Source organism: Manis javanica, chromosome 4 (genome assembly GCF_040802235.1).
Source record: "Manis javanica isolate MJ-LG chromosome 4, MJ_LKY, whole genome shotgun sequence".
NCBI lineage: Eukaryota > Metazoa > Chordata > Mammalia > Pholidota > Manidae > Manis > Manis javanica.
Window position 1 is genome coordinate 162,728,524 of NC_133159.1, and position 70,123 is coordinate 162,798,646.

The following is a 70,123-nucleotide window of genomic DNA, read 5'->3' on the forward strand; positions in this document are numbered from 1 at the left end:
CGCCCAAATCCAGTATAGACACATAGCTGGGAGTGTAACATTTCCTTCTGAGCCCATGCCCTTAGGTGCACGTGTCATTTTGAAATATACAACATCAGTGGGAAGAGCAGCTTCCCACACACTGTGGGAGATTGAGGCTGAATATGTGTATGAATCACACAAAGTTGAAGGGCTGGATTTGGTGCCTTTGTGCTGCTCATTCCCACATTGTCAGAGACAACATCTGGGCAGTCAGGTGAACTTGATCTCCTGCAGCACAATGAGCATGGGCTCGGCAGTCAGACCCTCCAATCCAGGCCTCTTTGCTCTGCCACTTATGACTTGTATAAAGGTGGTTTGACCCAGCTTAGGCAAATAGGGCAACCTAGTGGAAGCATCCTAGGGCATCTAGAGTCTGGGATAACTGGGGTCAGGGACTTCAATGGACACTTGTTTCTCCCTGGATTTTTTTTCTTCCTATATGTTCATTCTTTCAGGTCAGGCTTCTCCCCAGAAAGGGGATCATGGCTTTTTTTAAAATTAAGGTATGATTGATATACACTCTTATGAAGGTTTCACATGAAAAAACAATGTGGTTACTACATTTACCCAGATTATCAAGTCCCCACCCACACCCCAATGCAGTCACTGTTCATCAGTGCAGCAAGTTGCCAGAGATCCACTGTGTCCCTTCTCTTTGATACACTGTTTTCCCCATGGGATCATGGCTTTTTGTAGCTCTTGTGTCTCATGGATCATAACCTTACCATTAGAGAAGGCCTGGTCTCTTCCTTCAATTCCGATTTCAAAAATCCTAGAGAAGTCTGATTGGCCTGGTTGGGTCAGGTATCTGGTCTTAGACCAATCAACTGTGGCAAGGCTGGGGAGGGAGGGTGTCATGCAACAAAGGTAAAACATTGCCAGAGATCCCAGAAACCCACTAACCCACTTACAAGGTTACTTCACCTCTTGGAGCCTCAGTTTTCTTATATATGAAATGGGACTGATAATACCACCTAATGCCACAGTGAGATATACAGCTCTCACATTTTACACTTTCATTTTGCCCTTAGATTTAGCTAGTACTGGGGAGCTGTAAAATAATGAGACAAGCCAGAAAACCTTTAATGTATTAATACAAAGACATTTGGTGAGGTGCAATATTTACTTTCACATACCGAAAGTATGTAAAGCAGTTTCTTTTAAACTTAAGTTATTTCCTAGGCAGGACCTAAATACAGGGATTCAGTATCTAATTAAATAATGCCTTTAAAAATGAAACTGTGTGAATATTAAAAAATACAGACCAATCTGAAGAGTGCTCCTACAGAACTGACCAAAAACACTAGTGTAGGCATAAAAGAACATAACTGAATGTGAAGTCTTTCTGTTTTATGAAAACCAGGTTTAAAACTAATAAAGGAAAGGTAAAATATGGGAAATTATAAGGTATTGTTTTTTTAAAAAATCAGTTTAAAACTAATTATATCAGTAGTATGTATCATATATGCAATTTGTAATATTCAAGAGTATGTGTAATTAATTAGTCTTTCTTTTATATTGAGAGAAATGTCTGGATAACACCCAAAGAACATGTTTGCTTGTGTTATGAAGGAAGAAAGGCCTCTTTGTGGGCAGGAGTAGTAATGACCTGGGCACTGTGTCCCTAGTGGACAAAGAATCAGTTTCTCAATCACAAATCCCCCCTGGAATTTACAGGTAGTTGTGAATGACTAGCCTAGGCAAGGCAATTGGGAATAATATGGCTCTTAGAACTGGAGGGTATAGTTCAAGGCTACTAACTCTCCTCAAATTTGCTTCTGAAAAACAGCAAAAATCAGAGGCCCCACCATTCAAAACGTGGCCAAATGCCCCTACTGCCCGTCTCCTCACTTCCCCGTATCTTGCAGTTAGTACCTACTTCCTAGGGTTTTGATGATAAGATTAAAGTATCCAGCCATGTGCCTAAGTAGATAATAAATACCGATTCTCTTTTTTCTGTGGCTCAAAGAAAAAAAAAATCACGGGCATACAAGCAAGTTTGGCTACAGACATTCAGTTGTAAGAGCAGGCCATGTGTCTCAAATATGGACCATGATACCCTCTGACTTGTTTAAATTAGCCCAGAGGATCCCACAGTGATTCTCAATTTGAAAATAATTTCATATTTTAAATGCTTCCTGGCCCATAAGGAATCAGACAGGATAGAGCATGTTTGGGTGGAGAGTTATATCTAGTCCATGAAAATATATAAAATGCTTATATTTTATCTTGTATTACACAGACATACAAATATAATTATAGTATGTGGTATGCCAAAGGCTCAAAATAGCGGAACACTTATTTAAATTGTAGTGTAGAAGTTCTCAAATCACTACCTTTTCCCAAGGAGTCCATGTCCTCATGACATTGTCAGCCCAATAAAAGAAAGCAGGAAATATGGTTTATCATTTGAATGTCCATCATACAGCAGAGCATTTCTAACTAACCACGTGGCTTTGGGCAAGTTGCCCGATCTCTTCAATTAAAAAAATATTTTTATGTCTACCATGTGCAAGGCTTTGGGATGAACTTCTGTAGGATGACTAACACATGACTTTAAGAAGGACATGTTGGATAGGGACTTTCAGTAGGAATAAGTAAAGACTGCAATAGTTCTGGAAGCATAGGACATATTTAGAAATGGGGACTAGCAAGTGGTTTGGTTTGGTTGAAGTGTATGGGACGTTAGGGGATGAGAGGAGCTAAGGTAGTTGGGGAGCTGTTAGTGGCTGCAGGGGTCATAAGAAGGCAGGTGTCACAGATCTGGAGCCTGAGTGACTTAGAGAATGGGATGCCTTTTAAGCAGCAGTAAGAACGTAGTGGGAAGAGCTAGTGTGGGAAAAAGAGTGATGATCTTGGTTTTAAAAGTTTAAGATCCTAGTTGGATATTCAGTTGAAGCTTCCAATAGGTACCTGAAATGTGGGATTAGAGCTTGGGAGAGTTGCAGGGGCTGGAAATACAGATGTGAGAGTTGCTGGACATGACAACTGAATGTGATTGGATCAGGTGTTGATTGATTAGATGTAAGTTCAACTGATAAAATAGTGACACCCAAATAATGGTAGCTTAAACCAGGCAGAAGCGCATTTCTTTCTCTCTCACATAATGATTCAGAGGTAAGCAGTCTGGGCTGGTGTGATGGTTCTGGGAGGTCAGAGACTTGGGCTCCTTCTGTCTTTTCTGCACCACCAACCCCAGGGTCATGACCTTGTACATACGGCTCAAGATGACTCAACACTACCATATCTGTACTTCCAGGCAGTGGGAAGGGGAAAAATGGGACAAATACATGAAATGAAGATACTGTAGGACCAGAACCCCAGTCCCTAGCTAGACATGTGGCTGCCCACAACAAAGGTTACAGTTCTTGTTTCCCTTCCTGATAAATGGCCAATGGGAGGTGAGCAAAAGACATGTAGGCAACTCCTAGTCTACTCTATAAACATGTTTGGAATATCACTATGTCCTTGCACACTGAGTCAGAGAGTGCAGTATTGTGAAAGCCAAATTAAGGAGTCTTCTGAAGACGGTTTCACAATGCTGCTGACAGGTCAAGGAGGATGAGCACTGAAGTCACTGACCCTCAGCCAGGCCGATTTTGCTCCCCAGGAAACATTTGGCAATCTCTGGAGACTTTGCTGACATTTGTCAACACTGGGGAGTGGAGGAGGATGCTATTGGCATCTAGTAGGTAGAGGCCAGGGATACTGCTAAATACCCTATAATATGTAGAAAAATCCCCCATAATAGTGATTCGGGACCCAAATGTCAATAGTACTGAGGTTGAAAAAGCTTGCAGGAGAGGATGAAGGTAGTTGTTCCCAAATTTTGCTACACATTAGAATCACCTTTTAAAGGAGCTTTGAAAGGAAATCCTGATGCTCAGATCACACCCACACCAATTAATTCAGTATCTCAAAGTGAGTTTGATTACATTGCCCTTTAACTATCTTCTGATTCTAAAACTTTATGAGAAATACAATCAAGTGAAAGCTATATTTAAGTTCAGATTTCCAGGTAGCTGACAGTGTCACTCCAATCCTTGTTACATGTGAAGTCCCATGAGGTCTAAGTCCATGGGGAAGAAACAGAATGGGGATTTCCATCTGTGTTCAGTGGTGAAGTCAATCAATATTGGATCTCTATGTCTCAAAAATTTTTGTATAAATTCTGCCCACACCAATACTTGAGAGTGGGCTGGGGGAGTTAGGGAAGATCAAGGTCTTTCTGGGTCATGTAAAAGCAAATATGTGACTAAGAAGAAAAAATATCTTTGCCCCACACATACCCATGTGACAGAGGTTTTTCCTTACTTCCCCCTTCCCCTCTCTCAGACAGTTTCAACAAAACAGGGAAAAATGGACAATGTCCTGGAACAAATGACTTTGTTTGAAAGGTGAAACCACAGGCTGGCATTTATGGGAGGACTAAGGGCACTACTGAGAGGCAATGGGGACGCTTGTTCGGACTTGTGATCATTGCTGAACCAGGCAGGGGAAGCCAGGCCCCTGAACTTTGTTTCTTTCAGCTGGGCTGTGAAAATAGGAGCTCGGCTCCCTAATTGCCCCATATGCTGGTTTTATTTGGTGGCTCAGCTGGGTGGAGTGAACTCTAGGAAGAGATGCATTCATTTTTAGTTACCTCACCAGATTGCTAATTTTCACTCTGGAGGCATAAATCACCATAATTACTGCAATCCCCAAATGGAGAGGTAGCTATTTTGGCACCAGGGCAGCAGCTAATCGCTGCCACCACAGCTCTTTGACCTGACGCTCTGGACCTGGAGAGCTTGGAAAAGAGTCCCACACAGCTTGCTTGCAGGACATGCTGTAAACTCATCCTCCTTCATCTGGGGGAAGAAATGGAATTTCCGGAGAAGCAATTGCTTTGAGTTAGTGGCAAGAGCATGCAGAGTAACACGGACCTTTGGTCCCAGCCTAACTGAACAGCTGTTTGCATGCTTGGCTAGCAAACAAAACATCAGCCCCTCTTTTCTCTAGTTTCTTCCTATCAACACACTTCTCAGCTTGGCTTGTATTTTGCATTTCTGTTGAGGAAAGCCTTAAAAGTTCCTAAAGCATTTCTGCAATCAGAAAACCAGAGGCTACAAAAATACCCTATCTTCTGTGGGGAGAGGGGTGGGGGGTTAATATACCTAGAAGAAAACGAAGTTCAAGGTAAGTTGTGACTTTGTCACCTATACTTGTAATATTTCTTTAAAAGACAATACCAACCAGATCCTGAAGCAGGATCACTTAAAGGATGATTAACTCATAAATAAATATGTGAAAACTCCTTACCATTCCTACAGAAGATGAGGTAGAGATGGGAGAATACATTTTTTAAACAAGTTCACATGATAAGTGTGTCTGGTTGTCTGATTTTTCTTTTCTCCTGACATTTTTAAGACAGCCTTTAAAGTCACAGAGTAAGGAGGGAACTTACCTGTGACAATAAAATAAAGCCTGTTGAGGAGGAACATTTTTTGACTTAATACCACAAAGCTTTGGAGAACTTAGAGCAAAAAATATCCATTATTACTGATGGCAGGTTGATGGCCTAAGAAGAGAGGGAATAGGTCAGGGACATTTTGGGCAAAACTGAGCCTGTGCTTGGACATTAGAAGATAAGGCCGACCAATAACAGAGGGCAACAGGAGGAACTGCCCGTGAGATGGCCTGGCCCTGGTCTGCCCTTCCTCTCCCTGCAGCTGCCCTCAGATGACAGGGAACAGATCTACTTTGCTTTTTGTCTATCACTTGCCTTCATGTTTAGGCAGCAGAGAGAGACCAGAGTAATAAACACAGCTCTGCCATCAGCCATGAGTGCAGCATTTACAGGATTCTGGTTCTTCCTAGGTGGTTTTTCCACTACCTTTCAGACTCCTAATGATCCTTTCCAGAACTTACCACAGTGCCTGGGCACAAAATAGATGATACTCAGTATACGTTTAATGCATTGATTCAAAGTTGGAGGAGAATTTTGAGGAAAAGTCAAACAGTGAAAAATGAGGGGAGTTTCATTATTTCACTTTCTCTGGGATCCTCTATCAGTGGAGGCCTCAGATGAAAGGGCTCAGGCCATTGTCAACAATGTCTTTAAGCTGGTTCCCAGGCTCTCTGGCTGGATCAGGGCCCCAGAGGACAATGAAGAAGGTGCCATTTTTTTCTAAAGTCTCCTTGCATTAATATTGATAAAAGTTGAATGGCAGTTACAGACTTAGAAGCAAATTATTCTGATTTTGCCTTTCAGAACAAAGATTCTCTAAGATCCCAGTTTTAGTCCAGCAGCAAAAGCCAGGGCTGTCTTGGTTATGACAATACCATTTTCTTTTGGTGACAAGAAGTCCAGTGATTTTTCTCACCAACTTCCATGAGGATGCCACTTTTCACCTATACACATTTAGATAATTTCTGCTCTCCCCCATCCAATCTAGGCTTGCTTAGAGGTTAAGCACTTTGTCCTCTGCATCATACCTCCCTCCAACCCCCAAGTGCTCACGGGACCAGCAGCTGGGACCAGTCTCAGGGACAGAGTAGAAATCTGTAATGTGGGAATTGTGGTTAGGGTTGAAGATGTGTATCAGTCTAGGAACAGGCATAAAAGCAAAACCTTTGTTACTACAAGGAGAGTGCTGGGAAATAATTTCTTATCCATCAGTGGGGTTGTGTGGGTAGTGACTAAATGTGGGTATTTGTTTTAATGTTTTTTTGGAAAAGGTAAATTATTTACTGGGAATTATCAAAGTAGGAAGAACTCAGAGGAAGAATCAGAGGGTACAGTTCTGATTCCTTAGGAACCTGGAAACACGCAGCTCTTGGAGGCAGTGAGAACTACTTCTCTGGGTTTTTCTCCATTTGCCATTCTTTAGTTTATGGTGGGATGTTGGAGGAAAATAGTCCAAAGGTGCAGCATTGTTTGTAGCCTAATGCTAACAGCAAAGGGTCTGATTTCCTCCCTTTTGATAGATTGCATGGCCACTCTGGGGAGCCTCCAGTTTCTTTACTCATCACACAGAGCAGTGTGGCGTGGGAAAATCTTTACCAAACCGTAGAGTTGTTACAAAGGGAAGGGGAGCTGAAGTAGAACTTGGAAGACCTGAGTTTGTGACCTCGGGTTCACTGCACACCTGGTATTTGGGGGAACAACTTCTGAGAGGACAAGGGTATTGGCGTCAGGAAAATTGGAGGTTGAGAAGTGGTTTTCATGAGGGAGAAGCTAGGTGGCTCTCTGGGGTCTCAGACTGAGGGAATCTGTGATTGACAGACCAACTTCACAGTGACCAGTGTTTCGCCTAGGGATTATAGTAACTGCTATTTGTAGTATGTTTACTTTGTGTCAGCCTCCTCGCTTAGTTAACTCATTTAATCATCACCTAAACCCATTAGAACAACATTATCCCAGTTTACAGATGAGAAAACTAAAGGCCCTGGAGCTTAATTTGCCCAAAGACTCTCAGCTAGTTAGTGGAAGTGCCAGTTTTTCATCTGTAGAGTAAGTTAACAGAACTGGATTCCATCGCCTGATAGTTTGTTACAGAGTCGCTGGAGATAGCCATTTGAGCCACGAAGTGGCAAAGTCCCGGGAATATAGGGATTCATTGTAAAGCGAATTTTGCCTTTTTTCAGACTTGAAAGCGGGTTCCTTTTTCAAGTCTTAGGAATAGCCGGGTCACGACCGCCCCGGCCACCCTTCCACAGACCACGGTAGCCCTCTGCCGACGTGGGGCGCGAGCGCGCTGAAAGTGAACGTCTCCGGGCCTGTAAGCGGGCCAAGAAGCTTCCTGGCCTTTAGAGGGCGCCTGCCAGCGTGCAGAGTAACCTACTCAGCCGTCCCTTCCTTACGTACTTCCTGCCTGATTGCTCTCTACGATCCATCCGGTGACGACACGAGTAGTTCCGGAATTTTCAATTTTACCGTAAACAAAGGGTTGTGCACCGACCCGGAAGTGCAAGCTGGAGCGGGGCCCAGTAGCTCCGAAAGCCCGCAGTGAGGAGGGCATGCGAAACCGTAGCCATGGCGGTGGCCGTGGCTATGGCGGTGGCTGTAAGCGGGACAGAGCTAGGCCCCGCGGAAGAACTCGCTAAGCTCGAGTATCTTTCTTTGGTGTCGAAGGTTTGCACCGAGCTGGACAATCACTTGGGGATCAACGACAAGGATCTGGGTGAGCCTGGTGAGGTCCCTGCGGCCTCTGGGTTTGGGGAGGAAGGAAGCGGAAGGCTGAAAGGGGTTGGTGGGCTGAGTGTGTGTCCGTGTGTCTCTCTCTCTCTGACACCGAGACCCAGGCCCAGGGAACCTGCGGCCGTGGCCTCCGCTTGAGAGCCAGCCAGGCCGAGCTGATAGAAACCATTTCCAGAGCTGTCAGTGAAACCCGGAGCGGCCGTGGCTGCTTGCTTTTTTTTTTTTTTCCTTTCTTTAGCCCCAGGTAACATGATGGTGATGATGATGACGGTAATGATAATGGCAGACATTTATTGGCAGACACGCCAGATATTATGCTCAGTGGTTCACTTTATTTTATTAGGTCTTCACGCCACCCTGTGCGAGAGTATCATATGTTTCTAGATGAAGAAAACAAGGCTCTGAGTAACTAAGTAACCCCCCTCAAGGTCACATATCAAATGTGAGCCTGGTCTGGAATCCAGGTCTTCCAAAGTCTGCCTTAACTGCTCTTATTCATGCTATACTGTCTTTCAAACACCGGTTATTAGACATTTTGGGGCAAATTGTACATGTGGAGAACCCAAACTGAGGAATTGGAAAAGGCTAGGGTCCTGGAGCTAAAGCCACAGTCAAGTGGAGTCCTCCTGAACGTGAAGGGATGGATGGGATCAAGAGCAAGAGTGGAAAAATTGACCTTTGATAGGTACGGGTGTGCTCCATCCATTTTAAGAGGAAGGAGGACAGAGAATGTGGTTGTAGATGCAGATGGTTTTAGGGTATGGTGGTAGTAAGATGAGGCAGAGTTCCATTTGACTACTCTATTTTCTAAATGAAGATGAAGTGACAAGGGATGGGAGGGAAGGGTTAAGTGACTAGACGGGTTAGGGAGGTTAGATGTGTGACCTTTGGAATGATACTTAGTTTCTCTGAAACTATTTTTCATCTGAAATGAGGGAGACAATATATTTTTCACAGTGTTACCATATGGCACCTAGGAAGATGCCCTGCAGCTAGTATATTTTAGTTCACTTTTCTCTTGCCTTCTAGTCAAGATGTGCCTGTGCTCTATAATTTTTTATCAGTCTCTGTAATATGTTCCTTCATTTAGCAAACATTTATTGAGGTAGGGAAATAGGAATACAGTACAGATAGATTCTCACTGTCAGTTACTTTCTCTTTATTTTTAACTATTAATGCCTTGGCCTCTTTCAGAGGAAACAAAAAGTAATTGCGACCTTCCATGTGTAAAATTGTTTTGATGTTAACTTCAGTATGTACAAAAATAAAGTGAGGCATAAACTCCATGATTTTCTATTTTATGTGTAACTAAAGACCCCATTTAACTTGCAAATAAACCACAGATGTGCTTTTCTCTTTCCAGTTCTGACAACAATTATGATGTGTCTCCTTTCCAATATCAGCAAGCAATTCTGTGATGCTGGCTGGGTGTCCAACCGTTGAACTCAGATCCCACAGGTTAAGAGCTTAGGCTCCCAAGACACCTAATCTCAGGTGCCAGTTGCCAGTCCACATTGTCACTTGTGCTTTTGACCCCACTGGCTTTAGATTGTAGGTTCCAGTGATCCCTCTCCTTGGATTCAGTTAATTTGCTAGAGCAGCTCATAGAATTCAGAGAAACATTTTACTTAGTAGATTACTGGTCTCTTATAAAAGGATGTAACTCTTGAACAGATGGAAGAGATACATAGGACAAGGTATATGGGAAGGGGTGCAGAGCTTCCATGCTCTTTGAGTACCCCATTCTCCCTGAATCTCTGGGTGTTCTCTAGCAAGAGATTCTCCAAATTCCATTCTTCCGTGTATTTTTGGAGGCTCCATTATATAGGCATAATCTATTAAATCATTGGCCGTTGGTGACTGAACTCAATCTCCAGTTTCTCTCACCTCCTCAGAGGTCAGGGATGGGGCTGAAAGTTCCAACTCTCTAAGCATTTGTGTTGGTTCCCCCGATGACCAGCCCCCTTCCTCAATTTACTTAGGGGCTTTTCTAATGTTGTTTATTAACCTACAGAAGAGGCCTTCCTTACCCTCTACATGTAGGAAATTCCGAGGGTTTTAGAAACTCTATGCCCAGAACAGGGCATGAAGACTAAATATATATTTCTTATTATAAACAACATTGTCATTCTGTTAAACACAGAATTACAAAACCATAACATTATAAATACTAACATTGGAAAAAATGTGATAGTATTATTTTGTTGAAACTAAATTGCCAGAGTTGAGTTTAATAACAAAGAGATATATATTTACTTCTTTTAAGTTTTGGGTAATGGATTCTTTTGATTTTGACCTCGGTGTATTATCATTTCAGTGTCATTATTTTTCCTGCTTACGACAAAGAACTTGTTTTTAACTGTTAATCCATTTTCAATCAATTAATTTAATGATGCTCCAGTTTCTGAAAAAAAAAAATCCTGATAAATGACTGATGCAGGGAGAATATCCTGCCAGTTGCTTTGGGGTAGGCTCTTTTGAACATGCCCACCTAGCACGATGTGACTTCACTCTCCTTCTGTGTTTCTCTAAAGATTGTAGGCTCTGAAGTCGAATTGCTGGGTTCTAGTCTTGGCTCCACCGATGATTATTGGGTAGGTCAGTGTCTCAAACCTTCGGTTGCCTTATCCTATTAAACAGGGCAGTGATGGTACCCTGCTTATGAGGATCATGGGGATAAGCCATGTGAAGCCCTTAGTCTAGTGCCTGGTACATAGTAGATGGTCAAAAAGTCTTAACTGTTCGCATTGACTTGCTGTGCTTCAACTGTGTCCTTGTAACCTGATGACAATTGGCTTTCACTTAATGTCATCGAAAAGGTAAAGGCAATGGAAATGTTATGGTATTAGTAGTTTATAACTTAGTTACCCAGATATTCTATCTTAATACTATTATTTTTTTTTTTAGGTTTAAAACCCAAATGAAGTCATTAAAATTTTCTTGTGGGACTCAGTGTGAGGCTTCTTATTTCAGCCTGTTATAAAATGCACTTCTCTCCTGAAAGTCTCTTAGTTAATAAATAGCTCTAATATTAGAAATTCCAAGAACTAGGGAGGTTTGTAGAGAAAAATTTGGGGAGCATAGCCTAATATTAGAAATTCCAAGAACTAGGGAGGTTTGTAGAGAAAAATTTGGGGAGCAAGTGAGTCTGTCATCGACGTGAAGATTGTATCAGCCAGCAGCTTTTCCTGGTCCTCACATACAGTTTGGGTCTGTTCTTCTAGGAACTGTAGAAAGCATCCTACCTCACGTGTCCTTGTGTCTGCATCTGGGGGTTTGTGTATGTGGCATGCTCATGGCTCATGTTTTGGACAGTTACCTCTAGAGTCTATCTGGTGGTATGCACAGCTAGTAGTTTCATGAGAAGAGAGTATAATGATCTGGGACCAGGAAGTCTTCCTATCCCGAATGCGCTCAAGGGCCTGCTGAGCCATTTGGTAGTACTGTCTTACAAAATTTAACTATAACCATGCATGGATGATCTCGTAGTCTACATCCTCATTCTTTACTCTTACTGGATGGTGGTCTTTGGTTGTTATTACTGAATAGCCTAGTTTTTGTTTTTAACATATTTGAAACTGATTTCTTGCTCAAGTCTTCATTCTTGTTTTAATCCCTTTTCTCATTTGCAGCTGAATTTGTGATCAGTCTTGCTGAAAAAAATACCACCTTTGATACTTTTAAGGCTTCTCTGGTCAAAAATGGTGCAGAATTCACGGTATGTGTATTGAAGACCCGTTTTATTTTAATGTCACTATTTAAATTTTGGTAGGATTTAATATAGGATTTTGATAAAGGAGATAATTTGTACATTTTAATCAAATAACCATTAAGTGTGTAATGTTTTCATGCCACTAAGCAGTGATGATGTGACCAAACTTACTGTGACACCTTCTAGCAAAATGGGGGACAATTTCCATCATTTAGTCTTTATGGGTATTTACATTCGTGGTTTGTGAATCGGGAAGTAAAACAAGAGTCTGGGTTTTGGAGGTAGTTCTAAACCAATAAAATAGTTAAAGGGAACTAAATTACTTTTTTCCCCCAAGAGTCTTAAATCTCAGCTTTCAGTGAAGCTACTTCACTAGGTTTGTGCCACATCAAGTTGACACGCTATGCTTCATTTATTCCAGTTAACTAAATTCAGGTGCATAACCACCCTTCCTTTTCTTATTGTTTTTAAACACTGATCCAGGGGCTAATAATTTTTGTTGTGTTGCTTTTCTCAAAGGATTCTCTTATTAGTAACTTGCTGCGTCTCATACAGACCATGCGGCCTCCAGCAAAGCCTTCTACCAGCAGAGGTGAGCAGAACTTCTAGCAGAGCTTAGCCACCAGAAGGGTTGATTGTAATTTACATTGCAGCATCCTGTAAATTGCTTGTTTCCCTTGCAGCAGCTGCTGAGCAAGAAATGTTATAATAAAATTTTTCAAATGACTTAAGACAGAATTAAAATTATAAGATATAACCAACCAAATGAATATGATACACCCCCCCCAACACACACATATACATGCCCAGATAGTTTGTTGAGAGTTTTGTTATCAATGTTTAAAAAAATTTTTTAATTATGTTTACAGTACTGTGTGAGAGTAATATATAGCAAAATGTCATGTTCTGCTTTTAGTTTGATGGAAATCTAATGTGAAGTTCTTTTGTTAACCATTAAGAATATTAAGTGTATCTTTTTTTTTATCCCTTCATGCTTTTTAATGAATCAAGATCCGGTTGTTAAACCCAAAACTGAGAAAGAAAAGCTGAAAGAACTCTTCCCAGTCCTTTGTCAACCAGACAACCCTTCTGTTCGGGTACTGATACCATGTTTAGAATGTCTACTATAACTGCATGTTCCCCTCACCCCTTTTCTTTGTCTCCTTACTTATTAATTTTATGTTTGCCTTTATTGTAACATATTTTTCAAAGTGGAAGTGTTTGATCACTGCCTGAGCAAGTTCAGAGAATGATATTCCAGAGAAATGAGGTTGGGAATTGTAGGAAGCTAAGCTATGATTAGGGATATTAAATAGCTATGAAATAACTTAAGATTCTAGAACAGATATCTGTTGTCTGAAATTAGATTTTTTGCTCCATTACATGTTAAAAGTTCTAATTTTTGAAGTGTTTTGAGTTTTTAATTTCATTTTTGCAAGTATTTATTGAGTACCTACACTGTTCTAAGTATCAGAATTACAGTAGTGAGCAAAACGACTAGAGTGTCTGCCCTCTTGGAGATTACATCCTAGTATTGAGGTGAGGCAGGGGTAGGAAATCAACATGTAAATTCCTTTAGTGGGGAAGAGCAAGGCAATAAACAAAGTGATTAAGTATATGATATAACTGATAGCAATAAAAACTATGGAGAAAAATAAAGTATGTGAAAGGTAGGAAGAGACCATAAAGGGAGAGTTTAAAAATTTTTGTAACATCTATTTTCTATTTATAATTATCACTTGCATGCTTTCACAAGAGGAGTGATATCTAATTGCCTTCCATAGGCTTGTATTAAGGACAAAGGAGATTTCTCAAATGTAGAAATGACTTTTAAGAGCCTTTGCTCATTTCTTCTGCCTCTGTCTTAAATTGTGCTGGAAATCTTTGTTCCCTTCTGTTTCTTTCACATAACTGGTGAAAGATGGAGGGGCTGTCAGATCTGTAGAAGTAGGTACCTGCAGTACGGATTTTTGAGTGACTTTTTTTTTCTCCCTCTCCTAACTTCGCTGGCCTCTGACCCTGTAGACCATGCTGGACGAGGATGATGTGAAAGTTGCTGTGGATGTCCTGAAAGAACTGGAGGCCTTAATGCCCAGTGCAGCAGGCCAGGGGAAGCAAAGAGACACTGAGCACCGGTTTGTCCTTAGTGTTCTATCCTTTGGAAGTTTAGGGTACTGTGATAGTTGAATTTTGTGGACTAGCCAAGCAAAATTTTGGGCATGTTTACAGAATCTAGACTGGCCATGTACCATTTGTTGGATCTATTTTTATTGCTGCCTGCCAAGAGTATTTAGCACATGCTGTTAAGAAGATAGAAATCTGAGTTTGAAAAAAGCTGAATATTTTTATGGCCTCATCCTTTATTGGCCTGCAGGGATGTCATGATTTTTGAAACCCTAATTCAGCTTAACATTTCGAAGGCACTTACCACACGCAGAGCACTGCTGGATGCTTGGGGATGCAAAGGTGAAATTGGGCAGGTATTGAAATTTTAAACAGGTGTTTGTTGATTTGTTAGGGACAAGACAAAGAAGAAGAAGCGGAGCCGAGAGCAAGATCGAGACCGAGACAGAGATAGAGACCGAGACCGAGACCGAGACCGAGACCGAGAAAGAGAGCACAAGAGGAGACACCGGTCCCGCTCTCGGTCACATTCCAGGACCCGGGAGAGAAATAAAGGGAAGTCTAGATACCGGTCCAGGAGCAGAAGTCAGAGTCCCCCCAAAGACCGGAAAGACCGAGACAAGTATGTGGAGAGAAGTCTGGACAGATGGCGGGATAAGCATGTGGACCGCCCTCCCCCAGAAGAGCCCGCCATCGGGGACATTTACAATGGCAAAGTTACCAGCATAATGCAGTTCGGATGCTTTGTACAGCTGGAGGGACTAAGGTAAAGGCTGGTGCTCTTCTTTCACACCAGTGATGGGCAGACTTTCATTTATCACCAGGGATGTTCACAGTCTAAAGTTAATATGAGTAATGACACTTAAATCAGTCATACTAGGTTGTTAGAAGTTGATTTGATACTTGAAATGTCACAGAACTATTTATTTCTTCCTCTGCCTTCAGGAGGTCTGCCCTTTTGCTGGTTAAGACAGATGAGAATTTGTTGCAACCCTCCCCCTCCAATATATCTTTTCTTTAGTCGTGGCGCTGGTGGATAGTATATTGTTTGACTACCTTTTGGTACTTCCCTCTTGAGTTTAAGACCATTTCCTTTTGTTCAGTTCCAATGAGAGTGGAAATCAGCTGGGGAAAAGGTATTTTAGGCATGATGCAGGTGTGTCTGACTTTCCCTCAGGAAGCGGTGGGAAGGCCTAGTGCACATCTCTGAGCTCCGGCGGGAAGGCCGTGTGGCCAATGTGGCTGATGTGGTGAGCAAAGGCCAGAGGGTCAAGGTCAAAGTGCTGTCCTTCACGGGGACCAAGACCAGTCTGAGCATGAAGGTAGGTGAGATATCCAGCCTGTTTCCATATCTGGTGTCCCAGGAAACATAAGAGGACAGCAAGTGAGCTAGCTCCCTTGTTTTTGTGCCATAGGATGTGGATCAAGAGACAGGAGAAGATCTAAACCCAAATCGACGACGAAACCTTGTCGGGGAGACCAATGAGGAAACTTCAATGAGGAATCCAGACAGACCTACTCACCTCTCCCTTGTCAGTGCCCCTGAAGTAGAGGACGACTCACTGGAGCGCAAGCGCCTTACCCGCATCTCTGACCCGGAGAAGTGGGAGATCAAACAGGTTGGGGCCCGTTGTTATTATGGCTACACAGTCATTCAGCACCTAGCGTAATGGTTAGGAGGAGTATGGGCCCTGGAGCATGATGGCCTGGGGTGACTTCTGGCTGCTGTGACAAGTTGCTCTGCCTCTTTGTGCCTCAGTGCCCTCATCTAAATCAGGGCCAGCATTAGCATGGTGGGGATTCAGTGGGTTAATAGAAGTGAGGCTCTTAGGTTAGTGCCTGTGTGTGCTAAGTGCCATGTAATTGTTCTTGTTTTCACCGTTATCAGTAAACGTCAGAACCGTGGTATGCCAGGCACTATGTAGTTGCCAGGGCTACAAAGGTGAATGTATTAATGGATCCCACCCTTGAGGAACTCAAAAGTCCAGTGGAGGAGACAGGTTGAAACAAGTAGTTGTAAAGCTTATATTACATAGTAAGGAACGTGCAGAGCGCTATGGCAACAAGGGAAAGGAGCAGGTAACACTTCCTGGGTTATGAGACCCTTGAGTCATGCTTTTGGGTATCATATTGTCCTGCCCCTAGGGATGGGATATATGATGTTTGAGGCCCTGTAATCCTGGGTCAGAGGAGAAAAAATCCTTGGTTTCCTACATGAAATCTCTGTATTAATTCTTCAACAAAGAAGAGTTTTATTCTAGTATGTTACAAATGCTCTCGCCTGCCTTTGGCTAGATGATTGCTGCCAATGTCCTTTCCAAAGAAGAATTTCCAGACTTTGATGAAGAGACCGGCATTCTCCCTAAGGTGGATGACGAAGAAGGTAACTAACCACTTGGACTGAACAGAATAATGGATCGGGAGGACAGCTGGCAAGTTGAGCCACTGGCTAGGGTGGTTAAACTCACTTGTTCCTTGGGTCTCACCACTCAGATCTTAAAGAACAAGGTTCCCTCCATGATGGCAGCCAAAAAATTCATGTTTCTGACAAACGTTTTATGTTGTTGCTTATAATAAGTCTCCAGGATATAGAAAGTTATCATTGTATTTTGGGAAGTAAATTTGATCTCATATTCTTAGTAATTGCTGAGAATTTCTGAAAACCCTGGTTCCACTGCATTACCTCCAAGTTGCCCCGGAAACAACTTTTAACTAAGCCCATTAACAATTTCTTAAAATTGTGAAATAATCCTTTCATGGAATTTATGTAATTTATATAACAATAATTAGTGAACATCTCCATACGTACCACCCAGCTTAAGTGGAACTTTACCAGCATCTTTAAAGCCCTTATATACCCAACTCTGATTAGATCTTCCTTCATCCTTCTCTGGGTAACAACCAGCCTAAATGTTGTGTTAATCATATCCTTGCTTTTCCTTGGTGTTTTATCATCTATATGTTTATTCTTAAACTTTATATTGTTTAGTTAGTCTGGCTTAAAAATTTTTTTTTATTCACCATCATTCTTTTGATATTTCTGTTGATTTTTACAGTTGTACCTCATTTGTTTTCACTATTATAGAGTGTTTCTGTATATAAATTTACCTTAATTTATCCATCGTATTTTTGATGGGCATGTGGGCTGTTTATGGGTTTTGTTTACCTTTATGAATAATGCTACTGTGAAATTCCTGTATTTGTCTCTTAATACACACGTGCAAGACCTTCTCTTTTTCCTAAATATGCAGAAGAATTACTGGGTAGTAGGAAATGTATATATTCAACTTTGTCGTCCAGTTTATACTTCTGCCTACCATAAGTGTGAGTTCCTGTTGCTCCATGTTTTTGCCTACATTTGGTATTGTCCAGTTGTCCAACTTAATTTTTTCCCCAATCTGTTGTGGGCTAGGGGTCATTCCATAATGAAGTTGGACAGCAAATGCTTTAATACAATTTAGAATGTCAGCATTTTTCCACAGGCTGAACTTCTTTTCAAAGTAGCTCTGATCATTTCTTGGGTTGGAGCCCAAATGCTCTAGAAATGGCTTGGGGGCAGAGAGGAACAGTCACCGGCATTAGAGTTTTACATGCATTGCTCTCCTTTTGACCTACTTTTGATAAAGATTGGGAGCTATCTTTGATAAAGATTGCTGGTGCCCATGGAAGTTAATTGTTTTGGCGAAAATGATTGGTTATTTTTTGTTTTTGGTTAATTCTTCTTTTTGGGGAACTTTTAGATGAGGACCTTGAGATTGAACTGGTTGAGGAAGAGCCTCCATTCCTGAGAGGGCACACCAAGCAGAGCATGGACATGAGCCCTATTAAAATCGTTAAGGTGAGAAATGCTGTGACTCTGGTGAATGTCTTTTCTTAAAGTAACAGTTCAGTGTGTAAGAGTGGGTTATTAGATGTGTGTAAACAGAACTTAGGCCACAAGAGTTAGTACTGACTGTTGGTCAGCATCAGTAATCTATTTGTTTTACAGGGAGGTTGACTTGGCTTTGCTGCTTTTTTGCATTTTTAATTCTTTTGCTCTTATTTTAGTGTGTTTAGGAGGAAGTAGAGATAAGCATGAGAAGCTTGATCTGCCATTATTGCCTTTTCCCTGCCTTAGAGCTTAAATCATTACCCTGTAGATTCAAAGGCAATTTTGAAGGGATCATTTGACCATTTGGGGCTGGCCCCAGTAGAAAGCAGTAGTCCTGGGTTTTGTGGAGGTCAGAGCTGTGGGAAAAGAATTCATGGGAACAGTTGGGATAAAATTTTAGGTTTGGAAAAGGGTATTTTAAAGGTCTGCCAGCCTAGCCACCCATACAATGCTTGTAATTCATCCATGGGTCCTCCCACAACATTCCCCCTGTGTGGTCTCACAGCTGCCCGACATTGTTGGTGGCAGGGGATTCAACCCTTAAGGAGACCCATTCCATCTTCAGAATGATCTGATGGTTAGTTCTTAGGCAGAGCTGAAATCTGTCATACTGAGGTGCCCATATGGGTCTTAATTTTAGTTCTTGGGGCCATACTGAAGAATTCTTAGCAATTTTCGTGTATGTCCTCTCTCTCTTGGGATTCTCATCTGCCAGCCAGTTCCTTCAGTTGTCCTCCATTTTCTCTGAATATGCTAGTCTATCCATTTCTTTCAGTTGGCTGTGTTGATAGGAACATTCTTCCAGGTGGCTCTCATTAGTTAGATTCAAGCTTAATATCTACATTTTAATTCCCGGGCATTTACTGCATGCTGAGCCCTCATCCTGATGTTGCTTGTTCTCTGTTGCACTAGAACCCGGATGGCTCCCTCTCCCAAGCAGCAATGATGCAGAGCGCTTTGGCCAAAGAAAGGCGGGAACTCAAGCAAGCCCAGCGGGAAGCTGAGATGGATTCTATTCCCATGGGACTCAATAAACACTGGGTTGACCCTCTGCCTGATGGTAGGACCTTCGGAAGAGGGTGTGGACTTAAAAAAAAAAAACAGCCTTGAACTACATCGGGTCAGTGGGGTACTACCAGCATGTACTGAAGATTTAGCCTTGGCTTTCATGATTTGGTGTTTCCCTCCAGTTAAAACATGTTTTTTGTTCTGTTTTTAAACAAATGTTTAAAGCCAAAAATGTTTTCGTAACCCTCGTCAAATCATTAGATTGATGGGTTTTTCTTCTGAATAACTTTAAAGTTTTTATACTAATGATAATATAGCTTACCTCTTTGTATAATTCTTTGTGCAGTAAATATTAACTTCTGGATACAGTTGTATCAAGTACTTAGTAACTTGTGTTAGGCAACTTGGGATACAGCTGTGAAGAGAACAGACGTGAACTCCAATCTTATGACACTTAAAATTTAGTGAGGAAGATGGATATTAATCAGGTTACCAAACAACTAATTAATTATTATGACTAGTGCTGTAGGGAGAAGTACAAGTAGCATAGTTGGCTATGGTGGGTCATTTCCCTGGGAAAGTTGAGACCCACTGGATAAATAGGACTTAGTCTGTCAAAGGGGATGGGTAGTGTGTTCTGGGCTGAGGAATAACGTGTGCTGGGGCTGTGAGGTGGGAAATAAGACCTATGTGGCTGGAATACAGAGCGATGTGTGGCATAGTGGGGGATAAAGTGTGGCAGGCCAGGACTTGTAGATGGCAATAGGAATTGGGGCTCAATTCTAAAGTTCTGGGAAATGTTGCCAAGTTCTAATCAGAGGAGTGGCATGATCATAGTTGCATTTCCAAAGGATTTTTGAGGGTGCTCTGCAGAGTGGATTGGGTGGAGCAAAAGCAGACACGTGAGATGAATTAGGAGGTTTTTCTAATTATTCAGGGGAGAGGACGGTGGCTGGGACACAGAGGTAACAGAGCAGAGGGATATACTAGAGAAATGTGATTTGCTGAATGTAGGGGTGGGACAGTGAGGTGGCTTGAGGATAATGCTAAGATGCTGTTTTCCCTTGCAGCGGAAGGCAGGCAGATTGCTGCCAACATGAGGGGTATTGGGATGATGCCTAACGACATTCCTGAATGGAAGAAGCATGCTTTTGGGGGAAACAAAGCTTCTTACGGAAAAAAGACCCAGATGTCAATCATTGAGCAAAGAGAGAGCCTGCCCATTTACAAACTGAAGGAGCAGCTGGTCCAGGTGAGAAGCCCCTTTAGAATGTATTGGTGGGGGGAAGGGGTGTTGCCTAAGGAAGGATGACATATTTTAACAGAATTAGCTGACAGGTATGTGCACATTTGAAGTGGCTTTTCCAGAGGGGATAGGAAAAAACAGAACATTTCCTGGTTCTTAAAAAAAAAAATCTAGTTATCTACTCATTTCCTTTCCCTATGAGGAAACTAATCTTTTTGAATTGGGGGACCCTAGAGTAGTTGCAAGTAGGCAGAGTATTGTATAGTACAAATCAGCAGCTCTGGTCAGTAAAAAAAAATGGCGATTCCTGGCCAGTGATCCCATAAAGGCAAAACTTTGCCTCAGGTATTTACTTCCATTTTATGGAGATCTGATTTTAAGACCAGCAAACCTTCCTGAAGCAACCGAGTTTACTAGTCCCAGTGAGTCCTTTCAACAATATCTTCTATGTATACATATAGACATAAGTTTTATATGTACTTTATCTTACACATATACAAGGAAGTACAAATATGCATATATACATACAGACATTATAGGTTTTTTTTTATTAAGGTATCATTGATATACAGTCACATGAACAACATTGTAGTTACTAGATTCCCCCCATTATCAAATCCCCACCATGTACCCCATTACAGTCAGTGTGCATCAGCATAATAAGATGCTATAGAGTCAGTACTTGTCTTCTCTGCTATGCTTCCTTCCCCATGTCCCCCCTACATTATGTGTGTTAATCATAATGCCCCTTAATCCCCTTATCCTTCCCTTCCCACCCGCCCACCCTCCCCAGACCCTTTCCCTTTGATAACTGAGTCCATTCTTGGGTACTGTGCGTCTGCTGCTGTTTTGTTCCTTCAGTTTTTGCTTTGTTGTTATATTCCACAGATGAATGAAATCATTTAGTCCTTGTCTTTCTCTACTGAACATAATACTCTCTAGCTCCATCCATGTTGTTGCAAATGGTAGGATTTGTTTTCTTCTTATGGCTGAATAATATTCCATTGTGTATATGTACCACATCTTTATCCATTCATCTGCTGATGGACACTTAGGTTGCTTCCATTTCTTGGCTATTGTAAATAGTGCTGCAATAAACATAGGGGTGCATATGTCTTTTTGAATCTGGGATGCTGTATTCTTAGGGCAAATTCCTAGGAGTGGAATTCCTGGGTCAAATGGTATTTCTATTTTTAGTTTTTTGAGGAACCTTCATACTGCTTTCCACAATCGTTGAACTAATTTACATTCCCACCAGCAGTATAGGAGGGTTCCCCTTCTCCACATCCTTACCGGCATTTATTGTTGTTTGTCTTTTGAATGTTGGCCTTCCTAACTGGTGTGAGATGATATCTCATTGTGGTTTTAATATGCATTTCTCTAATCTTCTGCATCCGTGGATGTTTTGTTGCCCTTGTCTAGCTTGGATTAATACTTAGTCTATAGGCACACACCTGATCATCTACATTTGCCCTCTTACAGCACTAAATTATGTTTTCTATCTTTATCTTGCATCTACCTACCACTTCAGCATTTTATTTAAAAAATAATAATAATAATAAGGGAGAAATGTGGGATTCACATATAAATCAAGTATAAAAATCACATGAATAATCATATCTGACTTGATTGTTTATAGTTCATGATGCATGATCAAAACCGAAAGTTTCTGTGATATGACTGCCCTTGCACTGTTCACCATGTAAGAACTTATTCACTATGTAAGACCTTGTTCACCATGTAAGAACTTGTTTGTTATGCTTCAGAAGATTGGAGACTGTTGAGATATAGGCTTGGGGCTGATTAATGACTGTGCAATGAGTCCCCCATACAGAATTTTATTATTGTTAACAACCATTTGATCAATAAATATGAGAGATGCCCTCTCAAAAAAAAATATGCATTTCTCTAATAATCAGCGATGTGGAGCATTTTTTCATATGCCTGTTGGCCATCTGAATTTCTTCTTTGGAGAAGTGTCTATTCAGATCCTCTGCCCATTTTTTGATAGGGTTATTTGCCTTTTGGTTGTTGAGGTGCATGAGCTCTTTACATATTTTGGATGTAAAACCACTTACTGGATATGTCATTTATGAATATATTCTCCCATACAGTAGGGTACCTTTTTGCTCTACTGATGGTGTCTTTGCTGTACAGAAGCTTTTTAGTTTGATATAGTCTCACTTGTTCATTTTTGCTTTTGTTTCCCTTGTCCGGAGAGATACATGTTCATGAAAAAGTTGCTCATGTTTATATTCAGGAGAGTTTTGCCTGTGTTTTCTTCTAAGAGTTTTATGGTTTCATGACTTACATTAGATCTTTGATCCATTTCGAGTTTACTTTTGTGTATGGAGTTAGACAGTAATCCAGTTTCATTCTCTTACATGTGACTGTCCAGTTTTGCCAACACCAGTTGTTGAAGAGGCTGTCATTTCCCTATTGTATGTCCATGGCTCCTTTATCGTATATTTATTGACAATATATGCTTATATTAGTATCTGGATTCTCTACTCTGTTCCATTGGTCTATGAGTCTGTTCTTGTGCCAATACCAAATTGTCTTGACTACTGTGGCTTTGTAGTAGAGCTTGAAGTTGGGGAGTGTAATCCCCCCCGCTTTATTCTTCCTTCTCAGGACTGCCTTGGCTATTTGGGGTCTTTGGTGGTTCCATATGAGTTTTAGAACTATTTGTTCCAGTTCACTGAAGAATGCTGTCAGTATTTTGATAGGGATTGCATTGAATCTGTAGATTGCTTTAAGCAGGATGGCCATTTTGACAATATTAATTCTTCAGACATTATAGGTTTTATATGTACTTTAAATGTTTCTAGGTGGCAGCATGTTATATACACTGTTCTACATCTTGCTTTTCCCCTTACTGATACAACTCAGGGCTTATTCCGTATTTATTTTTTTTTACTGCTTTATTATGTGAATGTGCCCTGGCTTATTTAACTGTCCCGTATTAATAGACACATAGGTTGTTGACCATCCCTTGCTGTTATAAGCTGTAGAAATAAGATGACTTTTGAAGGTAAGGTATTAGAGATTTGGGAATGGCAGTAGAAAAGAACAACACTTCATATACATTTTTACTGTTGAGTTCTTTAACCATGGATTAAAAATACATACATATATATATATGTGTGTGTGTATATATAAAGCCAGGGATATCTGGGTGGTAGTGTATGCTTTTATTATCGCCTATATTTTCATTTATGTAAGGAAACCAATAAATTAAAAATATGAATTTGAGTCAGTTAAAAAAGAATATCCATAAAGTTTAAAGTTTTTAATTTAAGTTACATGAGCAATTAAAATAATAAAAGGCAAGGCCCATAAAAAATTACCATTTGTATTTTTTTCTATGCATGATAAAATACTTTAAACCCTGCTGATAATATTGCCATATGCGTTCTACTGTATCTTCTTTTCCTCCTTTAGTGTTAGAATGTAAGCATTAATTATTTTACTTCAGAGTAATGTGTGACAAATTTTAATGACTATATTTTTGTTCGGTTGCTTTCAGGCTGTCCACGACAATCAGATCTTGATTGTTATTGGTGAGACAGGATCTGGGAAGACAACACAGATCACCCAGTACCTGGCGGAGGCAGGCTACACTTCCAGGGGCAAGATTGGATGTACCCAGCCCAGAAGAGTGGCAGCCATGTCAGTGGCCAAAAGAGTGTCGGAGGAGTTTGGTTGTTGCTTAGGCCAAGAGGTAAGTGGATGGTGAAGCTATCCTGGAAATACCTGAAGAAAATATAAAGGCCCAGATCTACATATTGGTCAGATCCTTATTTATTAAGATTATGGGTAACAGTCTGGACTGAAATCTTGCCTGTTCATTGCAGAAAGGAAAGGTTTGTTCCTGAGGTTTTTGACTTCTCTTCTGCTGTAGGTGGGCTACACCATTCGGTTTGAGGACTGCACCAGCCCTGAAACAGTCATCAAGTACATGACAGACGGAATGTTGCTCCGAGAGTGCCTGATTGACCCCGACCTCACTCAGTACGCGATCATCATGTTGGATGAGGCCCACGAGAGGACAATTCACACAGATGTGCTCTTTGGATTGTTGAAAAAGGTAATGAGGTGCTCTTTGGTGACCCTTCCACCTGTTGGGAACTGAATTCTGGGAATTGGATTTGAGTGCCTGTGTGTTTTTGGGTAGTCCTTTTCAGTAAGCCACATTGCATTTCCTTTTAGACGGTTCAGAAACGGCAGGATATGAAGCTGATTGTCACTTCAGCCACCTTGGATGCAGTGAAGTTTTCCCAATATTTCTATGAAGCTCCCATCTTCACCATCCCAGGTCGAACATATCCAGTGGAAATACTGTACACAAAGGAACCTGAGACAGATTATCTGGATGCCAGCTTGATCACTGTCATGCAGATCCATTTAACAGAACCACCAGGTAGGGAGAAAGAGCATTTTTTCCTCTTAGGCCAGAAGTCCTAATGTGGGTAATTTGTGCTCATCTTTCTAAAAATGCCTTTTAAAATTGATCTCTCTGTAAGTTTCAGGATTGCATGTTTGAAATGATGGTGGTGAAAATACATATAATGGTGTGTGGGGTTTAAATGTGCCTATTTAAACAATGACACAAATTGGATAAAAAACATGGACAGATGAAATCCTCTTGATTCATTAGACATTAGAATATGAATGTATTTTCTGTCATTTGCATAGAACACACACACACAGAAAGTATATTAATACTCCTGTTCAATACATAGGGGATATCCTGGTCTTCCTGACTGGTCAGGAAGAGATCGACACTGCTTGTGAGATCCTGTATGAAAGAATGAAATCCCTGGGACCTGATGTTCCAGAGTTGATTATTCTCCCAGTGTACTCTGCTCTTCCCAGTGAGATGCAGACCCGAATCTTCGATCCAGCTCCACCTGGCAGCAGAAAGGTAAGACTAGGCAGAAATGTATGCCTTGAAACCGTGTGATATATGCAGCTAGCCCTCAACAGGATTGCCTAAGGTGTATGCAAGTCTTGTTCATTATGTGTTAGAAAACAGTCCAAACAGTTTGTTAAGGAATGAGGGTCTGTGTGTCACTCCTGCTCCTCTTTCTCTCCCTTCCTTCATTTGACAGATATTTGTTGTACATCTACCAGGCTTTAGGGTCAACACTAAGGCTGCAGTCTGAGGACAGGCCTCCCTCTGCCGTGGGACATCCACCAACAGATAGGCCTTTAACATGCAGTGTGAAAGTGTTACTGGCACTGCCCTGGATACCCAGAGGGAAGTAATGATCTAAGCCAGCCCTGAAGAACACGTGGGTGCTCCTAGAGGCAGGAAAGGCGGAAGGACAAGAGTAGCCATTTCTGGGAGCTGTGTAGCTCCAGTAGCTGGAACTGAGTGTATGTATGAGAATGAGACAGGAGACAGATTGATTTTTTTTAAATAACAGCTTTATTGAGGTATAATTTATATCCCATATAATTCACCCCTTTAAAGAAAAGTATATAGTTCAGTGGTTCTTAGTATATTCACAGAATTGTGTAACCATTAATTACCATTAATAATGGTAAGTAATCATTAACCATTGATCACTGTAATTAATTTTAGAACAATTTTGTGATCTCTAAAAGAAACTCTGTATCCTATAGCAATCACCCTCATTATCCCCTCTGCTTAGCCTCTGGAAAGTAAATCTACTTTCTGTCTGTCTGAATTTGCCTGTTCTGGAAATTTCACATAAATGGAATTTTATAATGTGTAGTACTTAGTGACTAGCTGCTTTCACTTAGCATGTTTTCAAGGCTTATCGATATTGTAGCATGTATAAGTACTTGAGTTCTTTTTATTTTATTCTACATCAAAAATGTGGATGGACCACATTTTGTTTATCCATTCATCAACTGATGGACATTTGGGTTGTTTTAGCTATTAAAAATAATGCTGCTATGAACATTGTTTACGAGTTTTTGTGTGGACATATGTTTTCATTTCTCTTGAGTCCATAGCTAGAAATGGAAGAGAGAGAGATTTGAGTAACATTAAAGAGTTGGAATAGACAAGATATTAGGTGCCTGGAGGTATAGGGCAGAAGTCAGGAATGACTCCCAGGTGTCTGGCTTAGGCCGCTAGTTGGAAGGTGGCGCTGAGGAGGGAAACCTGAAGGAGGAGCAGGTTTGGGAGGAAAGAGTCTTCCTCTATTCTGTACCCGGTGGATGATAACTTTTTTTCTGAGACAGTTTTGTAGCTCTGTGGCAGGTACAAGCCTTTCAGAGCTGATAAGATGCTGGCATGATGCAAGATGTTCTGGTGCCTCCTTACAATGATTTTTCCAAGCAATTGTGTTTTATTAACTGAACCTCTGGGTGGAAGAAGAGTGGCAGTGCCAAGCTGACACCAATAACCCTCTGGATCACATACACTGCTGCGTACACACAAACCATGAAATTCCTCTGTTGCCTCGTGGTTCATTTTATGATCAGAAAAAAATCTCTCTTGTTCCTCATACAGAGACAGCCCATTCTGTAGTCCAGATGTCCCCATGGGGGAAGAAAAATCTCATTTTGTACTGGCACATGTGATGTCAGGAAATCTCTGCTTTCCCAGGGTGCTAGAAAATTAAAATTGTAGTAATAAGCATGGGATCTAAAAAATGAGATATGTAGCCATTTGCACCAAATAAAATTGGCTTTAACTAGCCTTTGCTTTTTACTGTTCTACTTTTCTCTTGGAACCACCCCCTGCCCGACCTAACCCTTAAGGTGAAGGCACCTCCCCTTCTGTCCATTTGAAGCCAAACAGATTAGTGCTATCTGATCTTCTTGAAAAGAAGATAACTACACTCCTTTGGGAAGATGTCTGAGTTCAGAAGTCCCATTTCACACTTCAGGGCTGAGCCTGGGCAGCTCACTCCAGCTGTATTCCTCTCGTCTACAGGTCGTGATTGCCACCAACATTGCAGAGACATCTCTGACTATTGATGGCATCTACTATGTGGTGGACCCTGGATTTGTGAAGCAGAAAGTTTACAATTCCAAGACAGGGATCGACCAGCTCGTGGTGACTCCTATTTCTCAGGTATGGTGGCTTCAACCAACAGCTTTCCTGAGAATCCTGTTAGGGCCTTTCTGAAATTTTTTATGGTTTTATATTTTGAACTTTGTTTTCAAACGTGAACTTTGAAGGTAATGGGCACTTCCGTAAGATAAGGAGATTTGTTGTTTTTTTTAATTTTTAGTGTTTGATCATTAAAAAACTGTGTAACATAATGTGGGGGGAGGGAAAGGGAGGGTGGTGTGGCACAGAAAAGTCAAGTAGTGACTCTGTAGCATCTTGATATGCTGATGGATGGTGACTGTAATGGGCTATGTGGTGGCCACAATGTTGCTCATGTGAAATCTTCATAAGATTGTATATCAGTGATACCTTAATAAAAAAAAATACATTATGAGGGGAAAAAAAGCTGTGTAAAATTTGAACTTTGAAAAATAAGTTTGAATCTTAGCACTCTATATTATTTGATATAGGTGGTGGTAAGAACATATTTTTTAAAGTACTGTACCAGTCACAGACATCTGAGATGTTAATAATTCATGAGACAATAATGTGTTTCTTTGGTAATTCTGAAATAATTTCATGCCTAAATTATATTTTTTAATGAATAACCTGATCAGCCTTTTTGAGGGCATTTTGGCTACAACACATCCAAAATTTAAAAAGTTTCTCTTTAACAGGTCTACTTCTAGGAGTATATTTGAAAGTTAGAAATGATTGAACACATATGTAGAGATAATGGAAAAAGATGCACATTGGAGCATTATTTATATTAGAGGAAAACTGGAACAATTCTAAATGAGATCCAAAAGGGAAGTAGTTTAATAAAATATGGTACAGTCATGCCATAGAATGGTATGTGGCATTAACATGGTGGTGTGTATCTATATTTAATGACATAAGCAAATAACTGTGATACATTAGTTGAAAAAGTAAGCTATAAAATAACAGGAATACTGTAGTCCAATTTTTGTTTAAAAATAAATGGTGTGCACTTGTGCAGAGTGTATGTGCCCATGCCTGAGACTGGAAGCATGTTATTTCTCAGAGGTTCTGCTGGTTACTGTGCTAAATGGCTGAAGTGCTTGTTTTTCTCTATACTTTTCCATACTGCCTTACTATTTAATAAGAGGCCTTTATTACTTTTATAGTCTATAAAAACCCCAAGGCTGTTTTCATTTGAAACTTAAATGGTAATAACTAACACTTGCAGGGTACTTACTAAGTGACAGACACCCTCCTAGGTACTTCCACATGCATGAGCTCATTGTATTTTTGCATCGATCCTTTGTGGTAGACACTGTTATTGTCCTTATTTCACAGATGTGCCTAAGGTCACACAGCTGTGGAGCCAGGATCTAAACCTGGGCAGTCTGGCCCCAGTGTGTGCTCTGTAGCACTTCTTGGGGTGGTGTGTGCGCTCACAGTGACTGAGAGATTAGTTACACTTGGCCTCTGATTGGGAGAGAGACCTGTCTAGACTGTTGTGAGTCTCCACTGTGTGTGATTGCTGCCTGCCTTTCTGCGGGTAGTGGCCTTTCATACTATATCCTTTGGCTTGGAGCTGGAATTCATAAATCCTGATACTATTTGTAAGACAGGTGGTTTTATCAGAAAATGGCCCTCTTCAGATTGCTATTCACTGTTTCCTGGTAACTTGTGGCTAAACTACATATATATTTTTTAATTTAAATATTTAGTGTCCCTCTTCCCTATGTACAGAATAGTATTATATTATTTTGGAGAAATAAGAAATAAAAGTTTATATTACCCATAATCTTACTATCACCATTGTCATCATTTGGTGTTTTTCTTGCTCATCTCTTTTCATGTTTGTTTCTTTCATGGTTGCAATTCTAGTAGTCTAGTAAGTACTCATTTTTGTGTGTTTTTTGTTTAAGTATATTATTTGCCTGATAACTAAGGTACTACATGTTCAATATCAGATATTGGTAAAGAAAATAGAAGTCATTGATAACCCCACCATTGGAGTTAGCCACAGTTATTATTATCATTGTTTTATAAGTTGTTTTTTCACCTACATTTCCTTGTCATTGAGCATCTCAAACCTGATTTTTAAAATGGCCACATAGTTATCATTGTTACGATTAACATTACATTTGTTTAGTTTACTTAACATTTTTGGTCATAACTGTGGGGATGGTATTTTGTTACCTTGTTTTATGCTTTTTCTTTTATGTTGTGCCACACTATTTTGAAGGTATGCTTCTGTGAGCTTTATAATCTTTCTTTCTCCTTGCTTATGTTTGCCTCACTTGAACAAACTACTGAAATGCTGAGTATTGGAGAGGGCATGATTCTAGAGCGTCAGTGGTCTTGGAAATAGTCCTAAAGGAAGTGAAATAAACCTCATCTTGAAGTTTGCCAATTGCTTAGTGCCCCTCTTTTAACAGATTTCCTGGATAAAGCCATTAAGCAATGTTTAACAGATTTGTTACTTTTATATGCTCTCTAGGCTCAGGCAAAGCAACGAGCTGGCAGAGCTGGGAGAACAGGCCCAGGGAAGTGTTACAGGCTCTACACAGAACGCGCCTACCGAGATGAAATGCTGACCACCAATGTGCCAGAAATCCAGAGAACCAACTTAGCAAGCACAGTGCTCTCACTCAAGGTAGAAATTACTGTTTTGTTAGAATGGGTTGGTATAAGAGTCCAATCCTATGGCCTTAGTAGGCAGATCTAAGTTTTATGAACCTTGTAAATACTTTAGTAACCTCATGGAACCAGTCCCTTTGAGTGAAGTGCAAATGGCTGTGGTAACAGCCTCTCCACTGCAGGGCTGGGGCTAAGTTGGCATATCTGCTATGAACACAGATTTTTTTCTTACCATAATAAGCAGCAGGATATATTTGGTTATAAAAGACTTTAATTTGGAGCATTTTCTAAAAGGATATTAGAAAAATATAATGAAACCATGGACAGACATCCCTCAATCCTTAGCTTTCTGACCCAATTCTGTGCTTTTAGAAAGGAAGTAAAACTCCCAATCCAAAAACTGTAAGGGGACTGACTATCAGTACAGGTTTCAGACTGGCCTTCTGAGAGCTTGGTTTTTGTTCTGAATCATTGCTCTTCCTCTCTCAGTCCCCAGTGAGGACCTTCATTCTCTTTTGGCAGGGGGAGCCACATGAGTAATTTCCCAGATGATGGCATCTCCACCTCCTGACGCTGTTGTTACCCTGGAGCCCTGGCACTTCACTGGTGCAGAGTGCTCTGTTGTGATTGATTAGTCATTCCCCATAAGAGAGGCTAAAACAGAGCATTAGGAAAAACCTGCTGCAGTCTCTGGAGTGAGAAGAGAGAGGCATCTGTGGCTCAAACTTCTGCTCCAAGCTGTGTGTCCTTGGCAAATTTATCTGCTGGATCCTGTGCTCTGTATTCTCCTCTTAAAAAGAGGCGCTGTTAATAGCGTCTGTTGTGAAGATAAGTGAGATAATTCGGGTAAAGACACTTGGCACAGTGCTCAATGATTGCTAACATAATTCCTTATAGTTATCATTCATACAATAAGCATTTATTGCACACCTGCTGTGTTTATAGTCACAATCACTTTATGGGAAAGAAACAGAAAGCTTAGGTCCTATCATATCACCGTTTATATGTACTTGGATAGTGCATCATTCGTTTCTTGTATTCGTCAAATGAACTAACAGATCCATTGAGTGCCTACTGTGTGCCAAGCACGAAAATTGCACAGTTGTTACTGTGGCTTTATGTCCCTGTGTCTCACCATTGTGAACTCTGAGAGTAGAGACCGTATCTCAGTCATCTTCATATCTCTTTAACACCTAAGAGGATACGAGGCAATTCCTACATGCAGAGTAGAAATTACATATGCAAGAGACAGGGCAAACAGGTGTACTGTCTTTTTTTTTTTTTTTAACTATGGTAAAATGCACATCGTGTTTCCATTGTAACCTTTTAAAAAGGTACAATTCAGTGGCATTTAAGTACATTCTCAGTGTTGTGCAGCAATCCCCACTACCATTTCAGGAACATTTTCATCATCCCAAACAGAAACTCTATACCTGTTAAGCTAAATTATCTCTTCTCCCCTCCCTCCAGCCCCCGGTACCCATTGCTCTAGCTGCTGTCTCTATAGATTTCTCTATTCTAGGTCCTCATATAAGTGGAATCATACAATATTTGCTCTTTTGTATCTGGCTTATTTTGCTTATTTTAGTATTTTCAAGGTTCATTATATTGTAGCATGTGTTAGAATTGCCTTCTTTGTAAGTGTAAATAATATTCCATTTATGTACATAACCTTGTTTTGTTTGCTGATGGATGTTGGGTTGGTTTCTGCTTTTTGGCTATTGTCAGTAATGCTGCTATGAGTGTTAGTGCAAAAGTGCCCATTTGAGTTCCTGCTTTCAGTTCTTTTGGGTGTGTGTATCTACAAGTGGATTTGCTGATCATATAGTGATTAGCTATGTTTAATTTACTGAGGAATCACCAAATTATTTTCCACAGTGACTGCACCATTTCACATTCCTACCAGGATTCCTTTTTCTCCATATCCTTGTCAACACTTGTTATTTTCTGGTTTATTAATTAATTTTTTTATTACAGCCAACCTAGTGGGTAAGAGGTATCTGACTGAGGTTTTGATTTGCATTTCCCTAATTACTAACATCTTTTCATGTGCTTCTTGGCCATTTCTATACTTATTTTGGAGAAATGTCTACTTCAGACATTCTTTGCCCATTTAAAAATTTTTATCTTTTTGTTGTTGAGTTGTATGTGCTGCCATTTTTGGGGAGTGTTTTTTAAGTTTTCTGTAGAAAGTGTATGTTTTCTACTAGTTGAGTTTTGTGTGGCACAGCTCTGGAGCTTATTGCTAATTTTGCTGGAGGCTTCCTAATTGCAATTGGAGAAACAGGAAAGAAATTGACAAGTAGTTTACCTTCATGTTTGCACTGGCGAAGCTGACCCTGCCATCACATACTTTCTTCCCTTCTGTTTTAGGCCATGGGCATCAATGACCTGCTGTCCTTTGATTTCATGGATGCCCCACCAATGGAAACTTTGATCACAGCCATGGAGCAGCTGTACACACTGGGGGCCCTGGATGATGAGGGCCTGCTTACTCGCCTGGGCCGCAGGGTAGGAACAGACTTAATTTCCAGTGCCTTTAGGAAGATTACTTGGCCAGCCTTTCATCTTCTTTGTTCTGTGCAGAATCAAGCTCTAAGGCCCTGGATAAGCTTTGAATAGAATTCTGGGTGCCTGTTTTAACATGGATTGTCCACTGTCACTTAAAACTGTTTCTTCTTGACAGAAAAAGGAATTCTATTACAGTCAATTTTACCTCAAAATTATTGAGTCTAGCCTTAATATTAATGTCTGCAAAATTCCCACCTTCCCCAGTGGTAGTCATGTTCTTGGTCACATGTGTTTTGTTGGGGTTTATTTGGGAAATAACACAACAATTCCTCTTACAGAGATAGACATCCCACATCATCATGCTTGGGTAAACCTCCTGTGGTCTGTTACCCACTCAGACCCTTGTCTCACACTGCCAAGTCCAGGTAAGTCTTCCACAATTGTAGTTTCTTCTTCTCCCTCTAGATGGCAGAATTCCCTCTGGAGCCAATGCTGTGTAAAATGTTGATCATGTCTGTGCATCTGGGCTGCAGTGAGGAAATGCTGACTATCGTGTCCATGTTGTCTGTGCAGAACGTCTTCTACAGGCCCAAGGTAGGAGGTTCAGACCCATGTACACATAGGGTTGTGGTGAGGGTGGGTGGAATCAGACTTGCCACTGCAGTGCTTGGTGTGGACACCTGACAGGGCCACATAGGGCTCCCCGGATCTGCTGAATGTTCAGTTAGTAGCTGTTGGGCAGAAAATGAGCCTTTGTGCCACTGCTTGGCAGGATAAACAAGCCCTTGCAGATCAGAAGAAGGCCAAATTCCACCAGACTGAAGGGGACCACCTCACCCTGCTGGCTGTGTACAACTCCTGGAAGAATAACAAGTTCTCCAACCCATGGTGTTACGAGAACTTTATCCAGGCTCGTTCTCTGCGCCGGGCCCAGGACATTCGCAAGCAGATGTTAGGCATAATGGACAGGTAACATCTGGTGACTTTTCCTCATGTTGGCATTGAACCTCCTTGAACGGCATGTCTGTTCATCTCTGTATGTACCTGTGAAGCCATAGGCTTCTCACATAACCCTTTTCCTCCAGCTTTTCCATCTTTGTTGTTCTCCTCCCTGGCAAGGGTACAGCTAAGAATCACTTCAGAAAGTTCCTAAGAGGGAGATTATTTTATTAGTTGTTGAAAAATGTTCTTTGTTTACAAGCATCTGGAACATTAGTCAAGCTGAATTAAGTCTCTGGCTCTTACTGTGTCCATTTTGCCCACTGTGTAGAGCTGCTCCTGTAGACATTTAGGGCTGGAGGAGGGCCCAGGTGCCTACCCTGGGGAACCAAGATAGGTGGTGGGCACTGTCATTCTGGAAGATAGAACCTCTGAAAGCAGAGTTGTCTCACATCTTTGTCCTCTCAATTTATTCTGCAGACACAAGCTAGATGTGGTCTCTTGTGGCAAGTCCACGGTCCGAGTGCAAAAGGCCATCTGCAGTGGATTCTTCCGAAATGCTGCCAAGAAAGACCCACAGGAGGGTTACCGGACACTGATCGACCAGCAGGTGGTCTACATCCACCCTTCCAGTGCTCTCTTCAACCGGCAGCCAGAATGGTAGGTGGGCAGGCCCTGCCTGGGTCCAGGGGCCGTTCTGGGCAGAGAGCCTGTAAATCTCCTGGCACTTGGTGTTCGTGTGTTCACCTACCTCAATACTTTCTATTCTAATATTTCTTTTATCTCTAGAGCAGCAGAAGCCTAAATTAGGTACACACTATCAGGCAGGCACTTTTAAGAGAAACTTACAGGGGTGAGAACTAAGAAGGATCTTACAGATACTGAAGTAGTCTAAAATTTTTTCTTCATGTAGCATTTAAAAAATGGGAATCTTACCCATGGTAATATAAAACTGATTTAAAACCATTGTGCCACCATGGTAGAAGGGTTGAAGAGGCAGAGCCTTGCTCACTTGGCTTCCCCATCCCCTTGTGGCATCCCCTGAGGCTCCTCTTCAGGGCCCTAGAATTCTGAGGGAGAAAACTACCCTTGCATTTCACAGGGCGGGAAGCTGAAGTCCAGAGAAGGGATTGGATTGGGTCTGTGCCACTTAACTAGTTAGAGCCAGACTTAGGACTAGAGCACATTATCCTCACCACTTTCTTATGGTTAGAGGTATGCAGGCTCTTCTGTCCTGGGGTGTGGCTGTCATAAACAGAGACTGCAATCTCCTGAGGGGTCAGGCAGGTCAGCTGAGGCCGCTAGGGACCACGCTGACCATGGAATGGGCCCTGTGTTGGAGGCCTGAGCTCTACCTCTGCCCCCTCAGGGTGGTCTACCACGAGCTGGTGCTGACCACAAAGGAGTACATGCGTGAGGTCACCACCATTGACCCTCGGTGGCTCGTGGAGTTTGCTCCTGCCTTCTTTAAGGTCTCTGACCCAACCAAGCTAAGCAAACAGAAGAAGCAGCAGCGTCTTGAACCCTTGTACAACCGCTATGAGGAACCCAACGCCTGGAGAATATCCCGGGCCTTCCGGCGGCGCTGAGAGACAAGACTTGTCTGTTTGCCTCTCCTGCAGCAGTGGTCCATTGCTGGGACTCTCCTGATGACGAGCTGGTCCTGAGGATATAGCTGTCCACTGACTGCATATCTTAACTGGGCATTTTCTAAATTTGACTCATTTCTTACCAGTCTCCAGCCTCCATCAACCCGGAGTTGCTGGGGCCTGTGGGGCTAACAAAAAACAAGAGGTACACTGTATTATCTCCAAGAAAGTGGCAACTTGTGCAGCCTTGGATGGGGAAAGGGAATCACAAGCATCTGACAGCCAGACATGGAGAGATGCGCTGGCTGGTACTCCCTGGACAGAGCCACAGAGCTCATTGGAAGCATTGTCCCCGCTTCCTGCCCCTATCCAGCCTCTGTACTTTTGCTTAACCTCCCAGAAATATTTATTTTGTTAAGGAAACAAAAGTGGTTTTCTGTGACTTGTTTCTTTTAGTTGAAAGGTTAGGATATTGGCCTGGGCTCATGGTGCGGAGATTGAGAATCTGTGGCTTTGGTACACATGGTAGAGAGTCCCCTGAAACCAGAGCCCAGAGCTTCTTTGAGCTGGGAGGTGACACACAGCGCAGACCTCCAGTCTTCTCTCAGCACCCGCGCTGGCCCAGCTCTGTTGTGGATTGCCCCGGCTTGACTACATCCATTGCTCCAGTCTGGGCCCTTGAGTGGTTACAGATGCCACATATGAATACAGAAGGCTCTCCCTGGCTCCCTTTCCTGCTTACCACACTCAAAATGTACAGCATGACCTCTTTCCTTTTGAAGCGTGCAAGTAATGACACAGCTTATTTTAATTTTTATTTCCCTGATCTTCAATGGGCTTTAACAAATGGTGTTTATGTGCAAAGCCGCCCCTCCCCCACCCCAAACAAAAAACCACCATCACACCTCTCAGAGCCAGTTTGTGCCACCCAGCACCTGTACTTCAGGCCTCGTGTGTAGTGGTTTTGTTCGAGCATTCAGATGGGGAATGGCCACCTCCTAGTGCCCCTTGTAGTTTCTGAGGGGGCAGAAGAACAGGAAGGAGCTTCCAGGTCAGGTTGTGGAACTTCTGGAAAGGTGGCTGGGGTGTGGAGAAGCTTGTACAGAAGCTCCTGGGCAGGTTATTGCCTGCACTGCCTCCCCCATCCCTATCTAGTAAATTCTGAAACGATGCAAATACTAGAACGACCACAGAATTGTACAGAGAGAATTCACAGAGAGGAATACAGGGAGTCTGCTCACTAAGTCCTGCCCTTTTATTGAGCGGTGTGGTTGCCTCCCGATCCTGTTTGTGCTCCTCAGGAAGCCCAGGCCAGTAATTAAGAGCACGGGAGGGGAGAAAGTGCAGCAGCTGACAGAGGAACCTGAAGGGAAGCAGGACTGGATACCCAGCTCCCCAGTCTTAATTCCAGCCCATCTCTCCAGTTCAGGAGCAAACCCTGGGTAGGCAGCTCACCTGCCCCAGCTGAGTGATACCAGCACTGTAGCATTAACACCTCTGAGATCATTACCCACAGGGCAGTGGGAGGTTTGGGATTTAAGCTTAGGGTGAGAAGGGGCTATATAACAGGGCAAGGTGAGACAGCAAGCAGTCATCTTTCTGGGTTTCATGAGCAAAAATGACCCCAGCCCTGTGGGTGTCCCTTGAGTATCTTCCCCAAGAGCAGGGGTCACTTTGTTCTAACAGGGCTGGGGTCTCACCTTCTGACTGTCCATCAGTAAACGGCCTGTAGGCAGTATCGCCAAGCCTAGGAGAAGGGGGCTTCCAGCCAGATTCATAAGGACTCACCGGCTGCTCCCTCACAATGGGATCCTTGTTTTCCTTGAACCCATGTTTCCTGAGATTGAGTGACAAACCAGGAGAGGATGTGGGTCCCTTGCAGGGAGCTGGAATCTCAGCCTTTAAAGTTTACTGTTCACTGCACCCCGCAGGAGCTTTGCTCAGGAATTCCTGCCCCTGGAAGCTTGTGGAGTCTGCTTGTTTGTGTATGTGGGGGACCACCCAATGGGGCAAGTGTAAGCTCTCTTTCTGGGTCAGGCTTCTTGGCCCAGGGCTCACTTTCAGGCTGCCGCATGGTCTGGTTTGGGCTCTCTCTCCTTCAGCCCAAAGAATTTGCTCTGGTGGCTGCTGTAGCTGTCCCCTCAGAGCAGTGCCTCTCTTAAATTTAAGGGTTTGAACAAAGAGCTGTGAGGAGTCGCATGTTAATGAACATTTCAGAGGGTTGAGGTCACACGTCTGAGCCTGTGGACCCTTTTCCGGGATGCTGCTTCTCTAAATCCATCTCTCACGTGTGTAGGCAGGACCTTGGGGTTTCCACTCAACTTTCACATCTTCCCACTATGATAGCCTGGCTTTAATATGAAACTAAATCATATGTATTTTTTAAAACTTGTGTTTAAAAAATTTGTTCCTTGCTCTAAACTGCGTTTTTTTCTGTTTCTAGGGGAAAAAATAATGCTTTTTGTTTGTGGACAATGGTTAAGCGGTGTCCACTCCTTTGAGGGCTGCCATGGTCCTGGCAATAGTACTGGGAAGGGACCCAACCTCAGCACAGCTCAGTTAACCAGAGTGCACCTGTTTTTAACTGAGCCTGGCTCCTGGGATGCTGTCTACACAGGGCCTGGGTCTAGAAGTACCCATTCTGCCCATCAGTTCTGCTCAGTCACACCCCCTCCTCAGTGTCACCACTTTCTCAGCCTTGCCTTTCCTATCCACCCCCCAGAAACTCAGCCCCTGGCTTCTCACATTTGGGCAAGGATGCTTTCCACTCCCCTTTGCCCTGAAGATGTAGTGTCCTTTCCTTTCACTGGCCAGAACCCCAGGGCTCACTGCAGTCTCTCCTTGCATCTTTTTTTTCCATTCTCCAGATCCTCTCCTTAAAAATCCCTTGTCCCCAACTGCAGCAAATTGGAAACCTGGAGTCACAACAGGAGGGGGGACACACAGTTGGGGTATACAGTAGCATGGTCAAAGGAGCAACTGTGATCACAGAAACCACAGGCCAGACCCTGCCTGAGGAAGCCTGAGGAGGGCCTCAAAGCTCAGGAACCCTATGTACCCTCCCCGCCCACCGCAAGTCCACCCTTGCACTGGGCAGGAGGTGGCTGCAGGAACCGAGCTGCCGGTGGCTGAGGGGTAGAGGGCCAGATTACAAAGTACCCATCCTCTACTATTTCAGGATTCTTACAAAGTAGTCCAAAGAGGGGAAGGTATCACTGAGCCCATTTTTCAGAGGGAAAAGAAGTGAAACTGTCTTTTCCCAAACCTAAAAGGGAAGTGTCTAGTCCAGGCCCCAAACTCTGGCCATGTGCCGAGGCCTGAGCTCTTTCCAATATCAAGTCCTCCTCCCATGGCAACAAAGAGGACACAGGAGAACTAACAGGAAAAGCAGAGGCCTTTATTAGGGTCGGGCAGATGTGGGGGTGGTGCAGGTGAAATCCCAGGTCTGGACCTAGGAAAAGGCAGGAGAGGCACAAGGCCATGGGGGCAGGAACCCAGCCTCTCTGCCTCCACCCAGCCAACACCTCCCCCAACCTCTGGGAACACAGAGCACCAAAACCTGACAAGCAAGGGCGCTCCAGGCCACAAGCTTGGAGTGGAGCCCTGGATCCAGGCTTCCAAGTCCCCAGAGTTTGAAATCTGGGGAGCTCAATGCACCCCTCCTGGCCAGGCTTAAATGGGGAAGCTCTTTTTTGCCCCCTTCCCCTCCCACCCCGAGTAGAACAAATTCTTGGTCTTTATGATGGAGGAGAGGAAGAGGGCTCGGGCCTCTAAACAGGACCTAGGAAGAGGCCAGAGGTGAACCCCAATAGGAGTTTCTGAGGCTCCGTCTTTGCACTACAGCGTCTCCACTCTTCCCATTAACCCTCTTGAGCACTTCAGAGGCTGAGCCAAGGTGACTGGAGGGCCAGTGAGGATCTGCTCCAAAGACATCTGTGGGTTTCAGAGTGAGGGTTTCCCTAACACCAAATTCATCTCTATATACACAGGGCAGCACCCACTGGTGGCAGGGGAGCCGCTGCTAGGGGCTAGTAAGAGTAGCCACCCTTGGGGCCAAAGGGCTGGGCCGGACCAGCCAGCTCTGGGAGGTAGGCGGAGCTTTCGTCCAAGTGGGATAAAGGGACTGTGTCCTCCTCACTGACTGGCCGGTCAAATTCAGCCTTGAGAGCTGGACGCTGATTGTCCGGGAAGGCCAGAGAGAAGAGGGCCTCAGGCTCACACACAAACTTGTACACATAACGCTCACCAGCCACCTGTGGGAATAGAGGGGCTGGGTCAGCCTAGCACTCCCTCTGGGTAATTGCAGGGCTGGGATGCAGCCCCTCTCAGATGTGTGAGGCACATTTCTCCCATGCTGGCTCCTCTAAGAAGCTGACTCCCTGCCCAGTTTTTTTTTTCCTTTAATCTCAACCTCTCCATGCTTTGGACTTTCCAGTTACTATTTAGCACTTTTTTGCGGGAGGGAAACCTTGGGCATGTCCTCAGTTTCCCCCAGAGATCCCCTCTGATTTCTTTACGTACACCTACAAACATGTTGAGGAATGCTCTCCTGCCCCCTGCCCCCATCACCTTCCCACAGCCACTGTCACCACCCTCTCGTCCCTGGGCCCTGGGCCCCTGACCTGACCTTCTGCATGATGCCTTTCTCATAATAGTATCGGAGCGAGCGGCTCAGTTTGTCATAATTCATGGCTGGCCGGTTCTTCTGGATGCCCCAGAGCCTGGCAACCTGGGGAAAGGAGATGAGTTTGGGGATAGTGATGCTAGCTTGGCCGTGGAAAAATGGGAGGCAGATGAGAAAAGAGTGTTTGAGATTCTTGGTACACAATGCTAAGCGGGCCCTGCAAACTTAGCACCAGCCCACAAACCCGGTTTGGCAAGAATGCAGGTTCAGTAAAGCCATGACGACGGTGAAGGCACTGCCACCAGTTCCCAAGTTCTCCCATCTCCAGGCCCAAAGCTGTTGGGAGGGGAGGTGGAGACATCTGAGAGGCCCACCTCCTCAGGCTCAATTAGTTTGAACTCCATCCCCCGGCCAGTCCAGGCAATGAAGTGGGCATTTGTTGGATCATCCAGCAGGGCAACCAGAAACTGCCACAGCTGCAAGGCTCCGCGGCGCTGGTAGGGTGGGCCCTCTCGGAATGCTCCGGCCCCCTCCTGCTTGATGTCTCCTGGGGACACAGGAAACAGGAGGGGAAGGCATTGGGCCTTTGGTCCCGGTGGAGCCCCCCTCCCCAATACGCTCCCAGGCCCCTTCTCATGAACCGTGGTGTGATTCCTGGTGGCGGGGGCATTCATACCCAGGACACACAGCACGGATAAGACCCTGACCCGCTCATCAGCAGTCTCTGACCTTCAAATTTCTCAGGGACAATGCAGACATCATCTGGGAATGGTCGCAGAGGTTTCTCATAGCCATAACCTTGAGGAGGAAGGTGGGGATCATTCAGATCTGGGTGTTCACTGATATGAGATCCCAGAGAGTCTACAGGGACTTCTGGCCCAAAGACCCTCCCTGGTGGCAGAATTCCCTCCTCCAACTTGGAGTGCTTGGCAGGGAGGAGGGGGCTGCCTTACCCACAGTCCTGTCACTTGGAGAGGGCCCCGAGAAACCCTCTGTGTGAAGGTACATTGATGCACAACCAGGGACATCTGTGGGGGGGAAGAAGGGTGATGTTATAGGTGGTGGGGGTGAGGGCTTGCCGACACACATTTTAAAACTTCCTGCCAGCCTGCATTCTGGTTCTTTTCCCAGCTGCGTGCCTACCACCAAATCCCAGACAGAGGAAGTTCACCCAGAGGGATGCAAAGCTTGAACCCCTCAGCTTGAGGGCTGGGCTAGAGGGCATGGATGGCAGCAGCTGGGGCTGGGCAAAGCTGTTGCCACAAGGCCCCAGATTCCAGGGAGCAGCTGTTTCCTGTGAGTTTAAGGGGAGGAGGGAGTGGTAGGGATGAACGTCCGGGGAAAGGGTTCAGTGTCCCTGCTTAAGACTCCCTTGGAATGGGCTAATGTCCGGTCAGCAGGTCAGGTTCCCAGTCCAGGGCGTAAGAGATAAAGAGGAAAGAAAAGGTGGGGGCAGAGGAGGAGGGAGAGCGAGACTGCATGTATCAGTGTCTGGGGAAGAGACCGTGGGCACTGGGCTGTATTTTTTCAGGCCTGACGGGACATTCCACCCCAATTGAGTCCATTCCATAGGATCGAAACCTCAACTCCACCTGGAGGCGGTTCTGTGAAGCCACCCTTTCAAGCTCCAGCCCCTTCCCGCCCTCCACTCCCACCTATGAATGGTGGTGAAACCTGACACCTCCGGGAGGAGGCGGGTGGGCTCATTCATGCCTCCATTTTGTGAATGAAATTCCTGACTCCATTCAAAGGAAGCTGAAGGGGGAGGGGCAGTTCAAGGGCACGTAACACGATCTCCTCCGGTTTACATCCTTTGAAGGTCAGCGGCAAGAGCGATACCCTCCTCGGTTCTCCCTCGCACTACCAGGCTTGGGTCAGGTTTACACCCTGGTTTGGATAGGCGCACCCTTCTGGTTCTCACTGGGGCAGCCTAGGGGTTTGTGGTCCACCCCTTGATTCTAAGAGACTGGGCATCGGGAAAAGGGAAATTCAAAAGCTCTAAACCAGTTCTGAGCCTATTCTAAATTGAGTTTATTTTTCTCATGCAAGTTTGTAGATAAAACTCAAATTTGGGGATGGTAACAACGTAACAGAAACCAAGGATTTTCGGGGCCCTTCCTAAATGGGAATAGCCCTCCCTCAGCACTTGGGGTTTTGAATTATAGCTATTTATGAATATGGCTGAGTGCGTCTCACTCCTGTCAACAGCCAGGTGGAACTATAATTTAAAGCAGCTTCTACTTCCGGTACCCAGTTCTGGCCAGATGTGGGTCATTCATCAACCTGGAGGCTAGAACAGGATATGGAAACCACATAGTAACCCCTCATTCCACTTAGGAGCTATGAGCCTGGCTAGTTTCAAGCTCATGTTTCTTTTCATTCAAATCCTTTGTATTTTTAGGCTTCTGTGGGGACAGGGACCAATGACACATCCTATTCATCCTTGTGTCCTCCAGCTGGACACACTTATTTTCCTGGCACAGTACTTTGGTCTCAGAAGGTAGTTAAAACCCCAAACACCTGCAAAGCAGAAATAGAAATACCTTACCTTTCCTATGAAGTCACAAGCTACCTAAGGGCAAGGACCTACATCCCACTTATCTTTTATCTGAATACAAGTTTGTTGCTTCAAAAATGGCAATTCCTCTGACTGAAAAAAAGTGAATGGGTGGGGTGGCTTGGATGTACTAACTAGATAGTAATGGATGGGAAGGTATCCATTGGGAGGCGCTCTGGGTTTAATGGAACTGTTCTCTTGATCACCTGCCACCCCACCCAGCAATTTCTCCAAAACTCCACGCGCCTCCCCAGGAGCATTTCTTACCTGCATCGAAGGTGAAGTCCGTCTGCTCCTGTTTGATCACCACCCCCGCCCCTGGGTACCTGTGCCCATTGACCCCACCCTGGCCTACAGCTGGCTGGCCCGCCTGTTCGTACAGGGGGTCAAGGTATTCTTGCTTGAAGCTCTGCTGGGGGTAGGGCGGGCAGGGCTCCGACAGCTGGTGCTGGTAGGGTGCTGGGAGGGGCTCCCTGCCCCCTCCCTGAGAGGATGTGAAGGAGTGGCAAATACCCAAGGGCTGCTGGAAGACAGAGCTGGATGTGGATGGATGGAGGAGGAAGAGAAGACAGTATTAAATTAAGCTCTCCTGTGTCTGCCACTCCCAGAGCTTGCACAGTAGGTTCTAGTCTGTGTTGGGGGGTGTCAATACACCTTCCTCCCTACCTCCCCCCAAGCCAGATCTTAGGGACAGCTGAAGAACACTCAGGAATTGAGAAAAACAGAGAAGGCCCGGACCCACAGGTTTCGTGGGTCTCCTTACCTATGTTCCCCGAGGTACCCATGGCCAGGGTGGGGCTGGGAGGTGCCAGAGGATCTCAGGAAACTCCGTTCTGCCCGAGGAAAGGGCTGCAGGGGCGACTGTCCAGGGGAACCAGGGGCAGGGGACTTGATGGCGATTTGTCTAGGGGGTTCATAGGCACTGGAGTTGAGGGGGAGAGAGGGGTGAGGGGACAGAGAAGGTGGACAAGCATCTTTAAATGCTTCATCTCTGGGGAAGTGAGATCACAGGGATTATGGGAGAAGGAAGAGTAGAGGGCTCTGGGAAAGGAACAGTGTGAGCCAGATTTGGCCCCAGCCTCTTTTTTTCCTTTTATAAATCCTGAAACTGGGTTTAATCTTGATAACTCCTCTTCCCAGCACAAAGCCCCCAGATTGAGTGGGACAGTGGCTTCTCCAGTGGAAACAGACTCTACTCCACCCATAACACAATCCCTTGAGTCCCTTGCTGCATTTTTCATCCCGCCTTCTCAGATGAAATCCTGAGCTGTATTGCTCCCTTCCAGCTCAGAAATCCTTTCTGTTCGTCTAACTTGCATGTCAACTGCTGCCACTGTTGAGATGGGTGCCTCCCTCCCTCCTCCATCCTACCCTTCACCAGGGCTGGGCTGGGGCTCACCTGGGATAAAGGCACTGCTCGCCATGGTGGTAGGGGAGTGGCGGCTTCCTGCTGCAGGACAGGGCAGGGTCTGTGCGGGGACTCTGGGGTTCCTTCTTGATCCTGGTGGTGGGGCTGTGGAAAGCTACTGCAGGGGTGGGGGAGGCAGAGCAAGGCCAGAGAGTGTCACAGAAGGGACAGGGAGAGCTTCTGACACCCTCTGCTCTTTGAGGTGGGCGACTAGTACCCTCTCTGGGTTTCAGTTTACAGAGAGTCATAGACACTTTTAAGAACAGTTGGGCTATTTACACTATGTCTAGTTTTATACATCAGGTCAATCAATGTCCAATATTAACCAAATAAACTATCTAAAGCTCAACATTTAATGCAACCCTGGATCCCCAAAACACCTTTATAGGAACGAGCACCAACCTAGTGCCTGTGGTTTTCCTGAGTACCCTGGAAAATTCCAAGGGAGAGAACTTATTTGGGGTTATAAAGAATCTTTCTCTTTCTGGTTAAGGTTGGATATTAGCCCACTTGCATGTCAGCTGACTAACATTATACACATGCTCCTAATTATCTGTGAAGAACATTGGCCTTTCCTGTGGCCCCTGCTGGGTCCGCAAACTCCAGCCACCAGGCTGAGCAGCAAAGAGTTGGTTCCCAGCACACAAATGTGTGATTGTCTCACTGCATTCTAGTCAACTGCCTGCAATCAACTCTTCTGCTATCTGTTGTCGATTATTTGTGCCCTGTTTCATTTTATGGGTGCAGACAGTTGAGAGTAGTCATTAAAGCAGGGTTTCTCAACAGTAGCACTACTGACCTTTGGGCTGGGTAATTCTTTGTTGTGGGGGGCTGTCCGAGCAGTTTAGGGTGTTTGGCATCATCCCTAGCCTCTACCCACTAGATTAGCACCCCACCTTCTATTGTTTTTTAAAGACACTGCCACAGGTCTCCTGGGGGACAAAAATCTCTTCCAGCTGCATGAAAATAATTTAGAATGGTAGAACTGGACCCTGCTGAACTGGTCCAAGACCCTCATTTTCAGAAATAAGGATAATGGAGGATCAGAGAGATGAAGTGTCTGCCTCAAGATCACACAGCTAGGACAGAGCAAGCCCTGATTTGAACCAAATCTTCCTCTCCCAGTTACTGCCTTGGTCTTTTGAGTCCAACCGCAAGAATGGGGAACCCTGCCCTTCAGCCTTTTCTTTAAGAGAGAATAAGTCGGTCTTTTGTGATTCTCTATCCTTATGACTCATTTCCTGCCCTCCCCCACTCCCCATCCCTCTACCCAAGGGCCCTCTACTCACAGTTTTCTGAATGGAAATCAGGAACAAACTGCTCATCACTATCTGGTACCTGAGCTGCAGAGAGACGTCAAGAGTGAGTGTGGGGTGGGGGTCCTGAATGGCAGCCCCTGGGAGACAGGACATCATTATTACAGCCCTGCAGATTAGCACCAGCCCAAAGGGGAAAACAGCCTTCCTAGAACTGACGGTAGCTTCACCCCAGGTCCTAGTGCCCTCCATCTCTAGGCTCCTTTAGACCCTGGTGGGAAGGCTGCAAGTTCCCAGAACCAGTCTGAGCAGATTCCGGAGTCTTTTCCTAGATCCTTTGTCTCTATTCCCTCCATTTTTAAGTGAAGGCAGCCCTGACCCTTTAAATTTACAAAGCTCCGTCAAAGATCCCAGCAGTCACAGCTGCCAGCAGTCACAGCTGGGATGGGCAGGCATTACAAAGAGAGATCCTTGTGCATTTAGAATCATTTGGGAAAATCCTGAATCTGGGGTAGGCCCTGGAATATGCATATTATACAACCTCCTGGGTGAAATCTAGAAATCTAGAGCCTTGGAAGGGAGATAGAATAGAGTAAAGAGGTTCCAAAGAGGGGAAAAGAGGATGACAATGGAGAGGAGGGGGCTGGGTACACAGGCAGATCAAAATGGGCCTCATCCCTTTGATGTGCAGTTAGGACAGAAAGGGCTTCCTAAACCCTCAGGTCTGAGGAGCAGCCCAGGGTGCCAGTGTGGGCGGAGCTGGGTTTAGGGATTAGGAAACAAAGCTAAATTAGAACAGCCGCTCCTGCAGGGCCAACCTGGATATCCAGGCTTTGATTTCTACTGCTTATCCTGGTCTCATCAACTCCTTCAGGTGGGCTTACAGCTGAGGACCTTCCCCTGACCCGAGCCTACCCACCTCTGTTTCTCTTTTATAGATTACAGCAAGTAGGAGAGGGGCAGACACCCAGAATGTCCGAGTCCAGGAAAAGAATGGCTCAAAGGTGATGCGTTGCTGCTAGAACTGGACAATGGAAAAAGAGATGGGCCAGACTGGGGGAGGAAGGGGCATGAGGAGATGGATGGAGAGCACCCCTCTCTACTGCTTCCCTTCTCCGCAAAATCTGCCAGTATTCTTCCTGGGATTTCAGCTATAGTCTCTGATCAGAGCTCCCTATTCTGCTTTTACTTCCTATAGTTGGTGGTTTTCCACCCAGCTGTCAGTGACCTTTTTACAACAGAAACCAAATCACTTCTCTCCTTGCTTAAAGCACGAACCCCAAAATTTGCCCCTCGGCACTCAAGACCCCTCACGACCTGGCTGGCGGGGCTGGGGCTTACTTCTCTGACCTGCCCTCTCCTTGACCTTTACTCTCCAAAGCTCTGGTCTCCTTCAGAGTCCTCAAATCCAAGCAGCTTGATCTTTGCCTGCCTGTTTTCTGGCCACTGAAGTCTTAGCTCACTTTTTGTCACCTCCTCAGAGATCTTCTCTGACCACCCAAACCCAAGTGGACCCTCGGCTCTCTGACGTCCCTCTTGTTTTCTCCTGGGCACATGTGGCTACCTGAACTTACCTTACTAATTTGTGTGTTTAGTATCTATCTCAACCAGAAAGTTAAGCTCTCTGAGGGCAGGAGCTTTATCTGTCTTGATCATCTGATTCCCCAGTACTCCCAGACAGGAGCAGGTCTAGCTCAGAATAGGAGTTCAGTGCATTTTTTGTTGACTATGTGAATAAACATACAATGTTTCCTGACCTCAGGCTGGTGGCAGGCCACAGAGTGGGCCTGGAAGCAAGAACTGAAGAGATCTAACCAACCAGCCCTTCTCTCTCCCTGAGGGCTCCCCCTCCTCAGCACCAGGTAACAGTAGAGGTGGGTCCTCTGGGCAAAGTACATCTCAACAAGGGCTATGTTAGTCTGTGAAGGAGGATCCTTCACCAACATACTTTAAATATCAGGGGTGCCAAGTGCTTTAAAATAAATGTTTATAGATAGTTGGCTTCTTGACAGAGGGATTGGGTTGAGGGGCTTAAGAATCGGGAGCCACCAGCAGTAAAGAACTAATAAGAATTGTTTGTTTCATGCTGACTTTTCAAGTGATCCAATAAATCAGTAGGAGATGAAATTCCATGGTAAGAACAAAAACACACAGGCAGCGCACATCTTTTCAGGAGCATAACTGGGACAAAAAGGCAACCATTCCCCCCATACCTGGGGGCATTGTTAAAAATAAGCTTTCCCAGTTCCTCCCCTGGAGAGTCTAGTTTGAGAAGCCTGGGGCAGAGCCAAGTCATCTGTATTTTCAACAAACACCCCAGGTTTTTGTTGAACAGAGCAGGCAGGTTTGGGGAACCCTGGATAAAAGGAAGGATTCTCAGCTGCCCAGGGGCTCAAAGGCTGAGCTCATTCCTGCTGTACCCTGTGCCTCAACCACATGCAACACCCCAAAGGTGGCAGGGTGGGGGTGATGGGAGCAGGATGAACATTTCCCTCCCTGCTACCTAGGCAAGGAGGGTCCCGAGGGCAAGGGAGGTGCAGAGAATAGAGGAGGCTGACGCACTGTGGGCCCCCTCTGGGGCTTCATTAACTACCAGTTTCCACTGAGGTAATGGGCTGGGGGCATCTCCTGCTGGCGTCATAGGCCAGTTCACATGATGATAGAGAACCCTAGGGGTCATCTTGCCTGAAGGCTTGACCAGAACTCTGCCCCCTGCCCAGCAGTCCCATAGAGGCCACCCCCAGCACATAGATCACACCCAAAAAAAGGTGGTACCATCCTCTTCTCAGAGCCAGGAAAAATCAGCCGAGCAACAATGGGCTACGGTGTGAATCCCAGTGCCTGCTTGGCCCCTCCATGGAACACTGGCTTCTCCCAGAGGGGCAGGTCAGGGCCTTAGTCACTCAGAGACTGTCAACGATGATAGAAATAGGAACAGTAACACTGAGCCTGGTGTTCCTGGAGAGCAGGAGAATTTCTAATTACCATGTTTGGTCTTGAGTGTACACCACTCTATTTATTTATTGACTTGGCTGAGTTTTGGCTGCCAAGCCAGTGTGCCAGGGTCTGTCCCCAACTGCATCCTGGCACTAAGGTAGAGTTTATCTGCCTCGAACGTGGCAGGTGATTAAGGAGGGGATGGGAAAAGTGCCAAGCCAGCATATACTGCCCAGAGAGAGAATTTTGGGTAACATTCTTCCAATGGGAAGTCAGTAGAAGAGGAGGGGCCTGGGGGCCTCCCAAGCTGCATTCCAGAATTGGGAGACAAGCAAGCAGCTAAGCCCACCCCTGACTAGCCACTCACCTACACCATATATCCCATCACCATCTCCCCTTCCCAGGGTCCAATTGCAGGGTGAAGGGTCCTCTTAAGAAGTCCCAGTAGAGAGAGGGGGAGGTCTTCTCCTGAGCTTCTGCACCATTGTGCTACCACTGGCTTGTTCTCTCACCCTTACCCCACCCCCACCTGGCAGCCTCTGTACTGGAAGGAACCAGTTCTCTATCTACTGGGGGCGGGGGGCATTTGTCCCCAAGAGCTTTCTAGAAGGGGAGGAGACAGAAAAATGTAGGAGGCATTGTACCTAGGAAAGACTGGGGGAAGGGATTAACCCCATCTCTCCCCACAGTCATGCTGAAGCATCAGCATGCACACACATGGACTCATACACTCCCTGACTCCTTTCACTTTGCCGCATGGCACCACATGAGTGAGAACATCCTCCATGCACACCCTTCACACATGGGGTCTCTTTTGGGGCTTACAAATAACAAGGGGGGAAAACTGAAGGGCAAGGGGACTAGAGACCTGGGGGAAGGTTTGGGAGCAGTGACTCTTACGAAAAGGGACATAGACACACCCCTTTGAGAATCTCATAAAAGCCTGGAACATTCTCTTCCCAGAAAAATCCACATTCCTTTGTGGATGGGGCACCCCCCAACAGTTCTACACACAATATCAGAAGGCTTAAGGCCCCCTGCAACCTATCCACAGAGCTGAGGGGAATCTTCAAATCCCACATTAATGGACCCCAGTCTCATACAAAGGACGCATATGGCCCAGAGTCGATGTTCCTTACTAGCAAATAGACCAAAGTCATTGTCCTTGTCTTTGAGGGTCCTAAGAGCTCCCAAAAAGCCCAGATACGAACCCTCAAGCAGAAGCAGCACATCTTTGACCATAACCAAATACGGCATGGGCTCAGCCTGCTGGAGCCTGGGTTTCCCTATAGCAGCCTGATCCTTTCTCCAGCAACTCAGCAATCCCGGCACCCCAAAACAGACACGCCCTCTTGACCTCACTTCAGCCCCCCCACCCCCAACTCTGCCTAGAAAACCCCAAACCCAAGGAAGTCCGACCTGTCCTGATGGAGCTGCACTCACTCACCCGCAATGAGTTCCGCACACCTGACTCTGAATCTACAACCACATCTGCCTTGATCCAACCTGGCATTTCCCAAATTCCTCACAGCCCCACCCACACACACTAAAGGACCCACTGCCTGTCTCCAAATTGGGGCTTTAGGAGGAAACCAAGCCGAGGGAGGGAGGTTGGACTTCAGCCCCCATTCCTCCTGATGCACCCCACCACAGACAAGTTTCCAAAGGAGCTAGTCCCTCCCAGCCACCTAATGCTCCCTCTGGGCAGTGCGGGTCACTGACCTGGTGGGAAGAGGCAGGAGAGGAGGCTGGGGTGCTGCTGGGATGGTGCAGGGGGACAGGGCCCCGGCAGCTGCATCTGTCTCCGCAGAGAGAGTGAGAAGGAACGAACGGCCTCAGCATCCCCCCCTCAGGCCTGGCCATCCATCGCCAGCTGGGAACCTGAGCTGCTCCCTCAGAAGGCTAGAGAGGGAACCAAGGAGCTCCCCACCCCCACCTCCCCACCCACTGGATTTAAATGTACAGGGACTCCCAGGGCAGCAGCATGAAACACATACACTTGCTGTCACACTGATACATGCGGATAGACACACGGACACTCTCTAGACCCCCAATGCCAAGGGGTGGGGCTTCCAACGTTGAGAGATGAGATGTTTTCCTCCCCTTCCCATTCCAAACCCAGGCACAAATGAACCAGCTGCTGCCAAAAAGCCAACTTTTGAGTCTTCCCCTACATCACAGCCCTGGGAGCTGCCCACTGTGGGGAGTGCAGGGATCCTCAGCTGACAGACAAGGAGCTTGGCAAGCCAGACAGAAATCAGGCCTGGGAAAGGAAGTCTTTGAGAGGCTGTGGAAGCTGATACCTCAGTGTTCTTCAGCTCCAGCCCAGCTCCAGAACCTTGGGAGGAGGATGGGCAGACAGGGCACAACTCTGCCTGTAACTCACAGGTGGGTATGCAGGCTTGAAGAGTTGGGGAAGATGTGTACAATACCCATGGAACCCCAGATCCCTCTAGCACCCACTCAGCTGTTCAGCCAAGAATTAATTCCACAAAATGTCCTGAGTGCTTGCTCTATGCTAAATAATCCTGTTAACATACATATTTTGGGAATACCACAGTGGTCAAGACAGACCTAGTCTCACTTCAATGATCTAGTTAGAGGTCTTTCCATCTACCCCAAGCTTTTAAAGGTGGTTCCCAGGAGTTGGGTTTGAGCTTAAAAATTACCAAGGGTACCCAGGTAATGGGATGAGGAGATTCCAAAGAAAAGCCCTTAAAAGAGGGTTCCTAGTATTGTGGTTTCTTGGTTTTCACAGTGTTAAAGGGACCCTAAAGTGGGGGTGTTAACCCTTCCCTCTCAGAGACTGTCTAAACACCAACCACCTCCTTCGAGAGACACCCACAGGCCCCGCCAAAATACACCAGTGAATTCAACCAGGAGACTCCCCAACACATTTCATTATTCAGAGGAGGCCCAGCTACAGACCCCCCCACAGCTTGCTGCTAACCCCCCTGCGACCTGGAGGGGTAATTGCCTGGGGCTGAGGTATTCAGGAGGGAAGGATCAGTTGCCAACAGAATTACAATCAAGGCTATTTGGTGGGGAAGCTCTGGGCTCTCTTTGCCAAAGTGCTGCAAAAAAGAATTATTTAAACTTTTGTTGTTCTTTTGGCTCAGACAGTAAATTGTTTGGTGCTGGGGGATGGGAAGAGAAACCAAGGGAGTAAAAACCAATGTTTTGTCAACTCCTGAACATAGGTGACAAATTAATTGCTCCTCCTCATCCTCCTGCCCCTCACACTCACCCCCCAACACCCCAACACACACCTCGGCCTGGCTGCTGCTGCCAAACAAACTTTGCAAATGAAAATTTCAACCAGGAAAACGGGCCTGGGGCCAAGTTCCATTCAAATAAGCAAATACCCCACACAATGGTCTGATTCATCCCTAGACCTAGTTACACAAGCCTGGCTCAGGGCAGAGAAAATAAATATCAATATAAGTATCCACACTGGGCGCTGGGGAAAGCGGACAGGCAGGGACTTGAGGGGGCTTTGGAGAGCTCCTAGAGGCTGGGGGAGAAAGGAAGTGGACTAGGCTGGAATACCATGGTAGAGAGCTCCCCCCACCCAGTAACAGGAAAGGTCATAAAACTACTCACCTTCAGCAAGCCACGTCTCCTGGAAGTGACTTAGATCCTGGAAGAGATCTGGGGGAGAATAATGGAATTAGAGAAGGTGAGGTGGAGGTGATGTGAGAGCCCTAGGGAGGCCGGTGATGCCCCTCCTTGGGGGTAGGGACCCGAGAATGGTCCTAGTCCCTTGGAGGGAGAGTCATAGTCATTTTGGGAGAAGGGCGGGGGCTCTAGGATCGGCGTTCGGGGTGTGAGAGGTGCGGAGGATCGCGGTTTGTCTCTCCAGCTCTTTTTTTCTTTTTACCTTCAGAGTCGGGGGGTGGCAGGGAGCCCGGGTCCATGAGCTTCCCCTGGGGGACCATCAGCGCTTCGCGCAAGCTCCCATTTCCGGGCGATTTCTGCGGGAAGGCAAAGAATGCCCCCAAGTCACCCTGAGGCCGTCTGGCCTGGGGGGCGGGGCTGGGGTTCCCGGGTGACTCTGGGGACGGGGAGCCCAGGACCCGGCTGAGACCACGGGTAAGGGACTGCGGGTCGGGTCGGGGGGGGCGCGGGATGGGGGCGGGCGTGGAGGCCAGCGAGGCGCTCACGCTGCAGAAGGTGTAGGGCACTTGCTGGTCCAAGTATCCGCCTTTCATCCTCCGCTCCATCCGGCCGCTCCCTCCGGCCGCACCTCCCGGGCCCCGCGCGGGGGCAGAGACCTGGGGAGGAGGGTGGGGGTGGGGGGCTGCGTTCGCACACCGCCCGGGAAGGCAGCGGGGTGGGGGTGGGTAAGGGCAGCAGAGGGGGGGGGTGGGAACCCGAGGCTCTGGGTCCGACAGCAAAACTTCTCCACTCACTCAAGCGATGGGGAGGTTTCCGCCTGCCGAGCTGAGCGCCGCCACTACTCCCCTCCCGCCAAAGGAGGTCCCACCTGCTCCTGGAAGCCGGACTCGCCTTTCGGCTGCTTTCTGCAGCTCTGCTTTGCCCAGGCTCGGTTACATAAGACCGTGTGTGTGAGTGTGAGTGTGTGTGTGTGTGTGTGTGTGTGTGTGCGCGCTCGCGCTCGGAGGAACGGGCGAGGCGCGCACCATTCGCACGCCCACAACTCCCGCGCCCCCTCCAACCTTGAATCCCAGCGCCTCCCACCCCCACGCCCGAGAATCTGCGGAGGCGGCGGTAAGAGTGGTGTGTGTTGGAGACAAGGCGGAGAATCACACTCTACCTCCCTCCCTCTCCTGCAGCCTCACCTGAGGCCGGGGCGTCTGTGCAAGAGCCCCGAGGGTCCCGAGCCTGCCCCAGGGCGGCACGGAGGACTGCGGGGCTTGGCCAGGGCAAGGAACCCCCGGCCCCGAGTCCCCAGCGCACCGGCCTGTTTTCCGGGCGCCGCCGACAGTTGTGAGCCCGGGGGAGCAGCTGATTGGTGCATTTCTTTCGGCTCTGCCGGGGCTCTCACTCCTCCCCACCCAGTTCCCTTTGTTTCATTGACTTTGTGAATGAAACCCCTGGGCTGTCACGCCCGCCAATCCGGAGACTCGCCCGGCCGGGCCAGGGGGCGGAGTTTCCCAGACGCAAGGGCCAATGAGGACGCGGGGGCTGGCTCCCGGCTTCATTCACAGCTTGGGCTCCCATTCATAAAAAAATAAACTGATCGCGGCCGGAGTTCATTCATAAAGAACTGAGAGAAAAGGAGAGAAGCTGAGGATCCGATTGCTTCTCCTCGGGGTTCGGAGGTGGACCTGAGTTGAGGTACGGCAGTTCCTTCGGCAGGCGTCTGCACAGATCTCCGTGCATCTGCGTGTACGTGGGAGTGAGAATGTATCTGCGTGTCGCCCTGCGGGGGGCCGGGGGAGACGAGCGGACTTGTGTGCCAGAGGAACAATAATAACCAGCATTTATGAAGTGCTCCGATTCCACGTGCTCATTTCATTTCCATAACCTGGCGAAGCGGTTCTATTGTTTCCATTTTACAGAGATTGAAAATGAAAACTCAGAGAGGGGCGGCGACTTAGCTGAGGTCACTCAATCAGCGCCGCTAGGGTCTTCAGCCCCGAAGCCCCACGTTCTCCTGTGCAACTCTTTGAGGACACAAATGAATTAAAGCTATGTTACAGCTGATACTCAGTGGGTGCTCAATAATGTAAGTTAGCCCCTAATCCAGGCTTTTCCTCAAGGGCCTATGCTCTGTAGAGCTCTTCTATGACCCACTTTCTGCTGATTTCAGCAGATACCAGAGGCCCCAGCAACCTCTAAAAATGCAGTTCCCTCTCAGTTATCATTCCTCTTACCCTGAGAGCAAGCGCAGGCTACTAAAGAGCCAAGGGGCAGGACTGATTTCAGTTCTAGCCAAAAAGCTGGTCATAGTCCATGTCACCTCATTCATTCCCCAATTCACTCAGTAAACATTTACAGTGCTGAGCACCCGGCAGGCAGCAGTGACCACGATAGGCACTTGATGGTAGCTGAAGTGCTTAGGCTGCAGCCACAAGGGCATACAGGACATGAAGACCCCCAGGCCTTTTGTCTGAGAGTCTCTGGATCTATGTCTATGTGTTTCTTTGAGGAAAGCTTCAAAGGAAATTTAACCTCAAAAGAGGCAGGATTTTTGCCTCCTGTCATTTGTGTTAAACACAAGAGACTGGCTAAACCCCAGGCCAGTCAGGGCTGTTTTTAAAATTCATTCATCTAACACCCCCATTTTACAGATGAGGCTCAGAGAAGGAAATAATACAATGCAAGCTCTTTTAGCAGGTCTGGGTCAGAACTGGAACTAAACACCCAAACCTCCTGCTTAGGGCTCATTCCAAGATTATCTTGGGCAAATGAAAATTTCCTCTCTTCTCTGCTGAAATATTTGTTAAAGCTCATGCTCTTCAGGGTCTGCAGGAGGTCTCACTTGCCTTTTCCCCCAGCCTGCTCCATTCTATGAGGTTCCTGTGAAATACCTGTTCAGTGAAAAGGTATAATAACAACCAAAGTAATTGAGCTTAGCAGGAACCATGCCCAAGGAAAAAGAGACAAGCTCAAGCAAATTCCAGCTTCAGGCTGGATGGAGTCAGTTTAGGGAGGAGCTCGTGTCTCAGGGCAAAGAGAAGTGGGGGAGCAGGACAGAGGCTTTTTCCAAGAGGGCAAGTCTGATGGAGTTTCCATGACAATGACGAAGATTCTGTTGTGTCCTGGAGAGGGCGCTCCAGTAGGAGGCTGTCATAGGGATGCCCCTTTGGTTCTGAGTTCTTAACATTTCTCAGTCGAGCCTCTGGCTCCCTGGAGAGTAAGCACTCCCACCCCATTTCCCATCCAGGTTGTGGCTGAGGGGCCTTCTTCCCCAGACTCTGGATCAACATTCTGGCTGAGTGAGAGAAAATACCGTTGCTCTTGCCACTGCTGTCAGCTGGCCTCTGATGTAACACCCACAGCGAGGCCATTGCCATCTCTAGGAGGAACATTTGAGTCTTTTCCAAGGTTCAGGGTAGTTAGGGAGAAGAAGGAATAGAGGGGCTGGAGATTTCTCTTGGAAATCACACCACAATAACCAACATTTACTGGGCATGTACACAGACCAGACCAGACGGAGGGCACTCCTGAGCCAGATAGTACACATGGACATATGAGACTTAGGGATGCTCACTGTCCCCCTTCTGACACAGAGCATCATGGAAGGCACACACAACATACCCTTGGACAACCCCCAACATGGAGATTGCCCAGGTAAATGCATCCCTCCCTCTAGTATATTGGGGCTGGACTCTGACCTGTTTCCCAGGAGTCTAAGTTAAAAAATGTAAATATGGGTTTTAAATATGCAAATACTCATGCAAAGGCAGGTGAGGCTTTGCTCAGAATGCTGGAAGATGGGAGATCTAGGATTAGAAGGAATGGGACCCTGGTTAGACCAGGAGGCCCAGGAGCCATTAGAGATGCAGGCTCTCCTAGGTGGCCTTCAGAGTATTACAACAGGGCACTGGTGACTGGTCCAGGCTGACTGTGAGGAGAGGACAGTAATGTCTTCAAAGGCCTGGTTTCTTCAGTGTTTGAAAGAGTGGAGTCCCAGAGGCTTAAAGGGTAGAACTCAGAGAGTAAACTAGGGAGAGACAGCTTCCACAAGGCCAGATTGGTGAGATAAACAGGGTCAGGTGGTGGCCTATGTCCCTTTAGTGTCTCCCAGACTGGAGCTGTCATCAGGGGAAATGAGCCAGAGAGCAGAGTCAGGCGGTGGGGTTGGGGAACATGGGGTCTTCCCTGTGGACTGGCGACTCAGTACCAGCCAAATAAAAATGCTACTCTTGGAATTCCTTTTATCCTTGACTCAGAGTCCTACTTCCACATTTTTTTCACAGTCCCATTTTCACATTTTTTCATGTTTCCTCTAAACTGCAGGAGTTCTGGACCAGGGTGAGGGGACGGGCACCCCCCGAAGCCAGCTGCCTGCATCAGGGTGTGTGTGCGTATATGCATTTTGTTGAGGAAAAGGTCCACAGCTTTAATCAGGGCCATACAGATCAGTACCCCCCTGCCCCCAGATTGAGAACCACTGTCCTAATGTCTGTTACCAGGTATCTGTATAATATCTTGCCTCTGTATAGATTATCTTAAAAATATCTGGGAGGGTACCACTTCTGGAGGATGTGCTTGGGAGGAGGGTGGAGTAACTTCTTCCTTCATTCCTCTGTACCTTCCACTTAGCCTGAGGCCTCTCATGAGGCCGCACAGAAAAGGGGGTTCTCCCTGCAGCTGGCTAGCTGAGGGTATGTCAGGCTAAAGAGGAAAGGTACAGGTAGAGCTGGTGTCTTGCTCAACCCCAAAGGGTGTCCTGGTAGAGGAGTGCTACCTTAGGAGAAAAGTCCTCAAGCCTTGGGTAGAGACTGGGTCCCACTTTCCCTTGGGTGTTATAGGGGTGGGATGATCACCACGGCCTGACTCCCGAGGATCCCCTACAGCAGACAGAGCCTGAAGTCAAGAATCTGATGGGAAGGTTCTTGTTACCTCATCTTGTGTAACAGCTGCTCTTTGTCAGGCATAGGGGGATATAGACACATTGACCTTCTAGAGGCCCAGCCAGTCCCTGAAGGAGCCCATTTTAGTATTTCTCCTGGGGAGTTGAGTTAGACGGGAGTCACTTTTTGGGGACTTGTCAGAAACCCATGAGGAGCATTGAAATATTTTTGAATAAGCCTGAATACATGTGCCCCCCCTTTGATCTGGTTGACTGTTCCAGGAGGAAAGATTGCTCCTCATGCTAGGAAGAGTCTGGGAGGCCAAAAAGAGACCAACGGTGTCCCAAGGAAAGTGCCTTATATTTTTAGAAGGTGCTGGTGACTTCAGCTTTTCATATTTGCTGCCTGTAGCTGCTCAGGACTCCCCACCAAATGCAAATCCTTCCTTGGCCTGTTCTATCTCTTCTCTTATTAATTTAGATTTCAACCCTCTGCTTTTAGACCAAGCACCCTCTCTGAAAGCTGCAGGATGTAAGATTCTTTTCTTGCTTTTGAATTTTTCCCCTTACTGTCAAAGAGTGACAAACAGGAAAATGTCAGCAGCCTGAAGAATTGGAAAGGAACTGGTGCCAATTGGGCAGAGTCCAGGATGCTCCCCTTTTTAATTAAGTGCAGACTTGAATTATGAGGGGCCACAGCTCCCACTGGGTGGGGCTCTACCAAGGGAAGCCAATTTCACTTTAAAGATTAAACGCTGTTTATTCCACTTAGTTGCTCCTTGGTTCTCTGGAAATGTCTATATTTGCTCTTGTCATCAGAATAATGGGCGACAGCATGGATGCCCAGCTCTCGAAGCCAGCGGCAGGAAAGCCCACTGCTGACAGGGACCTGGGGACTTGACTCATCCTGGACTCATTTTGGGGGGAATGGTGGTGGTGGGGGGATTCCTGACTTTATTTCTGACTGTTTTTATCTTTGTTTTGCAGAACAGAAACTCTTTTGCCAGCCCCAGGACCTGACCGCCCCTGAGGCTTCTAAGGGCTTTCCGGCTGCAGCTATACATTTATTTCTCCTGTTGGTTCTCAGCTCTCCTGTTGGTGACCCTAGCCCAGATTTGTCTGGTAATTGACAGCCACAGTTGCTAGTTTATCATCTGGAGCCAGGGAGCCCACAGCCCAGGAAATGATGCTTCTAGATGAAGACTCTGCCTTCATCTCACTCCGTGGGGCCCAGGTGCCTTGGTGGGGAAAAGCAGGACAGGAAAAGGAAGGAGGGGAAAAGGAGGAGGAATATTAGGGTGAGGCATGCTGAGAGGACACAATACCTCACCAGATGGGGGACCAGACATTCAGGTGTTTGCACATATGCCTTACACTTTAATTTTCCTAAGCTTTTTCTGATGTTCTTTTTTTACATTTTCCAGCATTCCTTGAAGTAGGTATTTTTAGTTTCATTTTATAGTTGAACACCCTGAAGTTCAGAGAGCAATTTGCCTTGTGTCAGCTAGGGGTGGGAGAGGGGACAAACGCCCCTCCCCCAACCCCCCCAACCCCCAGTTGCCTGCCTGCTTCTGCCCAGCTCTGGGGCTCGCAGGGGCAAAAGCAAGTTATGCTTACCAGGCTGATCCCTAGTCCTCAGACACCCGGACCCCACCTGACTCTCGCCTCCCTGACTTTTCCTTTTTATTTTCTTTTGTCCCCGCTAAAAGTCCCACTTGAATGCTAGGAAATACCTGTTAGGGTCTTGTTAATTGTTTTTCTTCTTTGGGGGTGGTTCAGCATTTTCTTAAATTGCTCATCAGACATGAATGTCTCCCACAAAAGGAAAACTGATGGGGGGTTGGGGGGAAGCATTTTGCTCCCTAGAAATTGAGAATGTAAAGTATATTTAATTAAAATGATAAATCTGATTTTCAGTTTTGTTTTTACTACTGCTAAAACTAATCTATTTTATGCATTGCAGAAGGCTGCAGCCATCAAATCAGCAAATATTAGCGCTGTGAGGTACCTGGAGAGCTTTCTGGGCCAAACCCTTCATTTTATAGACAAACTGAGTCTCAGATTGGGGAGGGGAACCCCTGAAGTTCCAGTGATGAGTGAGGGGCTGGTTCTTCACGGCTCCACCTTCTTCCCCTCCTTGGGGCAATGGTGGGTCTCAAGGGCAGGCATCCTGGGGCTCTGCTCTCTGTCTACCCCCTCCCCCTTCCCCCTGGTGCAAACTCATGCTGTGAGGGGTTTGGCCTCTGCAGCCCCTTCTGCCACCTCCCTAGTTGGTTCCAGATTGCTTCTCCACCTTTCCTGGCTCCCCAGGCTGTAGCCTTATTCTGCATAAATCTCATTTGGTAGATTTTAAATTGTATTTGGTTCTCTGTATTTTTCTCTCTGTCTTACCACAAGGTAATAGCCAGAGACCTTTGTTTTTTTTTTTGTCCCAGGTGTGCCTTTAGAGTTGAGAACAGAAGCTATTGAATTCACACTTTATATTGCTTTTGCTGAAAAGCAAGGTTGTAAATGTTGTACAACACTTATTTATTTATTTAAATAGGTAAGGTAGCCACACAGTACAAAATTCAAAAGTCATAAAATGTTCTCTGGTAACCCATTTTTTCCTAGAGGCAGCCAAGGTGTTCAATTTCTGGTCCATTCTTGGTGACATAAATCATGCACATATACACAAATACAGACCGTAGTCCCCTCCTTTGCTTGCACAAATGGCGAGAACTGTGAACACAGCGGCATGGGCCCATCAAGAGCCAAGGAAACTTCATCCCAACAGAGCCTGCATAACCAGAGAACCAGTCGTTCAAGAAGCAGTTTACGCAGCTGGACTAGAACTTCTGCAGGTTGTCCTTTGTACTGTTCCATGGTTGTGCCCATGCCCCCAACACCCGTGCAATTAAAAATAAAAGCAATGTAAACCATAGAATAAATTAGGGGAAGTCTAGAGAAGATTTGGTTTTCATCCTGACTACTAGTACAAAAATATTTCAAAGAAAAAACATTTTGGTGCCTCTGCTTTGCTAGAACCCTAAGCACAATCTTGGTCTGACTCTGGGGTTACCTGGCATGGGTTTTGAGATAGAGCCCAGGTCCAAATCCTGGTTATGCCTCTGACTGGCTTTGTGAGCTGGATGAGTCAATTAATCTCTCTGAATCTCTGTTTTCTCATCTGTACAGTGGGGATAATAAAGATCTACCTTGGCTCTTGATTTCAGTTACCTGGTAGGAGTCGGGGACTAGAGCTAATGTGTAGAAAATGCTGAGTTAACAGGAACAAGTCCTCTTCAGTCTGTGTCACACACACACATATTCAAGGTCTCTGTGGCTGCCCCCTTCCCCTCGCACACCTCAGTTCACTGCCTCCACCCTTTTAGGTAAGGTAGCCACACAGCACAAAATGAGAAGTCCCCTCCAAGAGGCTAAGGTTGTGCCCAAGACAGCTGGCACATTCCTTGGGAAAGGTCTTCCTGGGGCCTAGGGAGCTGGATAAAAGAGGGAACACAATCTGTTTGATTCGATTTCCACCAAATCTTTGTCAGTTTCTCCCCCAATCCCAACCTTGATTCAAGCTTAACAAGCATTTACCAAAATACACTTTGTGCAAAAAACATGTTCTCAGGGGTCAGAGGCTCAGAAATGAGTGAGGCCCCTACCCCTGACCTGAGGAGCCTTTCTTCAGAGTGAAATGGGGAAGCAGATTTGAGCATCCTCAGGGAAGAGCCCTGCCCATCACCACCAACTCTGGACCCAAATCCGCAAGTGGAGGCCTGGCAGCTTCTGCCAGCGCTGGGCCCAGTCACTGTGCTGCTGGGGTCGGCCCGCCTGCCCTCTACCACCTGCAAGGCAGAGGCTCAAGCGGGCCTGTGCTCCCTCTTCCTTCCTGCACCCATGTGGAGAAGGCCAGGTGGCCAGGTGGCCAGAGACACTTGGGAAACTTGCCTTGAAGCACAGGCAAGAGTCAGAGAGATAAGCAGAAGATCCTGTGCCTGGGTGGCATTTCTCTGGGACCAAGGGAGGAAAGGTCACTGTTGGGGTCAATGCCAGGAGACCCTCTTAGCAGCACTGACAGCAACTCATTTGAAGGCTCACACCTGCAGGGCTGGCCCTGACTCTCATTTATTCATTCAGCACAGGTCATGGGCTTCCTTCTGTGGGCTGGGCTTCCCTCTGGTAGGGAAGATGGGCATTCTCTCCTAGGAGGCGAATGTTATAAGTAACAGAAATAGCTAACATTTATTGAGAGCCTACTAGGTGCCAGGTTTGTTCTAAGCTTGTATAAAATAATTTAATCCTTTCAAAAATGCTGTGGGGGAGGGGAGGCACTGTCATTATCCCCTTATTACGGATGGGAACACACAGGCACGCTGAGAAGAGGGAACTTGCCTGCGGTCACCACCTGGGAAGGGGCAGAGCAGGGGCTTGTTTGATTTCAGAAGCCAGGAGTCTGGGAAACGCAGGCTAGATTAGGGGGAGGCTCCAGGGTGGCATGGAAGGGGGTTGGGACAATCAGGGGGACTAAAAAACCCTGAGATACTTGCCTTGTAATTGCCTCTTTGGAATTTTGGCTCTGCGGCTCCTCTGCTGTCTAAATTGAGTGAGAAATCCTAGGCTGCTGTGAGAGAGAAGCGCTACACTTGGTCCTGACCTTTCTTGGGTCTGCACCCTTCATTGGTCCCTTGGATGAATTTCCTAGGGCACAGGTCAGGTGTGGGTGTCAGGGATTCCCCTGAATGGAGCTTGGGCTTGTTCTGCTGCCAGGATTTCAGATCCTGCTTGTGAATTTCCCATGGGGTCATTCACATCCTTGGTAGAGCAGGAAAGAAAAAAAAGAAGAAAAAGTGTGCATCTTGTGGCTTCTCCTGACTGGGCTGGACCCACCGCCCCCTTCTGGGATGGAGAGGGGAAATTTTACCTTGGGGAAGCTCAGAGACCAGAGTCAGGGGCCCAAATTGGAAATTTAGCAGCTGACACCCCAAAAGAATGGTTCTCCAGCATCCAGTCTGGGGCCCTGGCATCTACATCAGTCTCAATAAATACTTGTGAATGAAGGAAGAAGTGAGTGTGTGCTGGGCAAGGGGTTTGTCCATGGAAGTGTAAAACAGGCCTCTACCTGCTAGCGGCTTCCAGTCTAGTCAGGGAGTGGGTGGGGAGTGGCAGTGTAATGTTACAATGATAACATTTTTCATAACTCAAGTTTAGGGCACCAAAGGTATATGTTGATTTCAGAAGCCAGGAGTCTGGGAGGGCAGGGGAGCCCTTCCTGGAGGGGGTGTCCCCTATTCTAGCCTGAAGAGTTTCGGAGCTCCCTACTCTGCTCAGCAGTGTCTTTTCCTGGAGGACCTTCTGCGCCAGGCCTCTTACACCCACAGTTCAGGGGGTCAGGCCCTCATTTGGTCTCTGCTGTTCTCTGCTGAGGATGGAGACTACAGAACTACACCAGTATGTGTGTGTCCTCCCTGGGGTAGAGGGATAGGGCCCTGGGACTCTGGTAGTCCCTACCCTCTGTACCCCTACCTGCCCTCCTCCAGGAGTCGCAAAGTTGACTTTATCTGTGCAGACAGCACTGGGGAAACTGGTTGTGTTTTTCACTCAAACCCAATTTCAACAGCTGCATATGAAGAGGGAAACAGCAACCCCAATCCACACTCACGAAGCCTTGTCACATGGGTCCCCCTGGTGGGAGGGTGTCTGCTCACCCCCTCTAAGTCAGCCACCTTTTCATGGCCAGGTAATGGTGGTGACTCTATACCCTACCCCCTTCCCAGATCCCCTCAGGATCTCAAACCCTGGAAAGCCCAAGGTATTTAGCTCTGACCATGCCCTGTTCAGTATCGCTGGGCAGGCTGTTCTTGGAGAGAAGAAGGCCCATCAGAATCATCTCTGCATGGCTTTTACATTGCTGAGTCTCGCCCATCTCTTTATATTATCATACCACACCTTGGGGATTCAGATAGGTTAAGTGACTTGTCCAAGGTCACAACAGCCAGCAATTGAAGTTGGAGCCTAAACCCCTCTGATTCTCTGTCTAGTGCTCTTTCCATTGTATCAGTGGACTCAAAAGACTGAGAACAGGAGATACAAGGCTTTTCTTAGATATCACATCCCACAGAGGAGAGCAAGGAGGCAGAGAGTCACAAGTGAGGACTCCTGCTTCCAGGTAACAGATTTTATAACTAGAGTCAGAGAAAGGAAAGTGAAAAGGAAAGGAACTGCTTTTGGCAAAGCTCTGAGCTCTCCACATCTGGAGGCAGGACATCCTGGACAGGCCCACACCTGGGGGCTGCTGGTTCAGGACGCCCTCAGCTGCCTTCTGTCTGGGGGGAGTGGACGGAGGGCAAGGCATTAATTTTTGCATAACCTTTGGGGCCCTGTCTTTCAGAGGGAATAACAGGCTAATGGAAACAGCAAATGGATGCTACATCTGGGGTCCCAAACTTGGACAAACAGCAGCATTTTGGGAACTGGACTGGGGGGAGGAGGTAATTAATTAATTAGTTCTTTTATCAATTTTATTCATTTACTGAGCAACTGCTACATGCCAGGTACTGTGCTAGGGGATGGGCATACATAGTCAATGGCAGCCAAAAGTAACTGTGAGTCTTTCTTTTAGCACATACCCTCACTTGTTCCACTTCACACACATGGGGTGGTGGGGGCAGGTGGGGTTTCAGAGGAGTTAAGTAACTTTCCCAAAGTCACAAAGCTCATAAGTAGCAAGGGGACACAGCTGAGTAAGGCCATGCTAACAATACAGCAGACCAGGTTCTGCCTTTCAGAGAGATGTGCTGTGAGGGTCCTAGGAAATTTGAGATGGGGAGTTCCATTTGGGGAAGTGGGCAGGAAGTATTTGAGCTGGGCCTTGTGAAATTTCATGTGTAGGGGAGGGAAGATGATTCCAGGCTGAAGAAGTAGCATTTGCAAAGATGTGGAAGCCCAAAAGCCCAGGGTGCTGATGAATTTGGGGTATTAAGGGTAGAGCTGGGGAGCAGGATCATTCTGGAGATCTTGTTTAGGAGCTTGAATTGTAGCCTACAGGCAATGTGGAGTCACAGGACCTGGCAGGGGTGTGGAGGGGTGGGGGGAAGGGGGTGTTAAAGCAGTTCTGACAAATCAGACCTTGGACAGAGGGAAGGAGGGGAGGCTCTGCCTTGGAACCTTCAAGGGTAGCTCATCCCTGATCCTGCCCCTTGAGGCCTCTACCTCCCTGATCTTACCACAAAGGACACAACACCATTATAAAACTCAGACAGATGGTGGAGGCATTACCACATGGTAGATGAAGCACATGCTTTAAAGGCCAACACTTCTTGCTCGGCCAGCAACAAGCTATGCAGACTTGACCAAGTTAACCTCTCTGCCTCAGTTTCCTCATCTGTAGAATAGAACCTACTTCAGAGAGTTGGGTGTGAAGATAAAATGAGATGATAAAGGGGAGCAGATATCAGGCTGTCAGTAAGGGTTTAACAAATGCTAGTTCCTATCAGATGTCACCTCCTCACCTGCCTGGGTCCAGCCAGCACCTCAGGGTCCCAACTGTCAACAGCGTCTCCAAGTCTCATGTAAATCCATCCTATTGCAGATGGGCCCAGCCTCCCCGACTGCCTTTCAGGACCAGGAAAGGGAAGCTCCCTTGCCTCATCCCGCCCTTCTAATCTCAGCTCCTTCCCCTCTTCTCCTCCCCTGTGATTATCACAGCCCTCCTTGAGCTAGCTAGCAGGCAGGTTTGGCTGGGCCCCATGCCCCTTTGAAGTCCCAAGCCAGGTTCCCAGTCCCACACACTGACTTCTCAGAAAGCTGCTTCCCATCAAATCTCGCCCGCCAAAAAGACTCCCCTCTTAGGTATTCCTGCCAACTCCGTTTTATAATCTCCATGCCTGGGAGGGAGGACAGTAGAGGCACTTTGTGCGCAGGAAGGAAGCAATTAAATTATTAGCACTTTGAGAAATTAAACGACATAACTTATGGCGGAATAAGTTTAGCAAAAAAAAAAAAATCTTGTAATGTGAGAAAACAATTAAAAAGAATTATATAAGGTTGGGCTCCCTCCTTTATTGCAATAGAGTTAGCAGTTCATTGATTATCGTCTTGTTATAATGCAGCAGGATGGCTTGGCTGCCACGGAGGCAGCGACATTCAGGAAGCCAGGCGTTTAGCTGGGTCCTGCAAGAGGACACGGAGGAGGAGCTGAAAGGTTTTCCTGGAGGGGGGGGAGGGGAGAGTGGGGTCAGGGGGGGATCAGTAGAGCAGCTCTTTCTCGGGGCTCCTTCCGCTTGGTAGAACTTCTCAGTTTTAGCCTGCTCAGCCCCTCAGACCCAATGCCGCAGCAATTCCACTTCCTAGGTATTATTCATCCTGCGAAATGGTAGCACAGATCCGTAAGGGAACATGGATGAGGATAACAGCCAAGGTACGCTGTGCGTCCCTTGCTGGGAGAGTCGAAAGGGATACACAGCGCCCTTTCCACTCTGGGGTGGTCGCGCCATGGAGCCGCAGCAAGAAGCAACAGATTGGATGTACACAGGGTCAGGTGGCTAGATCTTAAAAACTTACTGCTCCACAGCAGTAAAAAAAAAAACAAACCACTGCTCCCCACACCACATGGAAGAATCTCCCAGACAAGTTGAGCAAAAGAACCAAGACATGAAAAGAGGATCCACTGTGGGATTCCATTTAGATGAAGTTCAAGAACAAGCTGAACTAATGGGTGGTGACAGAAGTTGCAACAGTGATCGCCTTTGGTGGCTGAAGGGGAAAGGGAATAGTTTATTGACTGGGAAGGGGCACTGGGAAGCCTCCTGGAGTGCTGGAAATGCGTTATATTTTGATTTAGGTGGTGTTCACACATGTGTATATAAAAAGTGTAGATAAAAAGTTGAGTCTCATATTTAAGACCAGTGCATATTATATACCTACTATATGCATGTTAATGCCTCAATAAGAGAGTACACGCAACAAATGTTGCTGAGGAGAAACAATTAGGAAACAAGGAGTTAAGACAAGATGCCATTTATGTAAATAAAATATCACAGGCTCATGAAATAATACTGCCTGTTCTGCATGAACTCAGGAAGCAGAGATAGGCTCTATCAAAAAACAAAAAACAAAAACAAAAACAAAGAAAGGCACTATCACATCGACATAGGCTACAGGGATAAAAGAGAATGAATGAATGTATGAATCAATGAAACCCAAAGCAGGGCTCTGCAAAAGATGCCTTGTAAAAGTAGGCCATGAACAGAGAGTATAGGTAACTAACTGTCTGCCTCCGAGGTAGAAGTTTGTAGAAAATCAGTAAGTTGATCAGAAGTCCACCGGACTAGAGAAGGTATGTGTGGGGATTAAGGCATTTTGATGCAAGGGGCAGGTGTAGAATCCGTCACTGAAACCTGCCAGGAAGCGAGGGAGGCTCTGATTGCATGTTTCTCTCCTTTACAGTGTTTGCCACGCAACTGCCATCACGCCCGCTGCCTTAGAGGGCTGCCTGCATGGTGGGCAGCTCCCTGAGTGGGCGGATTGGAGCCGGCCACCTGCACTGAGCCCAGACCTCCCATTCCCAGTTGGATCCTTTCTGGATCTCATCCTTCCTTATCTGTTACATGGGTACAATAAAAAGCGTGCCCAGGTGGTTTGGAGCAGGGGGCAACACACCTTGAACGTGAAGAGCCAGAGAGTAAACATTTTCAGCTTTGCACCAGAAGGTCTTTGTCACAGCAATTCCAGAATCAGTCATAGACGTAAATGAATGTGCCTGGCTGTTCCCAACACAACTTTATTTATGGCCGCTGAAATTTGCATATCATAGAATTTTCATGAGTGTGTTATGAAATATCATTCTTTTGATTCTTTTCTATCCATTTAAAAAATGTGAGAATGATTCTTAGCTTGTAGGCTGCTATCAAACAGGTCGTGGGCAGGACTTGGCCTGCGGGTTGCAGTTTGCTGACCCCTGGCGCAGAGGATTAAATGAGTTAGAGCAGTGCTTGACATATAGCAGATGCTCAAGAAAGTTCAGCTATTATCACTCACCACCTCTGTGCAGGCGAGAAAGCAGAGGTGCAGAGAGGCAAAATGGGTTACTGGGTTAGTGGACATCACCAGGGAGTTGGTGGCAGAGCTGGGACTCTGACCCGGATCTCCTGAGTGTACATTCAGTGTGGTGGTTTTAACCCAGTTTGAGAAAGCCCCAAAGAGGGAAGAGTCTGGTTGTACCTCAAATCCCTTTTTCCAGAGCCCATGTCTTGCAGGAGCAAGTCTGGCTTCACTCTGGATGGCTAGTTTCACCTGATGGATCAGAGATCCCCTGGCATCCATAGAGTGTGTTTTTATTCCTCAAAGCCCTTCCTCATCATTTGTCTAAACAGAGTAACAATGCCACTCTGCACTCCTGTTGCCTAATCTTCTTTTGTTCCTACCACGTCAGTGGTATGAGTTTCTTGATGAAAATGTCATTACACAGTGTCAAGGTGAACTTTTGATTGCACCTATGTAAAGTTCAAAACCAGGCAAAGTTAATCTAACCAGGAGCATGGTTACCCTGGGAAGGTGGCATGTAGGAGCCTCTGGGGCTCAGGAAATGCTCTGCCTCTTGGTCTTTGTGAAAAGGCATCATACCTACGCTTATGCTCTGGGTAGGTTTCTGTGTCAAAGTTCTACTCCAGTAAACTGTACATAAAATAGCTCCCAAGGCATCTTGTGAAAAACAGGGAACTTTTGGTGAGTCTAGTTAAGGGAACAGGAAGGCGATGTTGACATCGCCCAAGCCCTAGTGCTCCACTGGGCAGCAAAGAACACCACTGATGAGACTGGAAGTTCACTAGCCCCTGCACACCATTCACCACAACACATAAGGTGCTAGGCTTGCTTCCCTGGAGCACAGGATGCCAGTGAGTATATATAGGTGTGGTCACATGTACGTGTGTAAGTGGGTGTGACTGTGCTTGTGTGTATGAGTATCTGTGTGTTGTGAGGTGTGCGTCTATGTGCAAGTGGTTGTGATTGTGAGCGCTTGAGTGGAGAGTGTGTGTGAGTGAGGGTGTGAAATTTTGTGTGTATATGATGGATGTATTTGTGAGTGGGGGTAGGTATGGTGTGAGCGTGTGTACCTGTGCATGGGTGTGATTGTGTATGTGTACATATGATATATGTGCAAGATATGTGGATCTGTGCAAGTGAGTATGACTGGGTTTGTGAGTGTCTGTGTGCGATGTGTGTGTGAACACCCCCTTAAAACAGGGCTCAGAAGTTTCCTTTTCTCTTTGGAGTTTGGATTTGGGACCTAGCAAAGGCCCGTGTGTACACACGTGGGTAGTTGTACCACGTGTGCTGGTGCTGGGACTCTCTCTCCGGGCATGAGTGCTTGGCACACACCTGCTGCTGCTCCTCTGGTGAACGGCCCTTATGTGTTTTCGTAATGCTTGATTGCTGCAGAATTATGCAGAGAAAATGGGTTCTGGTAACCAGCTGACCCTTTTAGCCACTGCTCATTTGGGTGGATCTCAGGCCTTCTATTTGTTTCTGGAGGGCTTGCTGGAATTCTCTCTGAAATGTGCCAAGCTTCCTGTCTAGGAGAAGAAATTTATTTAATTTATTTAACTGAGATGACTTAATTCTCCCATTCACAGGGCACAAAACACAGATTTTGCATTAAAGGGGCCTGAAAGAGAGAGAGTGATGAAGAAGGTTGAAACACAGTGATTTCAGCTAGAACTGGAAGAGAATGTCTCTCCACTGGAAGAGTTTCACACTTAGACCAAAAGAATAAGGGCCTGTCCTTGGGGCTTTCCTGTGAAAAAAGCAAACCAAAACTGATCTTGTTGGCCAGATTTGAAAAAGAACTTTCCTGTCCTTCCACCCAATGTCACCCTCTTGGACCCCCGCTGACTGAGCTTGCCACCCACGTCCCCAGTCCTAGCCTTCAGCATCAGACCCCACTCACCCCAATCCACCCCTGCCTACCTCTCCCTCCTTCACTTGAACTTGACTGTTGTGATTCCAAGAGCACGCCATGCTCCTGCATGTTTCTCTCTACTGCCTGGAACATCCTCCTTCACCCTTGGTCCACTTGGTGAACCCTCATCTGTCCTTAACTCCACTCAGACACTGTGTTTTATGAGATGCTTTCCTGTCTCCACTCCTTTGCAAATATCTTGACTGTGGAGCTCACCACACGCAGCTGTAATTCTTTGCACATGTGTTTTTCTCCCACATTTGGCCACGAGTTTCTCCTGGGTAGAGACTGTGTCTTGTTCATCTCTGAATCACCAATTCCAGTGCAGTACTCGCCACAGACGAGATGCTGGGTGAATAGAAGCTTCCTGAGTGAATGAATGAGTACACAAACAGGGGAATGGACAGGATGAACTCCACAGGCCTCAAATGGACACAGAGACATCCACATAGTCCCTCACCACCTCACCCTTCATGTGCTGAAGTCATCACACAAATATTGCATGTGAATATCCCTAACTCATGGCTGCTGAATTGAATTCTATTATCAACTTCTGTTCTGTACACCTGGCACTTGGCTTTCAGAAAGGTAGCAGCAGCTGTCTTTTCAGATGAGGTCTGTCTCAGTCTAAAACAGTGTAAGATGAGAGTGCAAGGTAGGACTGGAGCGGCCTTCCCACGTGGGAGACCAAGACAAAGTCGGGGGACTTGGGGCTTTGGGGTCTGCATGTGGGCACTGTCTGGGGTAGGCAGGCCAGTGGGGAAAAGGGTTAGATCAGTGACCCAGAAGGATCAAAGGCTGCCTGGACAAATGCTCTCTCTTCATGGATGAGCGTTCCCGTAGGCAACTGGCTATTCCTCTGCATTCAAGTACTTACTCTCCACATAAGCTCTAGTGAGAACACATATAAGACCTGGCACAGAAAATGAATGAGTGAATGAATGAATGAAATAATTCATTGTATGAATAGGGCATGTTATTTTACATTTCTGGGACTCATTTTTTCTCAGCTGTAAGTTGAGGTTGCGCTAGATGCCTACTGAAGCCATTCCAGTTCTGCTTTTGTTCCACTTCCCACTTGGTCTGTTAGTGGCACGTGCACTGTATATACATATACTTACATTAAATATTAATTTGACCGTACACCTCTTGGTACCCCCTTGGATTCTCAGCATAAGAGGATGGGGACCCTGGAGTCAAACAACCAAGTTTTCCTCTAGTTCAGGGTGGCAGGTTTCTCTTGGCCTCACATCCTTTGTCCTTGAAGTAGGGGTAATAATCACCCAATTTATGGCTCAGAGTTGTGAGCATCAATTGAGATAATAAATTCAGAGTTTTGCCACCTGTAAATGTTACTAAGGTGTTATTTATGATGATCCCACAGGGCAGGTGTTCAGTAAATGTTCACTAAACAAATGGATGACTTTCTGTATTTGCTTCTATCTTTACTCAAGCTCTGTTAACATTAATTCCTGCGTGTGTGTGTATGTGTGTGTGTGTGTGTGTGCGCAAACGTGCATCCTGCATATGTGTGTGTGTGTGTGTGTGTGTGTGTGTGTGTGTTTAATGGCCTTTCCCCTAATGTTGCAGAGAGCTTGAGACAATGTAGCCAGAAGTTCCTGGCCACTCCATAAAGCCCAAGGCCTAAGTGCTTCAACTTTGTCCCTCCCATAAGTCAACAGAACGGGTGGGGGCTGGGAGGGGGAAACAAAGGAACTGTTCGCAGGTAGGAGCAAGTGGGCTCATCTCTGCACAAGTCACCACCAATGAAACCTAATCAATGCAACCCCTTTTAAGTTGGTTGGATCAGTGACCCAGAAAATAGCTCCCCTGCAGAAAAGGAAATGATAGTCAATAAAGTGAAACGTCAATGGGAAAAATCTATTAAAGTGAGTGAGATATCAGGAGACCTCTGGTGTTAACGAGACCCTTTGGAACAGAGCCATGGAGCCAGAGTGGGTTTTTAACCCTCTCAAGACTGGAGTCGCCTCTGCCCCAACTCAGACTGTGGCAGAGCCGGCAGCTTCTGCAGCCTCCTCAGCCCTGGGGCTCCCCAG

General features: G+C 46.0%; 2 protein-coding genes and 1 long non-coding RNA gene across 9 annotated transcripts; 2 read left to right on the forward strand and 1 right to left on the reverse strand.

Annotated features, from left to right (window-relative positions):
* Window positions 1-7,951: 7,951 nt before the first annotated feature.
* On the forward strand, window positions 7,952-37,273 carry DHX8 (DEAH-box helicase 8). 3 transcript variants are annotated; one of them, XM_017645444.3, is made up of 24 exons: window positions 7,952-8,186; window positions 11,836-11,921; window positions 12,435-12,507; window positions 12,927-13,012; window positions 13,941-14,050; window positions 14,434-14,805; window positions 15,217-15,361; window positions 15,455-15,658; window positions 16,335-16,422; window positions 17,780-17,877; window positions 18,823-18,970; window positions 19,989-20,170; window positions 23,694-23,888; window positions 24,069-24,254; window positions 24,377-24,587; window positions 24,910-25,091; window positions 27,081-27,221; window positions 29,674-29,829; window positions 32,187-32,324; window positions 32,790-32,918; window positions 33,097-33,293; window positions 33,744-33,923; window position 34,778; window positions 36,955-37,273. In XM_017645444.3, the coding sequence occupies exons 1-24, from the start codon at window positions 8,039-8,041 to the stop codon at window positions 37,012-37,014; spliced, it is 3,516 nt and encodes a 1,171-aa protein (XP_017500933.2). In that variant the 5' UTR covers window positions 7,952-8,038; the 3' UTR covers window positions 37,015-37,273. The 3 variants fall into 3 exon arrangements, with proteins under 3 accessions (XP_017500933.2, XP_017500931.2, XP_036852958.1); XM_036997063.2 differs by adding an exon at window positions 10,738-10,797 and having other exon boundaries at window positions 8,049-8,186; window positions 34,633-37,033; XM_017645442.3 differs by having other exon boundaries at window positions 7,953-8,186; window positions 34,633-37,033.
* Window positions 37,274-38,228: 955 nt separating this feature from the next.
* ETV4 (ETS variant transcription factor 4) lies at window positions 38,229-53,041 on the reverse strand. 5 transcript variants are annotated; one of them, XM_036997065.2, is made up of 13 exons: window positions 52,437-53,041; window positions 51,798-51,908; window positions 51,515-51,608; window positions 51,238-51,285; window positions 44,731-44,784; window positions 43,433-43,559; window positions 42,797-42,955; window positions 42,301-42,569; window positions 40,430-40,504; window positions 40,206-40,274; window positions 39,851-40,023; window positions 39,480-39,581; window positions 38,229-39,105 (listed from the first exon to the last, which is right to left on the reverse strand). In XM_036997065.2, exons 2-13 carry the CDS (start codon window positions 51,855-51,857, stop codon window positions 38,881-38,883), a joined length of 1,455 nt encoding a protein of 484 aa, XP_036852960.1. In that variant the 5' UTR covers window positions 51,858-51,908; window positions 52,437-53,041; the 3' UTR covers window positions 38,229-38,880. The 5 variants fall into 5 exon arrangements, with proteins under 5 accessions (XP_036852960.1, XP_036852961.1, XP_073091759.1 ...); XM_036997066.2 differs by lacking the exon at window positions 52,437-53,041 and adding an exon at window positions 52,047-52,376; XM_073235658.1 differs by lacking the exon at window positions 51,798-51,908 and having other exon boundaries at window positions 52,437-53,039.
* LOC118968128 (uncharacterized) lies at window positions 44,713-58,029 on the forward strand. The gene is made up of 5 exons (XR_012130793.1): window positions 44,713-44,803; window positions 45,636-45,701; window positions 46,460-46,559; window positions 55,564-55,621; window positions 57,107-58,029. It is a non-coding gene; the product is annotated as an uncharacterized lncRNA (long non-coding RNA).
* The last annotated feature ends 12,094 nt before the right edge of the window (window positions 58,030-70,123 follow it).

Bases quoted from the DNA above. Each gene is read 5' to 3' on its own strand.
- DHX8 (XM_017645442.3), top strand. From the start codon at position 8,039: ATGGCGGTGGCCGTGGCTATGGCGGTGGCTGTAAGCGGGACAGAGCTA. The intron at 15,659-16,334 runs GTTGGGGCCCGT...GCCTTTGGCTAG, and splicing joins AGAAGTGGGAGATCAAACAG to ATGATTGCTGCCAATGTCCT. The intron at 18,971-19,988 runs GTAGGACCTTCG...TTTCCCTTGCAG, and splicing joins GGTTGACCCTCTGCCTGATG to CGGAAGGCAGGCAGATTGCT.
- ETV4 (XM_036997065.2), bottom strand. From the start codon at position 51,857: ATGGAGCGGAGGATGAAAGGCGGATACTTGGACCAGCAAGTGCCCTAC. The intron at 44,785-51,237 runs GTGAGTAGTTTT...GTCTCTCTGCAG, and splicing joins GGAGACGTGGCTTGCTGAAG to CTCAGGTACCAGATAGTGAT. The intron at 40,275-40,429 runs GTAAGGCAGCCC...TTCCTCCTCAAG, and splicing joins TCCAAGTGACAGGACTGTGG to GTTATGGCTATGAGAAACCT.